General features: G+C 44.0%; 2 protein-coding genes across 4 annotated transcripts; one reads left to right on the top strand and one right to left on the bottom strand.

Annotated features, from left to right (window-relative positions):
• Positions 1-30,112: 30,112 nt before the first annotated feature.
• Positions 30,113-43,166, bottom strand: GNGT2 (G protein subunit gamma transducin 2). Of its 2 annotated transcripts, none has more exons than XM_066586822.1 (2): positions 34,630-34,713; positions 30,113-30,739 (listed from the first exon to the last, which is right to left on the bottom strand). In XM_066586822.1, the coding sequence occupies exons 1-2, from the start codon at positions 34,711-34,713 to the stop codon at positions 30,614-30,616; spliced, it is 210 nt and encodes a 69-aa protein (XP_066442919.1). In that variant the 3' UTR covers positions 30,113-30,613. The 2 variants fall into 2 exon arrangements, 1 of the variants encoding a protein (XP_066442919.1); XR_010787525.1 differs by lacking the exon at positions 34,630-34,713 and adding an exon at positions 42,991-43,166 and having other exon boundaries at positions 30,658-30,739.
• ABI3 (ABI family member 3) lies at positions 36,483-63,441 on the top strand. 2 transcript variants are annotated; one of them, XM_066586819.1, is made up of 10 exons: positions 36,484-36,767; positions 38,628-38,795; positions 39,906-40,082; positions 45,846-45,928; positions 46,564-46,632; positions 46,721-46,833; positions 51,558-51,638; positions 53,036-53,140; positions 58,004-58,105; positions 61,850-63,441. In XM_066586819.1, exons 1-10 carry the CDS (start codon positions 36,612-36,614, stop codon positions 61,915-61,917), a joined length of 1,122 nt encoding a protein of 373 aa, XP_066442916.1. In that variant the 5' UTR covers positions 36,484-36,611; the 3' UTR covers positions 61,918-63,441. The 2 variants fall into 2 exon arrangements, with proteins under 2 accessions (XP_066442917.1, XP_066442916.1); XM_066586820.1 differs by lacking the exon at positions 39,906-40,082 and having other exon boundaries at positions 36,483-36,767.
• Positions 63,442-72,089: the final 8,648 nt, after the last annotated feature.

Below are 72,089 nucleotides of genomic sequence, written 5' to 3'. Positions count from 1 at the left end.
GTTAAACTACCGACCTTTCGCCACGAGCCTAGAAAGGGGTTTGAACAAGTGGAGAGCTCTGCTCCTCTCGTGGGGGGGAGGATTAATGTACTAAAAAGGGACTACGTCCCAAAATTTCTATATATCTGCCAGACAGTGCCTGTGAAACTTCCAAGCACTTTCCTTAAAAAACTAACGTCACTACTTACAACGTTTGTATGGAGGGGAAGGAAGCCCCGAATGCGATATTCCCTTCTCACTAAGCCAAGAGGAAAGGGGGGTTGGGCCTACCCGACCTGGCCATGTATTATAAAGCGAGCATAGCTAATTGTATGGTTGATATTCTAAAAAACGAAAACGCGAAACTAAATAGAATAAATCAGCACCGGCATCCCTACAGGGAGCAATTTGGATCCTGCCCAGATTCATAAAAGAAATCCCCAAGATATCTCCGTTCATGGAACATCTCCTACGAACGTGGGCGGAGTTCGCGCCAAATGCAGGTCTCATAACGGTCCCGGGCCCGCTCACCCCATTGACTTTTAACCCTCAATTTAAGACAACCATACAGGGGTCCCCAATTCTGGGGATGCCGACCTCCCCAATCCCACGTCTGAGGGATGTGCTGAATCCTACAGGATTGAAGTCGCTACTGGAAATCTCGGGAGACAGGGGCACACAACCGGGATCGTGGTTACAGTATTTTCAGCTCCGGGGGGTTGTGGGGTCCCTGGTCCCTCGGGTGAATCTCACTAAAACGCTCACAGCCTTTGAGCAACGATGCATGTCTTCAGGCTCTCAAAAAAATGCAATATCCAGGGTTTATGAAATGTTGCTGGCGCAGGGGTCGGAGTCCCAAACACCTGTGTACGTGTCCGGTTGGGAGAGAGAGCTGGGACGGACCATCTCACGGGAGGATTGGGAGAAAGCGTGGACTATGTGTCATAAGCTATCTTCTGCATGCAAACTACCGGATCTCAATTTTAGATAATGTCCGGTGGTATAGGACTCCGGAAACCCTAAATAAGATCTATCCTCTCACCCCTCCCACATGTTGGAGATGCAACACAGGCAGAGGGGACATGTCCCACATCTGGTGGAGCCGTCCACCAGTGGCCTCCCTGTGGAGGGAAGTGATGGAGGTTCACAATACAATTTGCACCACGCAGATATCACTGACTATAGAAATGGCCCTTCTCTCAATCCTCCCAGGCTCAATCAAAACAATTAAAAAAGGAATATTACGCTTTTTCATTCTAGCCGTTAGAAGAATTATTCCAAGAATGTGGCGGTCCACTATCCCTTCGACGAGGATTATGTGGGCTGAAGAGCTAAACGAACTAATGAGATTTGATGAAATGGGTGCTGACGGGGATGGAGCGTTGAATAAATTTTACGGAGTATGGCAGACATGGATCTCTTTCCGATCATCGGGAAGATTCCCAACCTGGATTGACACAGGTCACCTGTGAAACTAATGCCATAAAATAGTTGCCTGGAGGAACGAAGAAAAATGAGAGCACCGCTACCGTCAGCATCCCATAAATTGCTCAAGCCCATGCACCTCCCCTCCCCTCCTCACCTCTCCCCCCTCACAACCCCCACTTCCACTCCCCCGTCCCCCCCCCACCTAATGTGTTCTAGTTCAGTTAAATGTTATTTGTAAGCAGATCTTAGTTAAAGGGGTTGTCCCGTGACAGCAAGTTATGCACTTCTGTTTGGCCATATTAATGCACTTTGTAATATACATCATGCATTAAATATTGGCCATACAGAAGTTATACACTTACCCCCTCCGGTGCTGGTGTCCCCGTCTCCATGGCGACGATCAAGCCTCTTCTCTGGTCGCACGAACATTCGCGCTTGCGCACTGAAGGATTCCTCTTCTGTCTCTCCCTCCGGGCTCACGAGCTGCGTCCTGGCTCCTCCCTCGTCTCCGCGTCATCGTAGCTCTGCCTCCGTCACGTGGTGCCGATCAGCCAATGAGGTGGCTGTAATCGGCAGTGGAACGCAAGACTGGAGAAGAACATCCACGGTGCACCATGGGAGAAGACCCGCGGTGCACCGTGGGAGAAGACCAGCGGCACCATCTTTGAAAGAAGAATCTTCAAAGCTGCAGAACGGGGATCCAGGTAAGCGAATTTTTTTTTTTTTAAATAACAAATGTATGCGTTTTTACTGTGGACTAACTGGGGGTCTATTTAAAAAAAAAAATTAGGTTTCGGCGCGGGACAACCCCTTTAAAGTTCTAGGTCAAATAGCAACGAAGAAATATCTTCCGGAGGATGGAAAAAGGCTTGATTTATATTGTGCTTTACAGGATTTAAAGGTACATGTACACTTGTTGATCTGAACTTACTGTATGTAACTGATGGAAAATGCAAATAAAAAATGATTAAACATAAAAACGCATTGCACGAAAATCACAGGTTTGTGCCTTGGGAAACATAGGAGATAAAAAAGCAAAACGTAGAAAGATAGGGCATGCCGCAATTATTTTTCACGCAACATCAGAAAGCATTGCAAATTGGAAAGAAACTACTGAAAATCATTGAATTCATAATTCTGCATTTTCACTCTCTCGCGCGTTGCGTGATTTTTTTTTTGCAAGGGTCCCCTACGGGCTCAGACAGACGGGCGTTTTAACATGCGATTATTCGCGCGTAAAAAAAAAATTGCACTATATAGAACCAATGCTTTTCAATGGCAGCGGTCACATGTCCGAATTTTACATGTACGTAAAATTCGGACGCACAAAACTTAGAACATATGTGTGGCAATGGACGTGGCCACACGGTTTTTCTTACGCACGCAGTGCAAGCTTTTTAACGCACAAATAATCGCACGTTAAAATGCTCCGATGCCGGTCATGTGTTCTTTCTTCCGGGGCTGCGGAGAGTTGTTCGCACGTGCAGTGCGGCCGTCTTCTTTGTGCAGTAACACGGGCGCATTGGCGCCCGGCTGCGCCCGTGTGACTGAGCCCTCAGGGTGCATTTACACTGGCGATTTTCCAGCACAATTACTGTGCAATAATCGCACGCTGGAAGAACCCATTGTTTTTAGGTGGGTGCATTTATATATGCGATTTTTCTCTCGCAGTGCCGCAAGAAGTGGTGCAAGAGAAAAATTGCAGCATGTCTTACTTTCGGGCAATTTTGTTGCAGAATTGCCCATTCTTCCTGGGAAAAATGCATCGTGCTCGCATGTACATGCATTTTTGCTCCCATAGGGAATAATGGGGAATTACGCATGTGAAAATTGCAAGTGCAGTGATGCAAGTGCGATGCAATTTTCTCGCAAAACACATCGTGCTCACATAAAAAATCGTGGGTTTGCTAGTGCGATACTAGTCTGAGTTTCTCAGATCGATATTGCGCCCACCTATGTAAATTCACACTAATAGTGGAGACATGAACTGAAGTTTTTGCATTTATAGAGTCTTCTATAGATCTTTTGCCGTGTTAGCCTTGAGTTCTTTCTCACCTCTGTCAGGACTGTCTGTTGTGCTCTTGGAGTGACTATTGCAGAACAACCACTTATAGTGAGAATATCAACAGTCCTAAAGTTTCTCAATTTTTTTTCGGTACTGTACTCATGAACCGTTACACCTATCATCAAATACACTGTCCTAAGGAACTTTATCTCTCTCTTCTGTCCAATTCTAACAAAGTCCCAACAGGCATCCAGGAGGAAGGGGTAGATATATCTATGCCCTATAAATATGTACTATCATGTCCTTCACAGTGGAGCGGTCGTCCTGAAAAGGACATTCCTGTGGTCCTGAAGGCTGACCCTCACAATTACCCTAAACTCACCCTACCACATATGTATGCCACCAGTATACAATATCAATGGTCCAACATCCAATCCTGACAGGTTTCCCCAATACTGGATAATGGGTTCATCATGAGTAATAACTTCAAACAAAGCACAAAATTGCGCTGGATCGCCCGTCTCGGAAGTGATGACATATTAGGATGAAGAGGGCACAAGTACCCACACAGCGTGTCTACTTTTCAGGCTGGCAAACCCGACCCCACCAAGAGGTGCTAACCAATCATACTGCGTCATCATCTCAAACCCACTTCAGGGAAAGTAATCCACCATTAGCAGGCAAGTATAAAGCGTTCTGATATCCAAGAAGACATATCATGTACAATGCGCGATGACATCAACAGGGGCACATCCTTAGAAACTAAAGATCATGAGAAACTTACCATTTACTATAGCCTTACTTGCATTTACTATAGCACTGAAAACAATTTGCACTCCAGACAATCTGTACTTATTAGAAGGGTACCTTGACAATAAGCTGATTACAAAGTGTCTCCCGGCGAAGACTCCCAGAGATCAGCAGTAATCTGTGTAGAAACCTGACAGTAAGTGATCAATTTCTCTATGGCACCACCACAGAGAAAATGAAACATCATACAGTGGCCATTCATATCAATGGGTTGTCTGTATAAAGCAGGAGAATACCTTTAAGTTTAATTGGACACTAACTTTTCAAGCAACTTGTGCTTATACAATAGCCAGTGTAATAACTATCAAAACTGTATTTCGTTTATTTACCCAAAATGTCATTTTTATGCTGAAAAATCATAGTGAAGTACTGTTTTTTCCTTCATCCTAGTTTTCTGTTCACTGCCTGATCTCAACTGAGAGACATGGAGTCAATAGAATTATCATTGAAATGTATAGCCAGCAGAAGGGAGGGGGAAAGTGGGAAGGAGAGAATCACATAAATGCTGCCTGCAAGCTAATAGTAAGTCAGTTTTTATTGTACTCTAGGTACAGGAATCACATCTTCACTGCTCATTTTTGCTGTACACTGTACTGCAACATGATTTTATGTCTGGGTTCTCTGTGTACAGTCTATAGAACACAACAAAGCAGGCACGTTCCTCCCACCAGTCCTTGACAGAATGGAGAATCCAATGTGCACCCAACAAAGGGAAAAATAAAGGATACAAATCATGTAATGACCAAAAATAGTTACTCCTCTGAAAATTTAGGAATGCTTTACTTTCTACTGAAACTGGGAAAGGGGCCATTAGCTCTCTTTGCCCTAATGCCTAAATGTTCACTCTGGACTGAAGTCTTGGTATATCATAGTGGAGTAACTCTGCTGACTTCATGGAACCTAGCACCATGTAATTACTAGTAGCGGATATACCCGGCTTCACCAGAGTTAATTTGCTACAGGTATTTACCTATTGTTCGCACAGAAAATTTTATGAAATTGTGGTTATTTCAGAGGAACTGAGGAATAAAATATGTATACACATAGAGGAGTGTTAGATTCTCATCAGACTGCATGTACCGATGTCCCTCTGCAGAATGTGCCACCCCTCCCACTCTTCTCACTTTTTACCTTTAATTTACCCCCAAGACTGGAGGTTGCAGCCCCTTCTTAGTCTTAAAAGCATGCTCCATCCCTGCAGTACATGGCAGCTTTCTTATGTACTTTGCAGCCTTTCAGTATATGAACACAGAGGTCAGTTAGATTCTTCTCAGTATATACACAGAGGTGAGGTAGATTCTCCTCAGTATACAAATCATTTCCCTAGGCTTTATGGTTTCTGAGAAAACACCCTCCTAATATCTCATCTCAGTATCTGGCACCATCATAACCCCCAAACAGTATGCCCGCTGTCTTGGAGTCACACTGGACTATGACCTCTCCTTTACCCCCCACATCTAATCTCTGGCCCAAACATACCACCTGCACCTCTGTAGTATTGCAAAAATCCGGGCACGCTAAAGACTCTCATTGTCACCCTCATCTACACCAGACTTTCCCCTCTACAGTCCATATTAAATGCTGCAGCCAGACTCCTCTTCCTATCCAGCTGCCTCTCTGATGCCTCTGCACTATGCAGTCACTGCATTGGCTGCCACCCACTACAGAACTCAATTCAAGCTCCTCACCCACAAAGCTCTCCATGTCACCGCACCACCGTACATTGCGTCCCTCCTGTCCACACATCACCCAGCCCACCCACTCTGATCCGCTAACGCACTCTACTATGAGCCTCTCACTCCCGCCTCCAGAACCACTCCAGAGTAGCAAAACATCTGGACAATCCCCGACGCATGAACCTTCAGACACTCCTTAAAAATGCACCTCTTCAAAGAAGCATATCAAATCTCCTGAACAAATCCCACCCCCTCACACCCCACCGCTTATTCCTATATGTAATTGTTGTCTTGTCTGTGGTCACCTGTGCTTTGAAAGCGCTGCAGAATAAGTTGGCGCTATACAAATAAAACTAATTATTATTATCTCATGTATTGCAAATTTTTGCAGGTTTTTCAAGCATAGAATTAAATATTGATGTTCTGACCCCTCTACTTTTCCTATTTAAGACATAAAGAATGGTCTTGGCAAATCTCAAGTTTATACGGTACAGATGTGTGTTCTTGGTTACATTACGTAGGGGGTCACTTACTTTCATGCTTAGAATAGAATAATCAAGTTGTGACCCCTTTAGTTTTCTTATTGAGGACCTAAAGGATGGTCGTGCCAAATTTCAAGTTTGCTACGCCCCTGGGAAGTTAGAGAATTAGATTTGGTACATTATATAGGGATTCCTTACTTTTGCTCTTAGCATTAAATAATCAAGTTACGACCCCTGTTATTTATCGGCATACCATCCCGAGGGTCCATTTGGAGTGTTGGCATCACCGTGACAAAACTAGGCCTTCCGGCCATACGTGCTACAGTAAGTTTTTTGGGGCTGTTACACCTGATGCATGAGCCTTGAATTAGCCTAAAAGAAGGGTCAATAGTGTTGGTGTAAAGACCCCCTTAGTATGTCATCTCGCGTCCAAATTGAAATGAATCTGCAGATTGAGAGAGTTAGTATGTACCAATTGGTATGGAGAATAAAGAAGCACACCTTCTGTCGTGTGTACAAGATTATCTCCGAGTTTATTGCATCTCTAAAAGCTCTTTTTACAAGCATAATACATAATTAAAGTGACATTGATTTTGTGCCAAACATTACATATGTGTTTATATTACATCATTTTGCAGTCTGCCACCTGTCAGGTCAAAGTCTATTCATAATACCTAATATTTCTCTATTTCTTAGCTGTTTCGGTATCTTAATTATAGTTGATAAAACGTATTAACATTCTTATCACATTAAACATAGTAATTCGATCACCAGCTGTCATTTATTAATATAAGGTTGTCTTTACCGTTTAGTTGTACTTATTAAAACTTGGTTTATGGCATTTATCAGCTGGGAGCTTTATCTTATCTATCTTCTGACTAACTATCAGATGTTGTTTATTACTTATGAGGATATCCTGACTTATTGTAACGACCTAAGGTCATACGTGTTATTTTTGTACAAGAAAATGAACAGCCTTTCAAAGGGGTTCTGACACAAATCCGATTTTTATGCTTTAGCAGCCATTGTTACCTGGTCTGCCTAATGGACACAGGGAACCCACGATCAATAGCTGCTAAAGCATAAAAATCTTACACTCAACTTTTGTTCCTGTTGTTGTTGTGCAGCGGGGTCATCTCCCGGCAGGCTCCTCTTCATCCTCCGATGAGCCGCCCCCCCTCTGGGAATCCGCGCATGCGCAGTGGAGAGGTGCCCTCTGACAGGAGTCAGGATGGGCCGCGTCTCCACTGCGCATGCGCAGAAGTCCGACTTCAGCCAGGACAGACGGGCCGCCCACAGCAAGCACAACTTGTGACATGCTTGCTGTGGGCGGCCCGTCCGTTCACCTTGAAAGTGGCTGACGGACGGAGCAGAGCAGGAAGCGGTCATTTTGACTGCTCCTGCTCTGCTTCTAGAAGCCACCGAAGAAGATGCCCGACGGAGGGGACATGCCTGGCAATCGGTCCTGGCCAGGCAAGGTGAGTAAAAAAATTTTTTGGGGGGGGTCAGAACCCCTTTAAGACATTAAGATTTAAAGGTAATATCACATAGAAATGGGGTTATGGGTAATTTCCCCCACAATTCCCCCGTTTTTAAAATAGTCCATGCGAGGAGACGTTGTGATACTTCAAAGAGGGTGGAGCCCTCCGAGCAGGACTTTCTCCCAATTTTCTCTTCTTTCTTGGGGCCGGATTCCCACCGATACGGCTTCTCGAGATGACTGTTTTTAATTCATTGAAGATTATCATAGTCCTTCATTATATTCTTTGCAGTGATCAAGAGGATTTTCATTTGGTTCTCGTATATTCGTTGTTTTTGTATTACTTGATTCCTCAGATATGAACAAACAAACACAAGCATTAGTCTATATATATAAAATTGAATGTATGTCTGTCTGTTTGTCCTTTATGCGCTACTACACCATTCATCCGATCGCCATGAAACTTTGGGAAGTTGTTGAGTACACTCCTGGGAAGATTATAGGCATAGTAAAACTATCCTACGATAAATGGCACGTGCGCGAGCGTCGTCGACAGTTACGCCCCCCCATGTAGATCGTTCGATTTCCATCATTGCCACTAATTCTCTCACTTCCCGATGTTGTAGAAACATGAAATTTGGCAGGAGCATTGATTATGTCATAAATAGAAAAAGCTAATGGGTCCCAACTCGATTATTCAATTCTAAACGCCAAAGAATTAGCGTCCATATTTTACGTATGGAATCTAATTTTCTCGCTTCCCAATGTCATAGAAACTTGAAATTTGGCACGGGCATTGATTATATCATAAATAGGAAAAGTTAATGGGTCCCAACTCGATTATTTAATTCTAAGCGCAAAACAATTGGCGTCCAAATTTTACGTACGGAATCTAATTCTCTCACTTCCTGATATATATAAATGAATGTATGTCTGTCTGTCTGTCTGTCCTTTATGCATTACTACACCATTCATCCGATCGCCATGAGACTTTGGGAAGTTGCTGAGTACACTCCTGGGAAGGTTACTGGCATAGTACATCTATCCTACGATAGGTGGCGCGCGTACGAGCATCGTCGACAGTTATGCCCCCCAGACAAAGATCGTTTGATTTCTATCTCAAGCACGAAAGCAAAAGGCATTACGACCAACGGGATGCGTGTTCAACTACAAAATGATGCATCCGCCGAACGTTTCGCAAGACAATTGCTGGATATTGAGAATGCTGAGGTAAAATGAAAGCTGTGCTGTGATTGGTTACTATTTCTTATACTGCTAAGGTAACATGAAAGCTGCGCTGTGATTGGTTGCTATTTCTTATACTGCTGAGGTAAAATGAAAGCTGTGCTGTGATTGGTTGCTATTTCTTATACTGCTAAGGTAACATGAAAGCTGCGCTGTGATTGGTTGCTATTTCTTATACTGCTGAGGTAACATGAAAGCTGTGCTGTGATTGGTTGCTATTTCTTATACTGCTGAGGTAACATGAAAGCTGCGCTGTGATTGGTAGCTACGTCTTATACTACTGAGGTTGCATGAAAGCTGTGCTGCGATTCGTTGTTATATATTATACTGAGGTAACATGAAAGCTGTGCTGTGATTGGTTGCTATATATAATACCACTGAGGTAACATGAAAGCTGCACTGTGATTGGTTGCTATATATAATACCGCAGAGGTAACATGAAAGCTGCGCTGTGATTGGTTGCTATTTTTTATATTGCTGAGGCAGAATAAAAGTTGCGCTGTGATTGGTTGTTATTTCTCTTACTGCTGAGGTAACATGAAAGCTGCGCTGTGATTGGTTGTTATATTTTATACTGCTAAGGCAGTCATGGCGAACCTTTTAGAGACCAAGTGCCCAATTTGCAACCCAACACCGACTTATTTATTGCAAAATGCCAATACGGCAATGTAACCAGAAGGGCGGTTTCAGAGGAGTTTGAATGGCCTGATTTAAAAAAAAACTGTTCATGCGCAACTATGCTCTGTAGTGGCGAGCATAATTACACATATGGCCTTCTGTTTTAACCCTTAGGGGTAGTTTTTAGGCGCACGTGGTTTCCCCCCTTATGCTGCTGTAATATTCACGGCCGTATAACAGGACAAAAAAAAGCACTGAAGCCAATGGATTTCAGTGGTTTTGTTTTAACTAGTTCTTTACTTGCTCTTTAATACTATGGCCGAGAAAAGATTAGCCCTGCTCTGTAGTAAACACATCGTGCGGGGAAGATCGGAAACACCTATTTTCCCACAGTTTTTTTTCCAACTCCTGCGCTCTGGTGCAGAGTGTGAATGACCAGCAAAGGGGAAGAAATTGCCCTCAGTCAGGCACAACTGCGCCCTGTGCTGGTGAGCGGAGGTGCACATACGGCCGTCTGTTTTCACCCTAAATGGCCTACTCTGGTCTTCAGCTCAGTTTTGTAGGCAGAGATAAGGTAGGCTTAGGGCCCCCACCCACTTGCGTTTTTTTAATGCTGCGATATCGCTGCGTTTTTTTTAACGCGAATGTCAATGGGACTTTCTAATGTTAAAAACGCATCACACAAAAATCACAAAGCACAAACTTGGGATGTGTTTTTAACATAAGAAAGTCCCACTGACAATCTCAGCGATATCGCAGCGTTAAAAAAAACACAAGTGGGTGTGAGCCCTCATGGAGAGGGGTGAACTGTGCAACAAAGACAGCGATAACATTGGCAGGTCGCAGATTACATTCCGCACCACAAGTCAGTTTCGCACATGTTTTGTCCGGGTTATTTCCGCAGCTTGTGGGCGAGATTTTCTTGTCCACTTTGCCAATACTGTAAATGTTGCAGAATACCACTCCGTGTGATCCCCACCGATATGTTTACAGTTCGCTTATTAACGCCTTCCTGCTATATAACGTACATTTAGGTCACGCAGGTGCGGGGTATGTATGAAGAGAGATCGCGGGGCAACCTCTCTTTATACAGCGTGGGTGAAAGCTGTTTACTACACCTGAATCCCACGGGCAATAGATGCAATTGGCAGCAACTTTAAATTCCCGCAATCGATGTTTGAGGGTCCCGTACGCCCACCTCCCGTGTGAGATGGCTTGATAGGCTGCCTGTCAGATCGCAGTATGAGGTAATGCTATTTAATTTGAAAAAATTAAATGTGTTTGAAAAAAAATAAAAATACAGAAAAAATAAACTATTAGTTTGGTATTGTAGTAATTGTACTGATCTGTAAAGTTAACAAGTCATTTTTGTTGCAGTTTGTGCGCCATAGAATCAAAATGCAGCGAAAGATGACGGAATGTATTTTTTTTTTCATTTACTCCACTTAGAATTTTTTTAAAGTTTTTCAGTACATTATATGGTAAAGTAAATAGCACCCTTGAAAAATACACCTCGTCCTGCAAAAAACGAGCCCTCATACAGCGACGTCGATGGATAAATAAAGGAGTTACGATTTTTTAAAAGGGGGGAGGAAAAAACGAAAATGGAAAAAAAGTGGCGGCGTCATTAAGGGGTTAAATGTGACCTTTGAGACGCCTGCACACAGCTGGGTCAGATCCCGCAGCGGAATCCAACCCTGTGCCTGGCCAGTGACCTCCGCGTACCTATCTGGATTCTTCATAATCTGTACAGCGGATGTGTCAGCCAGCACGCATGCGCAGTACAGATTATGCCGCGCTGACACGGGTCCTGCAGCCATTCTGCAATCATGACTGCAAAATGGGTGCAGGACAAACTGCTTCCATTGACTTCAATGGAAGCCGTCCGTGCGTAGCCCTCACAGAATTGCTGCATGCTGCGATTTCTTCTCTGCGAGCAGAAAATTGCAATTTCTGTTAATGGAAGTGAAACCATGTATTTCCCCAGCATGCTATGGGGAGGTATTTGCTGTGGAGTCCGGAGGTGGATGCCCGCTGTGGACTCCGCAATGCAAATCCGCTGTGTGCGTTTGGCCAAAATAGAACATGCTGCGATTTTCCATCCGCGAGCGAAAAGTCGCAATTGATTTCCGCTCGTGGACTTGGAAAAGTGATTTTCCACAGCGTGTCTGCGCAGTATTTGCTGTGGAATCCGGAGGCGGACATCCGTCCGCAGTGCAAATCCGCCCGTGTTCATGTGTGCAGCGGGCAGTTGGTGAGCTGAGAAGGGTTTAGCAGTGAAACCATTGCCAGTTCCTTTCTTCCACAAGCTTCTGTACATTCAGGGGTTTCTTACAGGATCTTCTACTAATGATGCCCTTATCTTTGCAGTACGTGCTCTTTGCTGCTCCCATTACCCAGGCAGCCGGCAATCCCCTTCACCTGAGGCTGCCGTCAGCGCTGGATTTGAACTGCCCGCCTATACTTCTGACAGGGATGGAAGCTCTCCCATTGAGCTGCAGTGCGGAGGGGCGGGTGATACTAGCGAACAGCACGCGTGTCGGCAGAAAGGACTCGGCGTGCCCTCTTCGGCACGCGTGCCATAGGTTCGCCAACACTGTGCTAAGGTAACATGAAAGCTGCGCTGTGATTGGTTGTTATATATTATACCACTGAGGTAACATGAAAGCTGCGCTGTGATTGGTTGTTATCTAGATATATAAAAACGAATGAATGAATGAATGTCTGTCTTCGCAGCAACGCGCGACGGGTAAGCTAGTTCTTATATAAACGTAATGGCATTTCTATGTTATCCTCATAATAGGATGATCTCCTTTTTGGTACACACTTTAACCCCTTAATGACGCGGGCATTTTTCTTTTTCCATTTTCGTTTTTTCCTCCCCCCTTTAAAAAAATCATAACTCCTTTATTTATCCATCCACGTCGCTGTATGAGGGCTTGTTTTTTGCGGGACGAGTTGTATTTTTCAATGGTGCTATTTAAAGTACCATATAATGTACTGAAAAACTTTTAAAAAATTCTAAGTGGAGTAAAATGAAAAAAAAACGACATTTTGCCATCTTTTAGTGCGTCTTGCTTCTACGGCGCACAAATGGCAACAAAAACGACATGATAACTTTATTCTATGGGTCGGTACGATTACTACGATGCCAAACTTGTATAGGTTTTTTTTTACTATACTCCTCTTTTTTTTTTTTAAAGACATAAAAATTTTTTCAATTATTTTCTGCGGTCATTTTGTGCGCGCAATAATAGGCAGTCTGCTAAGGCAGCCCTGGGGCCTTTCATTAGGCCCCCGGCTGCCATGACACATGCACGGCTCACCCGATCTCACCGCGGGGGGGCCGTGCGGGACCCCCGAACATCGTTCGGGGGATTTAAATGCCGCTGTCAGAATTGACAGCGGCATTTAAATGGTTAATAGCCGCGATCGGCCGCGCGGCCGCTCGCGGCTATTGCCCGCGGATGTCAGCTGTTATAAACAGCTGATGCCCGCACTGTATGAAGAGAGGTTGCATCGCAACCTCTCTTCATAATACCCCGACGCTCCATGACGTACCAGGTACGTCATTGGTCGTTAAGGGGTTAAACATACAGTCACTAGATTTGCAATGCACTGTATACAACAGCAAATCAATATTAAGGCCTCAGCCACACGGGCGTTTTTTTACGCTTCGCAATGGGATCGGTCACATGTGCGTTTTATATGCTTATGTGTGATAAATTATAGGACACAACGATTCGCAGAACGCGCCTATCTGTGTTCTGCGTTTAATTGTGCGCACAAAAGGCATGTACTGCAACTAGCTGCGATTTTTCGCTGGCGAGCACGCCGCACTGTACTCCCGTCATCTGCGCGAGTGCATAGTCTTCTAGGAAGTGATTACTTGAATGAAATGGCAAAGGCTGACAAGGTGGTTGTAGTATGGGGGCAACAGGTTATCTTATCAAATCTTTGCAATGTGTATTTTATAAATGAACAAAATGTTCGCGCCGCTTCTTTAGCGCACAATAGAAGATAAATAGCGTGTCACAGTCACAACCTGGCCAAACTGCTTTTATGGGGGGTGGGGGTGGGGGAGGGGGAGGGGGGTATTTCAGAAGTTGGGCCAAAAGCATGGTAGTTATAATGCTCGTCGTGCATGTAATCATGCTGCCAATGTTATATTTGTGGGGGGGGGGGGGAATTAGGTAGTGTTTAATTTTTCGTTCCCTTTTTTTTTTTCGCTCTTGGACGAACAAACGACGTTATTATGGAAGAGCGAATTATTGTGCGAAAAATCGCCCGAGTATTGTCAAGGCGGGCGAAAGTGCGCGTCTGGCGTCATCTGTGCGTGCCCCACCCCGCGCCTGAGCGTTACACACGGCAGTCGCTGGGCAGCGCCATTTTGTGGCCACACTTTGGGCAATTAAGTTGTCTGGGCGCAGCTCACCTCTGGGACGTCGCGAAACACGGCTGCTGGTGCAGATGATGCACCATCTGGATTAGGATGGGCACCATGGGCCGTACCAGCACCCCCACAAGCGTAAGCAGAAGATTCTGCGAAAGGTCCGAAGGGCAATGGTGCGGCAATTCGGGACTCTGAGGAGCCGCATACAGCTGCAGAAAAGGTGGACCGAACTCAAGCTCAAGGACCCTGAGCGTCTTGAGGCCATCAGGTGGCGCCTACGTCATCGGGAAGGAGGTAAGCACACTGTGTGGTGTGTGGTGTTGTGCTCTGAAAGTGTAAGCAATTTTGCATGGTGGCCGTGTTTTTAAGGGGGCGTGGCTTATTTCTCAAGCATTATTGCCAGACATGCAAGTGCCACTTTAGCTACAGGAGCAACGTTTTGGCCGATTGGCATCGTTGACACAGCTCTACCATGTGGTGTGAGTTCAAGAACGCCTTGAATGTTATATAAATGTTCTGTATTTATTTGCATAAGAGTTGTGAAAAGTAGTTTACTACATTAAAAGTGTTTATGTTACTGTCCCAACAGATGCAACACAAGGTCACAGGGCGGATTCTGGAGAGGAACACAATCCCTCACCAGCACGGGAGCCTACACCTCCCCCTCCACCAGAAGCCATTCAGGAGGAGGCAGTCAGTAAGTGTAGATAGTCTGTGCAACTTTTCTCAACTCCCAATTGACGACCTAAACAGGGCTCCCACACACTTGCGATTGCGTTTTGGGCTTTACGCGATTGTCAATGGGACTTTCTAATGTTAAAAACGCAATGCGACAACAACGCTGTGGCGTCTGTTGCATTTTTGTAACATTAAAAGTCACATTGTCAATCTGGTTACCCAAAAACCCAATCGCAAGTGTGTGGGAGACCTAATTCAGCTCTTGGGTGACTAGCCACTCCTTTTTTTTTTCCACTGCGAAACTCACCGGGTTTTTTTCAGCAGGGGTCTATGGGACTTGTCATGTTAAAATCGCAAGAGCGCAAAATCACGATATTGCGGTAAATTGCGATTTTGCCGAATCTCGATTTTAACATTACAAGTCCAAAGACCCCTGCAGATTAAAAAATGCAGCGAATTTTGCAGTGACCTAAAAAAAGGTCGTGGGTAGTCACCCTTTGATTTACCCTCCAAATTTTCTAACACTCCATTTTTCTCCTTGTCAGCTGAAGACCCCCCTGCAAGTGCAACCACATCTGCAGAGAGGTCCCCATGAAGCCTGCCTCCCCTGATGTCACCACAGCCTCTGGTGGAGGTGGATAAACCCAGCCTGGACCCTGGCTGCCCTGTGACAGGTAAGGACGACACACTTGGGCCTCTACAAAGTAACATCCTGAGGCCTTGGTCACATGTCCGTTTTTGATGCGGATGTACCGATAATTATATGACACACCAATTTGCAGAACGTATGTAACTGCGTTCTGCGCAAATCGGTGCTTGTATATGTGCTCAATGGGGCCGGCGGCAGCAGTGCCGACCCCATTGAGAACATATACTAAAGATTGTTCTCCTCTGCCACAGCTGTAACAGCTGTGGCAGAGAAGAACAATGTTCTCCCATTGAAGTCAATGGAGCCGGCAATACAGCCGGCTCCATTGAAAGCAATGGGCTGCCAGCAAGCGCTGTATGAATTTTCAGGGAAGGGCTTAAAATAAAAGCCCTTCCCTGAAAACCATCCTAAAAATGTGTACAAATAAAAAAAAAATGTTTACCCACCTTTTTTGCTGCAGCTGGAGTTCAGCCGCGTCCGACCGGCAGTTCTCCTGAACTGCTCTCTGTAATATTCAGCAGGCGGGGATTCAAAATCCCCGCCTGTTGAATGGGCCCCTCTGATTGGTCACAGCCCTCAGCCAATCAGAGGTAGCTCTCACTCACCCATTCATGAATTCATTGTCCTCATTGGCGGTCATTGTCCTCATACTGTCTGCCATTGCCTCCAGCAGCTAGGAAATAGATCCGTTCTCTGTAGTGCAAGCAGTAAGGACCAGTGATATTATTAACTATTAGGAGTACATCACAGGAGATTGTACATATTTTCTCCTGATTTTATGGCTTTTTATCTTCTTTTGCTAAATTGGCTGCAGCAACCAACTGGAAAAAGCTACTGCTTCTAGCTTCTTTTTATTTTTTATTTGTAGATTTGCTCTGGCGAGAAAATTGTGCGAAATTTGTGCCATTCTTTGAATGGGGTCATTCACATGAGTGATGTTTTCCTGCATGGCACCATGATTTGATGCTCTGCCAGATACACATCGCAGCATGTCCTATCTTTCTGCAATATCGCCCATTGACAGCAATGGTAGAACTCCCGGGGCTGTGACAGCCGCAGCAGGGGATTCCCTCCATCCCCGCAGTGATGCGAGGCTGTTTTCACATGAAAACGCCTTGTATCCATGGGGCTTTCACATGTTGGCAAGTGCGATATTGGGGCGTGATTCATGGCCCAAGATCGCCCTTGCCAGTGTGAAGGAGCCCTTAGGGTGCTTTCACACTTGTGAGAAAATTGTGCGATTTTTGAGCGATGCAAGAGTGAGTAAAAACGCAGAATTATCAAATGAATGGTTTTTAATGGTTTCATTCCCATCAGCGCTGTTACCTGTCATGCCATGTTGTGAGATTTGAAAAATCGCGGCATGTCCTGTCTTTCTACGTTTTGCAATTTTTAAAAAAATTTTTATCCTCGCCCATGTTTCCCTATAGAGTTTCCGATTTAGTGCATCGCAATGCATGAACTTATGCTGAAGGCCTTCAAGTTTTGCAGAATTTCTATTATCAATGCTCTAATATGGTGGGATGGTTATTAAAGACATTGGATTAAGATGTCAGAAGTTTCTTGAAGAAGGATGGACGTATCAAATGAGATTTAGAGCCCTTTTGCAAGGACCAAACATCTACCATTATAATGAGCACTGATAGACAAGCAGCATGTCAATCTGCACTCATTAGTGCCAATCACATGCAGCAGAGGATCGCCACTATGGGCTGTTTCCGTTATTCGCGCCTTTCTTCCTTTGCTTTCTGCTTCAAGAAACTTGTACCGTCCAATTTGCAATTGGAGTGGCATTCTGGATTTTTCTTCTAGTGATGATTCTGCGGAAGGCACACTTCCTCTTCTGCTATGTGACGGCTGGTATCTCATCAGATTACGGGTTCAGATATCCTTGTTCTTCTGTGCTGTAGTATAACTTATCTTGTGCAATATTATTTATTGCTCCGGGTAAAATATAAACAAGTAGGAAGTTGAAATGGTCTCTCAATAGTCTTTTATACACACTCTGAAAAAGTTCCATAAAGCTCTATAACGCCAATTTTTTTTCTCGGGGTGACTGGTTTTAAAAATTTAGAGGAATTTAGGTATTTTTCAGTGTTTTTATATAAAAGTCCATCCAATAATGATGCAGGAAATCTTTTACTTCGAAAAAACTACTAACTGTTCTGCCAGTTCTAACTGTACTAATCCCTTCCACCACTCTGCTTCCATTTCCATGACTTAGTCCCGGGTCTCTGTCTACACTGTCTTCCCCTCTATCTCTCTAGTTGCCCTTCCCCCAGTCATTAATTTAAGCACTCCTCCAACCTTTTAGCCATCTCCTCCTCCAGCACAGCTGCACTCTCCCCATTGAGATTCAGCCCATCCCTACGGTGGAGCCTGTAGCCAACAGCAAAGTCAGCCCAGTTCTCAAGGAACCCAAACCCCTCCTTCCTGCACCAACTCTGGAGCCACTTGTTTACCTCTGTAATTTCCCGCTGCCTTTCTGGTGCGGCATCTGGTACAGGTAGTATTTCCGAAAATATTATTTGGAGGTCCTTGCTCTAAGCTTACATCCTAGTTCCCTGAAATCGTTTTAAGACCTTCCACCTACCTCTAACTTTTTAATTGGTGCCAATATGTACCATAACCTAGTAGCGTAACACTAGGGGTTACAATGGCAACTGGGCCCCATTGAGTGCATTACTGTCGGCCGTGTGATTGGTGTGGCCAACAGTGTATGGTTGTGGGAGTAGGAGAGAAGAAGATAAGAGGCGGGGGGGGGGGCAGCACCCGCAGGTCGGCACTCAGAGGAGAGGGATGTTACCTGGGGAGCTGGTGGCCAATTACAGGCTGCAGACTCCCACGGCGCGCAGTCCTCCCACTGAGAGACTGCGGGCGGTTATAAGTGGTCACAACTGCAGTCTATCAGTGCACTGCCAGCCAGCGATTACCAGGGGCTCCGACAAAGGGTATAGGTCCCCTCTTTACTCACCCTTGTAGCAGTTTTTGGACAGTCTGTATATAAAAGTCCAGGAGGACCTGTGGTCGGCATAGCAACGCAGAGCACATGAGCCATCTCCGGTCGTGTGATCCGTGTTGCTATGCCGACCACAGGTCCTGCACTTTCATTTACAGGCTGTCCAGACACCGCTCTAGAGGTGAGTAGAGCGTGGAGTATACTTAAATATGTATAGCTGGTATAAGTTACACTAGCTGTACATATATAATTATATACAGGAGATCTCCATGTACAGCTGGTATAACCTGGGTATATACTGTATATAATTATGTATGTACAGCTGGTATAACCTGGGTATATACTGTATATGATTGCACATTTTACATACAACTAAAAAACCTCATCAGAAAAAAAAACAAAAGGAGCATGTATTGTTTGAATCCTCATGCGGTTTTAATATCGCATACAGTTTTTTGATGTGATTTTAATTGTGGTTCAAAAATGCAACAAGAAACATGAACAGCCTAAAGCTAACTTCACATGGGGGAATACGATATCGGGCCTTGAAACTCCAACACCAACGTGCGATGTCCCCGTGGATGCGAGGAGTTTTTGTGTTAAAACCAGCTTTCATCACATCGGGGAAGTACCGATGCACTTAGCCGCTGTGGAGGATCGCAGTGTTTTTTTCCCATTGTTTTCAATGGGTAAACCTTGCATCGCATCGCGCTCGTGTTCACTTCGTATGCCATGCAATGCTGTGCCGGCTCTATTAAAAACATTGGGTGCAGCAAGGCGTTCCAAGGGAATGCCCAAAGTTAGAACATGCCGCGATATTTTCAGGCAATGCTGGAAGAAAAATTGCTCATGTGTATGACCCCATGGGGTTCATACTCGTGCGAAATTTGTGCGTCATCGAATGCCACAGTGATTGGCTGAGCTGCGGCACTTGTGAACCAATCAGAGCAATTGCTTGCTGTGGCGGGATTTACAATCCCTGTTACCAGCAAGCAATGTTCTGTTGGTGCTGAAAACTGCAAGCAAGCCTTCCCGGAACTGCGGAGACCAGCGAGAGGGACCTGATATGCAGCAATCGCGCGGCCGGCAGTGCGACCAGCGGGTAATGCACTGTATGTGCATTTATATATGGCAGGGCCTCTGGGCCCCCTCAGTGCAGGGGCCCGGTCGCCATTGTGACCCCTGATGGTATGCCAGTGTTATAGAGCTTTCATCCTGGACCTCAGACTCTTGTAGTGGCCTGGAGCTGGTGTGTCTTTAGGGTAGGTGTATGCCTGTCTTGTATGGACTGTTTTGTGATTATATGTCTTATGTGTGTGTTAATAAAACTGTCTTGTCGCCCTTCACCCCCCCCCCCCCTTAACCTGTGAGTTGGGTTTAGTCTCGCGAGTAGGGAGTAGGAGGGAGGAGGCAAAGTTAGTGAGAGAGAAAAATAAATGCCGAGATGTAGTCGGTGGAGTAGGACGTGTCAGCGTGAGGTTGAAGCTGACTTATGCTTCTGTCCCCACAGAGCTGTGGGTTTGTCTCACACTCCATGAGACATACTAACAACAGGACTAAATCTGGAAGCAATAGTTTGTAATAGTGGCAGCTAGGAAGTGTAGTTGAACATCAAGGGAAAGAGACAGGAGTGTTGAGGAGAACGTCACATCAGGAGAGTACCCCGGGGATCGTCAACTCAGATAACTTGGACTGAAGACACTCAATAACGGAAAGGAAAAGTGCCTCCTAGAAGGACTTGTGAGACTGTGTGTGTAATGGAGATAAATCAGAAAGAAGCCTGCTAGAAGTGTTCTGTCTGAACTGTCATCTTGCAGTATTCTTGGAATATCAATGTTGAATTCCATGAGTAAAGGAAACCTTCGGTCTTGAAAGTTAACTTTGTGTGTGTATTAGTAATTATCTATGGGAAAAGAGGCACTGGCATCACGTGACAACACCGTGGAGATTTATTGCCACCATCTACATTTTGCCTTTTCTACTTTTGCATCTGTGTGTGACCGTGCTAGGCCCTTGCCGTCTTTGCCAGGGGGAGAGCATAAAGCCACCCGTGACAATCATCTGAAAAATATCCCTGTGGTCTCCTCCGCAATGGCGCACCTCCAGCTCGGACGCCGCACTCTACAATACCAGAGAGATGGTCGTGTAATGTGACGCTGCAGCCCGTAATACCGCAGGCTGGGGATAGAGACCATAGCGCTGTTAAAGTCTTTTCCTTCCCCCTTGCTTGTTGATCATGGCAATAGAAGCTCCCATAGAAGCCTATGGGAGCTGCCGGCAAAGGGAGGGGGAGGGACTTTAGCAGCACTTGAAGTCTTGTCATGCTAAATTTCCTCCCTCCTCTGCCTATGGGAGCCGCCAAAAAGGGGAGGGACTCTAGCAAAGCGTGCCGCTGCTAAACTCCCTCCCTTCCGCTTCCCTTTTTTGACGGCTCTCATAGGCTCACATAGGAGTCTATGGGAATGGCCTGCATATTCTGCCAAAAAGATGGGACAAGACTTATCTTTTCCGGCCGGATGGAATAGGCAGCGTATGTTAGGCGGGGCGGAAAATCGCCCATCTAAACAAATGCATTGGAATCAAATGCTACAGATGGTAACGATTTTCAGCCAGTGTTTTATCGCGGCAAAATAGCGATGATAAAACGCTCGTGTGACTAAGGCCTGAGAATGACTTGGTAGTGGTGTCAGGTCAAGCATCGAGAAGAAGACAACGGTGTTCAGTGGGATCTCGAATAAGATAAGTATACTGGGGGTGGGTAGCCCAACTATTTTAGTAAAATGTTTGGTAAATAGTTATACGAAACCCTTGTGTAGACGCCCATGCAAAAGGGGTTACTGTAAATGAGTGCGCTGAATGTTTTTCCTCAATCACACCATTTTCAGTATACTCTCACTCATTGCTGCACAAAAAACCCCAGCTGTACTTTTGAGTCATGGGTCTAATTTTTGTAGAAGGAAGCTCTAATTGTAAAAGGGCTGGGGTCTCCAATCAAGTGACCATCAGTGTGTATATAATGTATTGCTATATTATTATATCTTGTTAAAGATATATATGCAGTGGTGGCCTGAGAGTGGTCTGGCTCCCCAGACATTAAAGGGATTGTACCAAGCTATAAAGTTATCCACTATCAACAGGTTAAGGGATAACTTTATGATCAGTGGAGGTCCAACCACTGGGACCTCCACCGATCCCAAGAACAGGAGCCTGGTTAGTCCCCAAGTGAATGAACACTGCTGCTCCATTCACTTCAATAATAGCACTGGGATTGCCAAAGCACTTAAACTCTGTCATTTCTGACACTGTTGTAAGGGGGGAATGTTAGGGGTTAAACACTCCTTTTTACACGTATGTGGAGGTGTTACTGGTGTACCTTGTTTTCATAGAATCATAGAATGGTAGAGTTGGAAGGGTCATCGGGTCTAACCTCCTGCTCAGTGCAGGATTTACTAAATCATCCCAGACAGATATTTGTCCAGCCTTTGTTTGAACACTTCCATTGAAGGAGAACTCACCCCCTACCGTGGTAAACTGTACCACTCATTGATCACCCTCACTGTCAACAAGTTTTTTTCTAATATCTAATCTGTGTCTCCTCTCTTTTAGTTTCATCCCATTGCTTCTAGTCTTTCCTTGTGCAAATGAGAATAGAGCTGATCCCTTTTATGGCCCTTCCAGGACCCTCAGTGGGAGGTCACATGGTTTGATGTAGCTCAGCTCTGATACAGTGAGCAGCTGAATGATCTTTGACCCTGCCCCCTCACATGACTCTGGAATGATAGCCATCTTGGAGGAGGGCATAGGCACGCAAATAGTATTAAAAAAAAGCCTTGGACTGTAGGTCTGCCCCTCTCTGATGTCATGGTGCTAAGCACTGTCCCCACAGAATGTCTGCGCCAACGTTCTGGACACAGCAGGTGCCATAGGAAAGCCCTGGGAGTAGAACAGGGAGCAGCAGCATGGGAGAGCTTGCAGAGTGCGTGTAGGATGCAGTATTAGAAAAAGGCCAAGAAGCAGTCTAAGAGTGATGCAGGAAAGCTGTGGGAGAGTGCTGCAGAGAGGCCATAATATGGGGACAAGTGGTGTGGCAGCAGCTGTGATCCAGTGCAGCAGAGACTGGAGCCACAGGTACAGTGACCACTACAGGGTCCTGATGACTTGGAAGCCGAAGATGAACTGACTGGACCTTGGAGCAAAGGAATCCGTAGCCCTTGGGAGAAGAAGAAGTCTTGCTTCCCGCAGTGTCTGAAGCCATCATGGCTGTGCCAAAGAGATCAACGCCATGCAATGGGAAGCTGGAGCATGACGGTGCCATAGACCTAGACCAGGAGAAGCAATATATGTTTATTTAGTTGTTGTTCAGTAAAGTTCTATATTTGTAAAAATGTGCTGCCTCCGCCTCTATCTTTCGCCACCGTGCCATTGCTTACCACCTATCTGCTTCACTGTTACTGAAATGAAGGCAGCCGCGGCTACTCGGTAACCCACCAGACTTCCATTCTCAAGATCAATGGTGGTCCCAGAGATCCAACCACTACCAACCATAAAGTTTTCCCTTATCCAGTAAATAAGTTATTCCAGGGAATAACTTTATAACTTGACACAACTCCTTTGAGGGGTTGTACAGAATTAGAAAACATGGCTGCTTTCTACCAGATACAGCGTCACACCAATCCATGGGTTGTTTATGGTATTGCAACTCAAAATCCTTAAATTTACACAAGCCATGGACAGGTGTGGCTCTGCATTTGTAAGAAGGTAACCTTGTTTATCTAACTCTATTCAGACCCTTTAACCCTCACCAATCCACTGTCTGGCATCTTCTTACATTCTGATTGAAGCTTCTACAGCTCCAATGTCAGAAGACATCTAACAGGGTATTCTTACTGTCTATTGCCAGCCACTCCGTTGTCGGAGCCTCTCTGGCTCACACACACTGGCTTTAGCCAGCAGATGGCACCATTGTATAACAGCAAAAAGAGACAGCCTTTTAGGACACCCTGAATCCAAAATTGTATAGGAAAGGGTTAAAGTCATGACCCACTTAGCAACTACAATTGACATTATACATGGCTGGGTTCATTGGATAGGAGTATGTATATTTTTGGAGGACGATTGTGATTTATTGATCTTTCACAATTTTCTTTGAAATCAGAAAATACTGGTATATTAAGTGTGTTATTATGTTCCACCTACACACTACTTATCTGTGGTTTGGACATACACCAAAACAATGCATAATAACACTGACATGGAGCCAGGGCATACCTGCAGGGCCTTATTCAGACTAATTAGCCCAATTAATTTACATGTCGTTGGAACAGGAACAAGATTGTTGCGTTTAATATCAGACGGGAACTGAGAAAGTGACACCCTGTGTATTAGATTACATGTCTCAAGTGCAGATCAGAGAAATTAGACAAATTGCTCTGCCTATATTGTGCCTCCTATATAATCGTTGTGTCTAAATTAGGCATATGTCTACAGCCTGTAGATATTAGTGCCATTATCAGAGCAGAACCGGTTTCTATTCTAGATGGAGAAATAGGATTCTCCATCTAGAATAGCAAAACCAGAAAACTATGGAGTGGTTCGGAAGGTGGTGGTGGGGGAGGGGAAGGGGCACCAGTATACACACACTCACAGTATATATATACATGTGTGTGTATGTATGTGTGTGTATATGTGTGTATATATATATATATATATATATATATATATATATATATGTGTGTATATATATATATATATATATATATATATATATATATATATATATATATATAAAATTTATATGTAGCAATGTGTCTGTTCTTTGTGTGTGGGTTTCCTCTGTGTTCTGGTTTCCTCCCTAACTGCAAGTACAAATTAGTGGCTTCAACTATTAAGTAGAATGCTTACAATGTATCTTGCTGTGGTTCCATAGTCAAATTATATATTTCATGTAGCACACACTGGTCAATCTTATCAAGCGACCGCCACACCCACCCCAACCCCGTAATCCTGTATCTAGACATCTTGGCTCTCCCCTAAATTTTTGCTCTGATTTAAGAGTGAAAACTCGGGTTATGAGCCTGCTAGCAAGTCAAGCAGCTCACAAGCTGAGGCTCAGGGGGATGTCTAATACTCACCTATTGCCAGCGTTTTGGGCCTGCGTGATGGTCCATGCCGACAGAGCATTGATTTCTGGATGTGGGGCTTGAATGCCCTACCTCCAGCAAGCTGATGGTTTGATTGGCTAATCCAGTGCTGCGTCAGCCAATGAAAACCAGCACTTGGTTAACCAATCACAGCCATTTAACGATTCAGCCAATTCAGCATTCAAGCCCCACATCCAGAAAGCAATGCTCTGTCAGTGTGGAGGAGGATGCGACAGCCTGCAGCATTGCCGCAGACCATTGCGGAACGCTGGCGGTAGGTGAGCATTGATTTTTTTTTTACTTGTAGTTAGTTTCCCCATTGAAATGAATTGAAACGCCATTAATGTGGAACACATTAATGGCGTTTTAATTCATTTTAATGGGGAAAAGTGCTTTGAGATACAAATTTTTTGGCTTAAGAACTCCGTCACAGAACAGATTAAACTCGTATGTCAAGGCATTACTGTATATACATATATACTATCTTGTTACCCGCGACTTCGTCCGCGTGGAATTAACATTTATTATCTAATCTGTGTTTTGCTGTATATTAAAATGTAGAAAGTTGAACTAGCGAAAGGAATGTAAATGCAATCTGTCAGCACAGTTCTGTACGTTTTTGGTCTTGTCATCTTTTGCTAGGATATAAAGGTTTTGTGGGCTGTATACAAGTAAGCGCGCTACATGAGAAAACATGTTTTTTCTAAATGTATACCTACATAGTAACACAGTACATTAGGCTGAAGGGAGACAATGCCCATCTAGTTCAGCCTATTTCCTCCCTCACCCCCCGTCCTTGTTGATCCAGAGGAAGGCCAAAAAAAACAGTAAGGTAGAAGCCAATTTAGCCCATTTGGGGGAAAAAATACCTTCCCGACTCCATAATGGCAGTCAAAGTAATCCCTTGATCAACATTTTGAAAGTTCCTACCTGACTCCAAGACCCGGATCAACAACCCCGCTGGTAATTTAATGTCTATATCCTGTAATGTCATAGCACTCTAATGAGACATCTAGTTCCCTCTTAAACTCCTCTATCGATTTTGCCATCACCAAATCCTCTGGCAGACAGTTCCACAGTTTCACTGCTCTTACAGTAAAGAACCCCCTTCTATGTTGGTGATGAAACCTTCGTTCTTCTAGATGTAGAGGTTGTCCTCTTGTTACCGTCACAGTCCTGGTATAAACAGATCATGGGAGAGATTGTCCCCTACTGTATTTATATTTATGTCCCCTACAACGCCTTTATTGGAGCGATGTACCCGCTCAGGTAGGTCTGTGTCACTAACCCTGAGTAATGGATAGGGAGAGGTGCAAATCTGTGGTAGTCCACCTGGTATTCCCTATCCTTTCTTGGTCACGAACATAACAGGTATAAACAGAGCATCGGAGAGATCCTTGCATTGTCCCCTTAACCGTCTTTTTTTTCCGGGGTAAAGAATCCCAATTTTGATAGCCTCTCTGAGTATTCCAGTCCTCCCATTCCATTTATTAATTTAGTCGCTCTTCTTTGAACCCCTCCAGTACTGTAACATCCTTCCTGAGCACCGGTGTCCAGAACCGTACACAGTATTCCATGTGAGGCCTGACAAGTGCCTTATATAGTGGGAGGATAATGTTCTCGTCCCTCGCCCCTATACCTCTTTTAATGCACCCCAAGACTTTATTTGCTTTTGCAGCTGCTGACTGGCATTGATTGCTCCAGTTAAGTCTGCAGTCCACTAGTACCCCCAGGTCTTTTTCCATATCACTTTTCCCTAGCCGTACCCCATTTAGTGTATATTGGTGACAGCCGTTTCTCCTGCCCATGTGCATAGTCTTACATTTATCAACATTGAACTTCATTTGCCATTTTTCTGCCCAAGCCCCCAGCTTATCCAGGTCCGTTTGTAGCCGCACATTGCCCTCCACAACGGAAAAGCGAGCGGCCGGGCCGCTTCAAAGCCGCCGCGGGTTCTTCTGCGGCGGTTCTCCCGGCGGAAATCTCGCGGTTTTTGCTGCGGCCAAACCGCGGGATTTCCGCTGGGAATACGCCCTGTGTGAACCCAGCCTTAGAGTATGAACCATTTATTACCACCCTCTGCTTTCTATCTCTGAGACAGTTCCTTACCCAGATACACACGTTTTCGCCCAGACAGAGCTGCCTCATTTTATATACCAGCTTATTATGCGGCATCTGCTACTTTAAGTGTTTGCCCTTGACCCTTATTGATCGTCATCGCAAATGCTATTTTCAGAGGGTAAAATAAGAGCTGCACTGTGATTGGCTGCTATGGGCAACACAGATTTCCTTTAAAATCTCAATCCATATTAATGTGTCTTTCGTTCAAGTTTTAATCCCGGGCAGGGTTGCGAGCAGCGGGTGGAGGTTAGAATTTGGCACAAGCAGCATGAAGCGATGACCGCTTCCTGTCAGCTGGTCAGAACATGTCAATTCCTCCATGAAATCTGTGTCGCCTACGAGAAGCTTCCTGTCCGCAGGGGCCGATATTCTTGCAGAACGATTTCATCACCTAGATCAACCTGCTACTCAATGGAGGTCTGCAATACGCGGCCATTCAGTGTATTCTGCTGAACCTCCTACATTCCAGTATGATACCTGTATGCTAAATTGAGTTTTATGCAGCATGTTACATATAGGTTATGGCTTGTGTATACTACAGGATGGGCCATGGAAAAGTAAGCCGGCACCACACTCTTATGAAAGCTGAGTAAAAGAAAATCTGCCTTTGTTGTCCATAGCAACCAATCACAGCGCAGCTTTCATTTCCTTTACTGAAAGCTGCACTGTGATTGGTTGCTATAGGTACACTGTTATGAAAGCTGTCTAGAAAAAAAAAACAAGTTGCCCGTAGCAACCAATCACCACACAGCTTTCATTTTACCTCAGCCATAGAAGAAATGAAAGCAGTGCTTTCATCTTAGACCGCTTTCATAAGACGGGCCCCAGTTACTTTCCTGTGACCCACCCCACAGAGTTTAATCCCTTCCATTCTATGTCATTAGGTCACACTGATTTTCTACAACATCTGCAGTGACTGACATAAATCTTAAAAGTCGGCAGCAGCCAAAGCTAAGAAGCCCGGATGAGATTACTTAAGACTTGAAGTTTAATATCAGGGTATGAGGACTTAGCCTGAGACGTTCGTCTTATCGGAGTGATTAGTGACAGGGATTGTTCAATCCTCCCCGGACACAAGGACAAACAGAATCGTGTAATCTCTGATGTATTGGAAGAAAGACAACAATGGCGCAACAAAAAATGGATTCAAAAGTATACACGGCCCATTTGGTTGGAACTTGGCTTGTCTCAAGGCCCTTTTAGACGAGACGATCTATCGTTTGAACGAGCGAATGGCGCTATCAGTAGTTCGTTCGCTCGGGCAGCCTGTTTAGACAGGCGGATACATCGTTGGCTCATTCACACGAGAATCATTCAGTCTTGCGCATTCGTTGTATAAGCAGATGAGAAGGACTAAACGAGCGCTGTTTAATCCGAACGATAAGTCAACGACCAAGGATGATTTTTATGACTGCCTAAAATGAACGGCGAACGGAATGTGAACTATTATCATTCATCGTTGGCTGTGTTTAGACCAAACAATTATCATTCCGTTTCGCTTGTTTGAACGATTTTTTGAATGATAATCGCTCCATCTAAAAGCACCTTTATGCAATGAGGTGATTATGTTTGGAGCATGAAGAGGTCTGGTTATATACACTAATGTGTCATAGGGGAGTGTAGCTTATCGAGCGGTCTAATCTGTCTGAACAGATGGGGTCAACTCATACCTACCAGTATATCTGATTAACACATTAGGCCATGACCGAGTGACACCGGTCATGGCCCAATCTGTTAATCAGATATAATACCGTGTTTTCCCAAAAATAAGACCCTGTCTTATATTAATTTTTGCCCCAAAAGAGGCACATGGTCTTATTTTTGGGCGGTGTCTTATACTCACCTAGCAGGTGCCGTCTGGGTCCCTTCCGCTGGTCTCTAGCGTTCCTGCAGGCTTCTGTGCCTCAGGCAGAGCATCTCTTGCTGGTAAAAGGGTTGAAAGCCCCGCCTTCAGCAGGAGATTGCTCTAATTGGCTCGCAAACAGCGCGCTCAGCCATTGAATGGCTGTGATTAGTGCATCGAGCAAGAGATGTTCTGTGAGAGGCTGTCAACTGCACGGAAGCCTGCAGGAACACCAAAGAGCAGTGGGAGGGGACCAGACGGTCCCTGCTAAGTGAATATTGCTTTTTTCTCCCCTGTAGTAAAACTAGGGCTTATTTTCAGGGTAGACTTGTATTTCAACTACCCCCTGAAAATCAGGGCAGGGTTTATTATCAGGGTAGGTCTTACTTTTGGGGTAATATGGTACATGCTACCTCAGATGAAAAGTCAAAACATCTGAGAGGAGGCGAGAAGGCACATGCCCTGGCGTTGAGTACCAGGAAGGCCCCCAACAACCAACTCTTCTTTCGCCGAAGTCTTTTGATGCAGGGGTAGGGCATCAAATGAGGGCCCATCCAAACTGGGACTTTCATCGCGTATAAAAGCATGCAAAAACACATTAATTTTAAGCATATGTTCAAGTCTATGTTTATCAATCCCGCAAAAAAGAAACGACATTGAAACGTATGTTAGGCTAAACGTAGTCAAACGTATGCATGGTTTGACTATGTTTTAATTATTATAGCCTATGGATCCATAAAATGCTACATTTTCATCAGTTTTTTGGCCAAAGAAGTGTGCGTTTTACAGATAAACATCTGGCACTTAAATCGTTATCATGAGTGAAGGAAAGTCTACTGTCACTTCTGGTCATAGAATGCAAAAGTTGGTCCTACAACCAAAATGGTAGCATACATCGCTCTATTGAGGCGCTATAGTTAAAGGGTATTCCAGCTATAGGCTATTATGACTTATCCATGACCCATATCAAGATTTCTACCTATCTCCAGAATGGCTATCTCTCCCTTTATTCTCTTTCTGGATGGGTTGGCCTTTGGTTTTCTCACCAGGCTGGACAGAGTTCAAGGGTTCCAGAGGTAAGACCTGCACCAATTAGACCTGTAAATATGACATACATGTCTATACCAGGAAAATCCCTTTAAGGTATAGTACTGTTTTGACCGTGTGTGATCTGCTTGCTTAAAGGTGTTGTCCAGTTGCAGACTATTTATAGCATATCCTCTGGTTAGGCCTTCAATAGTAAATCAGTAGGGGTCTGCCACCCGGGACCACCACAGGCTGGTGTGCTTTGTGTACTGAACTGATTTCCATTCACTTCAGTGAGAACCTTGTCTGCAATACCAAGCCTGGCCACTGCAGTGTGAATAGAGCTGTCTGCTGCCTGTAGAAATCAGCTCAGTGCACAAACACATTGGCCTGATGAACATCTGATCGACAGGGTTCCCGGGTGTAGGCCCCCGCTGATTTACTATTGATGGCCTACTTTGGGGCTATCAATAGTTTACAACTGGATAACCCCTTTAACCCACTACAATAGGATGCCAGTGTCAAATATAATGAATCACTCAGATATAATTAGACATCGGTCTGTTTTATTACAGATATCTTAAAAAATCCAATTTTAGTGAATTACATTAAAGTCCAGGGTTACATGGCGACTTTTTGGTCGCAATAGGGGTTATACGACCAAAAATCACTGTGTTGCACTGTGTTCACACTGACATTGAAACAAATCGGGTTGCGGTGTGAATAGCAGCTTGCTGCAACCGTGGGCTGCAGGTCTTTAAAAAGTCATCAAGGTTGGATTTTTTCCAATCTGTGACACACGGTCACAGCAATCTGTGGCTCACACTACGACCCCATTCGTTTCAATGTGAGTTCAAGGTCGCAGGGCTACACAGTGATATTTGGTCAGGCAACCCCTGTTGTAGCCAAAAGTCACTGTGTAGCCCTAGCCTAAGGGCCATTCCTACCACAGATCCCATCATCCTCTTCTGCAAGTCAAAGTCTCATTTCCAAAATCTTACAAACACAATTTACTCTAATGACCGAACAACAATAGGAAAAGTTCATTGCATGGTTCCAGGAATCCGGTTTAGAGGGACTGTCAGGACAAACAGCAGCCACCCTTCTCTTTAAATGGGTTTTTATCTTCTGGTACTCCTTTTATCAAGGGATCTTCTGTTGCTTGAGATTCCACAAAGGCCTTCATTTCTTGAGCTGATTTAGAGACCTTCAAAGAAATAGAAAGAAAATAAGACCTGAGAGCTGTCCTTTACTTGCTAAAGAATAGGGCTTTCTCCATTCTTCTACACTTCGATAAAGATCCATTTACACACACAGATGATAGCTGATCATTTTGCATTAGCTACTAATGAGTTAATCAGCCCATTAGAAGCTAAGTAGGTTCACTTGCATGCATTTAGAGAACAGCGGGTGGTCTGTTCTCTAAACACACCGCTATTGTTCTCCAGCAGGACAACTGCCAAAAGAATCTCATTAGCGCTGCCCGCGGAGAACTCAGCCTGCGGACCGTCTTATCAGGGACATACATACATACATAGTATCCAAGGCCGAATGAAGGCAATGTCCATCCAGTTCAGCCCATTACTTAACCTCCTCGTTGATCCAGAGGAAGGCAAAAAACCCCAAGAGGCAGAAGTCTTAACTCCCTAATGGCCGTCAGACTAATCCCTGGACGTTGGATTGTATGCGGAGCTGAACTCAGCAATGGACGAAAAATCCTCGTAAGTGCATGATGGGCGCACATTTACACACAACGATTACTGCTCAAAAGATGGCTTTTAAGCGATCCTCATTGTGTGTAAATGTACCTTAATAGTGTGTTGTGAGCATGCTTTGTGAAATCTGCAGAGGTTACTGTGCTGGAAGATGGAGGAGTGTAGAGATGCCACCATAACCTATTGTCAAGGAGATGATCCTTTGATATTTGCTTCCTGCTTTATAAAAGAGATGTTACCTTTCATTGTACTCCGACCTCTAATGGTAATGAGATGAATGCTGATCCCGCCCCAGTGTATACACTAGTGTGAAAACTACAATATTTCAAGATGTTTTTCATAAAGTGCTATGGGGAAAAAATGAAATGAAGTAATTAACTATTTTTGGTAACTCGAAAGAATTGAGGAACACAAAATAGAAAGTCCAAAGTTCCTAAATCACTTAGTGACTTCCTTAAATCACCCAGAGTCAACACAAGTCAAATCAGTTCTAATCTGGAAAAAACAATGCAGACAAAGGCTGTAGAATATCAGACACACCAGTCTTTATAGTATATGCTACACCTATTTGTATGGGTTGCAAAAGGCAGAGCAGGGTAAGTGGAGCCATGTCATATCTTCTGTAAATGAGTCGGAACAATGTCTCTATAGCGCCACCTATTAGAAGGCAGCATTCTTGCAAGTCAATGTCAGACCTTTTTAAAAGCATTAAAACAATGACTGGGAATATGAGCCAAAACCAGAGTCTTCACCAGAAGGATAAGATAACCAGGTACAGACAGACTGTTTCGGGTTTTTGTCCTTCAACAATGTGCAGAAGGTTGCTGGGGTGGCTGGTGAGAGGCCTCTGATGTGGGTCAGGACAGGTAAAGTGCTTGCCCTAAGGAAAAACTTACCTCTACCCTTTCTGGCCCATGTCATATGTCTCTCCCCAAGCCAACAACCTACTGCACACTGATGAGGGACAAAAACTCTGAAACAGTCTGTCTGTATATGGTTATCTTTACCTTCTTGAGAAGACTCCAGAAGGCTTTGGCTTATATTCCTAGTAGAGATGAGCGAACGTGTTCTTAACGAACACTTACGCTCCCGGACACCGGCTTTGCCGAGGACTTCAGTGTCCGCGCGTAAAGCTTCGGGGGGCGCCGGGGGGCGGGGAGAGGCGCGGCGGCGCGGGCAGCAGCAGCGGGGAACAGGGGGGAGCCCTCTCTCTCTCCCTCTCCCCCCCACTCCCCGCCGCACCCCCCCCCCCCCCCCCGCGCGCTGCCACGGCGACCCCCGAACTTTTTTCGCCCAAGCACGGAATTGCCCGCAAAGTTCGGTGTTCGGGCGAAAAGGGGCGGAGCCGAACACGTTCGCTCATCTCTAATTCCTAGTCATTGTTAGAAGGTCTGACACTAGCTTGCAGGAATACTGCTTTATAATAGGGGGCACTGTAGAGGCATAATTCCGTCTTTCAATTTGCATAAATTTCCCAGAGGAACATGCGCGGTCTTATAATTCTCCTCACACCTTCTAGGTGCTCTCCCTAAGGAGAAATTACATCCTTCCTGATTCAGTTTTGAGAATTTACAAAATCATTGATCTAAATGTGTGTGACTGATACTAATAGCTCTCATAAGCTTTTCTCATATGTTGTACACAACTTCATTGCTCCTTGAAGGAGACCTTCCTATAATGTCCATGCTGATTTTTTTTTTTTAATCTCTGTTCTCATTTGATATTAAAAGCACAAGAGAATATATAATATGTAAGAGCAATAAAAATAAATGGGTTAGCCTGAAGCAGTATTTTTAAGGCCATTGGTAGAACTATAAAATATTGCATGCTGCATATAAGATTTGTTATCAGATATCCTATGATGTACAAATATGAAGTTTTGTTTTTGGAGAAAATGAGAGAAGCAACAACTATGGAAGATAACGTACAACTAGATGAAAAAAATGAAAACCCATACATCTACACAAGAGAATAGGAATCAAAAGAATATATAGCTACACACAAGAACATAAAACGAGGACATACAACTAGAAAAGTGGTCATATAAAAGATAACACTAAACAAAAGATACAATGACACAAAATAATATACCACTGGAGAACATAAAACTACACAAGATAGCATTCAATAGAGATCATATAGGAAAACATGGTTTACACAAAATATAACCATAATACAAGAGAACATAAAACAAGTGAATATACAATTAGAAAAAAGAATCTAAAACAAAAGAATATACTGCACAAAAGAACACAATACAAGAGAACATACAACCACACAAGAGAACATATAATATGAGAACAGGCAATGATAAAAGACAGACTAGAGAGCATATAAATACACAAGAGAATATAATACAAGGGAACATAACACTAAAATAGAGAATACACCACAGAAAAGAACATGCAACTACGCAAAATAAAATACCACTAGAGAACATACAATATACAACACAACATACAAGGGGACTTAAGGCAACACAAAGAGCCATTCAACAAGAGAACAAACCACACATTGGAACATGAAACACAGGAACATACAAATATACAAGAGAACATACAGCTCAAAAAGAGACTATAGAACAAGAACATACAGCTACACAAAACAGCATCACACAAGGTAACATACAACTCTACAGGAAAACATACCATTATAAAAAAACAAGACAAGCTACCATACAAATGCAAACAGAGAACATAACACAAGAGAACATAGATATACACAATGGAACATAACACACATGAATATACAACTAAAAAGAGATCATACAAGAGAACATATGGCAGAAAAAAAGATAAAACTACACAAAACAAAATACCACTAGAAAACATACAACTACACAAGAGTAGGTACAAGGGGATTTACTACAACACAAAAGAGCACAAACCACACAAAGGAAATAATACAAGGGGACATACAAATACACAAGATATCATACAGATAGTTAACAGGAATATAAAAAGAAGAACATACTAAAAAAAGAACATATCACTACAGAAAATGACACAAGGGAACATGCAACTACCGAGCAGAACATGCAAGTCTAACAGAGAAAATAAGGCAAGCTGACATATAAATGCCTAATAAAACAGCACAAGAGATCATACAACCATACAAGGAAACAAGACACAAGTGAACATACAACTAGTAAACAGGTCATACAAGAGAACAACTACACAAAAGATATCATACAAAATAATATACCATAAGAGAACATAAAAGACGACTTACAAGAACGCAAGAGAACATACAACAAGTAAACATACAAGAGACCATAACACAATAGAACATACAAGTACACAAACACACAGACCGTACATATAAATCAGTGGTAGCTCCATTTGGAAACCAGTTTCAAAAGAAAACAAATCGGATACATTACCAACACCCTTTCTGTTTTGATCTCCTTCCGTAACTGCTCAACCTCCATCTTCAGAAGGTCTTTCTCTGTCATGTCCTGGGCCATCCCACAACTCTATATGAGCTGCCCAGAATATATAGTCCAAGATATATAAGAAAAACTAGCAGTCTTCACAACTGGTTCCTGAGATTGAGACAGCAGGGTACTGGCCTGGAGCTCTACGGTGGTCTTCTGAAGAAGTGTGGTGCAAGGATAACTCAAGAATAGTTCTCAGAAGATTGCATGTTCCTGCCCATCTACATTTATGGAAGTAATGTGGATGTCTTTATGTATAGAGGATGCTCAGCCAGGCCTTGCTATCTCATCTCACGTCTCATCCCTCTCCCTCAGTCCTGCAATAGGGAGGACCACAGATGGAAGATCCCCTTTAATCCTAATCTGATAAAGGGCTTAACATCTAACCTGCTTATAGCTCTGTGGGCATATACAATATATACTGTACATCTATGTGTCAGAAGACATAAATAATAATTATTGATGTCTAGCACAACGAGAGAGGCATTCAGTACGCAAACTGTTATCCTACATATGGGACTGTTTCCGATATATTATATGCGTATCAGTGAATTACCGGAGACTATTTGCATCCCTTTTATCCATTACAATTAATTGTATCTCTGCTCAATCTCTGCTCATTAAGCAAGTCAGAGCCATATCTAGTCTGCTTAGTATTATTGTCTCTCTTTCCCATTAACAAGTATGATAACTAAGAACTAGGCCGAGGAGAATGGCTGCTCCATGTGCCATTGTTGCTATGAGCAGATTACTAAGAAGATTTTATGTTATTACTGGGCCATTAAAATATTGGCAGAAGCTCATGTAATGTAAATCATTTAATGACCCTATGAGGTTTGAGCTTGACCCACTCCTCAATACCCATCAAGTAATGTCAACCTGCACAAGGCCCTTCCTGTACCTTGTAAATTGGCACATCGCTCGTAGAGCATGAAAGGCAAACAAGTGCTGAGTCCTTTTACTCAAGGGTGCACGAGTGAGAATCAGGAGGTGGTCACATTTTAAGGGCTCTTCTTTTTGTACAGCTATGTAAGGACAGAGGTCATGTTCAGACATCTTGATGAAGAACTGGAGATGTCTTCAAGATCAGAAATGGAGCATTCAGCTCAATACAAGCATTATGAGTCTGTCTCTGTAGCATCCTGTGACACAGAGAGAGACAAAGTCACAAAGTTCATAAATATTCATGACATTTCATATCTGGACGTTCATGGTTTGATGGGCCAGTCCAGTCTTTCCTTATCTGAGTACTAATGTATCCTATGAAAGGTCCAAGCTCTGACACAATAATGAGTATCAAAAGGTCCAGCAGAAGATGTCCCTGTGAGTGATTACTTTGGAGCCACTCACTTGCCATTCGGGTTTATTTCTCATGGGATGAGTCTCAAACAACCAATTTGACCTTCTTAATGATTACGATCAGTTGGGCAGAAGATGTCCTACAACCAGGACCTTAGTGAGAAGCTGTAATCTGGGGGATGAGCCTAGTAGTAAGTGTTCAATTTCTTGCAGCGCCCTCACAGGTAAAATAAAGCGGCACGTGAAATCAATGGACTGTCCATGGTTATAACATTATTTGCATGATATCTATACAAAGCATTCATGAGAACCACAAAAGGTTGCTGTACATTCTCACACTATGTTCTTATGGGTGGAAGGTTTCGACTTTTACTTCTTCATTCATCCAAGAGAGAAGTAGTTCTTAAATGTAGTCTACATTTCAGCTGCAAAAAAACCCCTGACCTATAAAATTCTGTTTCGTGAACATGAAAGCAGAGCATGAAGCGATGTCAGAGGAACATAATATATACAGTGACTGTCTTGCAGACGACAAAGCAGATTGTGGTTTCATGTGAGGAAGTGTCTCAGAGGCACCGTCTGTTCTCAGAGTCACTGTTAATATGCTTTGAAGGATCTACAGTTGCAGAATGGTTGACTTGATGAATGAGACTCCAGATGTCTCTACACCGAGGCTCGAAATGAAAGACATCTACAGAGAGGTGACTACAGCAAGGCAAGCCTTGAGGGACAGCTACCAGAACCTGCAGAATGTAGCAGATTACTGTGAAAAGAACTACATGGAGGTAGGAGATCATTGACTCGAGGGTTGGTGAAGGGGTTTATCAAGACCTGAGAAGTCATTTGAATGTGGTTTTACTGGGTATTGCAGGGGCAACCTTTTGGCTGATCTGTCAAGTTTGTGGTTGAACTCCAGTACCAGTGTTTGGGTTTCGATGGGCAGGATAGAAAATAGTGTATGCTCCCAAACTCAACTTTGAGAGTTGAAGATACTTAAAGATAGATTTAAATCATCTCAAGGAGAGGACCCTATGGGACACTATTCAAGCTGTCCATTCTTTAGTAGGACAAAAAAAGTGCATTTTGCAGAGCTTGTCACAAAACTAAATTATGTGTCACAAAATTATATTCTATGCTATAAAAAGTTCATCTATGTCACATTTTTAGACACTTTTTGCCTCAGAATATTACTTCGTGACACAAAAAAATAACCTGTGGCAAAGAAGTCACAAAATTGTATTCTGCGTTACAAAATGTTATTTTGTATCACTGGATGGTATTTTGTGCCACAAAATGTAACTCTTTGGGTACTTTTGCATAGGCTTTACTATAGGAAAAAAATATACATCTGAACTAGTATGTACTAGTTTAAAAAAATCAATGTTTTTGTATGCATCAATGTGGGATCAGTATGGAGCAACGGTCATAAAAGGGAAGATTTTATGTAATATAGATAAATATGGTATTAGATATATAAATCTGTCTCTCCTCTATTCTGTGCAGCAGTACATTGAGATCAGTAATCCTAAAGCTTACTATATCCTCCATATACTGTTAATACTGTGTTAGTAGCTGTCACATCTAATAGATCTTTGAACATGCTGTCTCCATTATCTGCTTTCATAGGGACCAAAACCACCTGCCTTCTGTAGTCACCATTCATTCAGTAATTGTCCTTACTACTATTAGCGATAAGCTAATCACGGGGTTTTCTGTCACTGGGACTGTTAGTGATTATCTGTAATCTGTGGTAGAACCTTGAAGCAAGTGATCAATATTCCTGCAGCTCCCCCACAGGGCAAATAAAGTATTACACAATTCCCCTTGAAAAGAATGAATTGTCCATGTAACACACATACAGACCAGGTCCTCCAGAGAGAGAGACGTTCTATGTAGCTGCTCTTCTTTGCAGTTAATTGATGGATAACTTTCTGAACAGTGGGGGTATGACCATTGATACCCCTATTGATCCTGAGAATGGGAGTCCTGAAGGTCCCCACAAGAATGGAGTGGCGCTAAACTGCCAGTCAATTCATTTCAATGGGAGCGCCAGAGATTGTCAAGTGCTTGAACACAGCTATCTGCAGCGCTCCCACTGAAATGAATGAAGTGACAGTGTGCATGCATAACTGCCACTTCATTCCTGTGGAACAATTCAGGACCTCCATTCTCAGCATCAGTGGGGGTCAGAGGTCAGACCCCCACTGATCAAAAAGTTGTTTCCTATTCCCAATTGGGGCTCAGCCTCTGAAAGTGGAGAGGGGAGGGGAAGCTGAGCCTTTGCGCATTTATGGGAGAAATCAGCTGATGAGTGCTGGGAACTCAGCAAAGTCAGAAACTTCTATGTAGGAGAGCCTGTAAAATCAAGTATGAAGCTTTCTAAATGCATGAAAAGGAAAACTCAATGCAAACATATAAGTGTATCATTTTTTCCCTGCAGGGACTTAGTAAGATACGTGTGATAGTAAAATATTGTTAGGGATACACAATTGAATGACCACACTGTTTTATATGATGGGGTCAGCCAGTGCATCCTTGGCCACCAGTCTGTCTCATGTGTCATTTTGAGAAAAGGTTTTAGGTTTTTTGTAGAAATATCCAGATGCAATAAACTTACAATGCTTCCCTCCATATTTTCTGTTCAGGCTCCAGACAAGCGTAAGGCCCTGGAGAGCACCATGTCCCTAGTCACACAGACACTGGCCAGTGTGGCTTGTCAAGTAGGAGTAGCTGCCCGCCACATGTCGGACATGTTGGAGGTACAGAGCTTGATACTGCAGAAGGAGGAAGCAAAAGTCCGATATGTCTCTCAGGTGAGTCAACATTAAGATCTAAAAATATCTGATGTAAGGCGCTAAAACAAATTGGAACAGAAATCTGGCATACAAAAGTCTCAAATTATGGCACATGCCATCAATTGTAACTTCTGGCCGTTTTACACCAGCCTCCACCACAGTTCTTAAAGTTAATGGACTGGGCAAAAAGGGGGCATGGCTGTACATTGCTCAACAGATTAACTATTTTTTACTCCAGGGGTAGGCCTAAATTACAGCTGAAACCTATGCCAGCTCGTAGTGCCCATAGATTTCAACTTTGGCACATGGCTAGGCCAAAAGATGCACCGAATTTAATAAGAGGCTTATGCCTCTTAATACATTAGGTGCACTTCAAGGAAGCACCACCTTTACTTAGACTAGTGTCTAAAATGGAAATGTCTTTATATACTAATACGTTTAACTAATAATCGGATAATAAAAAGTTATGAAATGTTCTAATTAGAGATGAGCGAGTATACTGGGTAAAGGCAACCTGCCCGCTCGAGATGAAATGTTCGGGTGCCGGCGGCGGGCGGGGAGCTGCGGGGGAGAGCGGAACGGAACGGAGGGGAGATCTCTCCCGCCCTCTCTCCCCCCGCTCCCTCCTGCTGACAGCCGCTACTCACCGCTCCCCCGCGCCGGCACCCGAACGTTTCATCTCGAGCGGGCAGGTACTCGATAAAGGCAATGCTCGCTCGAGCAATTGCCTTTACCGAGTATACTCGCTCATCTCTAGTTCTAATATATTTTATATATCAATTCCTCACAGTTTTCCTGATCTCTGCTTGCTGTCATTAAATGGAAACATTCAGTATTTGCATTTTAGAAGATGTGGATGTGTCCAGGACATGTAAGGATCATACAGGTGCAGGCTAGTCATGGCTATTACAACAAGTCCTGAATCTGTATAACATGGGACATTGTATGGCTTTCAGCCTCTGGAAGTGAACAGTGGTTTCCGTTCAATGATTAGAAGCAGAGATCTTGAAATCAGTGAGCAATTGGCATAAAGTCATTACTTTGAAAATTACAACTTGAATATGCCTTTAAAACTGGGGGAGCACATATTAGTAAGCTATATAAAGGACTATTGCTTTATATCTGCAGTTACTAGACATCCATATGGAAAAAGTTGAGCGCCAGAAGATTGGCAAGTTGACGACTGCCAAAAAATATCCGCACTCTCAGAAAATCCAAAATTTGCAGAATAACAGACGCTTGGGGTCTTATACCAGAATGCCTATTAACTTCACTTCTCTTGATAACACCGGTCATGGGATCACGGTAAGGGGGCTTTTAGATGGAGCAATTTATCGTTTGCCTGAATGGACGGTGTCAGAGATCGCTCATGTAGTCTGTTTATACAGACAGATAAATGGGAACAACTCATGATCCGTATTTCAACTGAATGATTAGTGAACAAGTCAACATTTATTTTCATGCTTGCATGAAATGAACGATGAGCGTACAAAATATCGCCCATCATTCGCTCCTTGCCCGTGTTTACACTGAACGATTATCGTTCGAATTAGAACGATGCAGCAATTTCTTTGACCGATTATCGTTCCGTGTAAACGCACCCTAAGGCCTCATGTCCACGGGGTTAAAATCTGCAGCGTTTTTCCCGCTCGCGGATCCGCGCCCCATAGGGATGCATTGGACACCCGCAGGTAGTTAAATACCTGCAGATGTCATTTTTCCCGTCAGGCGCGGATCCGCGTGCGGGAAAAAAATGGACATGCTCCATTTTCGTGTAGGTCTCCCACGGGGACGGCTCCCGCAGGCTTCTATTGAAGCCTATGGAAGCCGTCCGGATTCGCGGAACACCCGTACCATAATTAAACTCACCTGTCCTTGACACTGCATGTCTCCCTTCCGTCGCGGCCGGATCTTCTTTCTGCGGCCTGGGGGATGTGCCCGGCGCATGCACATGGCACGCTGCCGGCGTGCCAAGCACATCCGCCGGGCCGAAGAAAGAAAATCCGGCCGCGACGGAGGGGAGACACGCAGCGTCAAGGACAGGTGAGTTTGTTCTTATTTTCAGGCCTCCTGTCCGCGGGGCAGGAGGGACCCTCTGCGGATTTTGCATGGAGAATCCGCGGCGGGCCTCATTTTCCCCATTGACATGAGGCCTAAGATTTCTACTGTTCTCAACCACTGCGGGAAAAGGGGGTTGATATTAAATGTGAACATGCATCACCTAACTACAGTATTCAATGCCTGGCCAGTACAATGATGTCATTATAGATGGCATACCGACAGTTGCACTTTACAGTCACCTGGTGTGATGATGTCAATGACCAGGTGTATTGTAATGGTGACTTAGATTTCATATCGATGAGACTGGGCAATTTCTCAAGATTCCAATTTCATAGGAGGCTACCAAGCATAGAAGACCCCAAAACATCCTAGATTCATCACTCACTCCTTCCATGCCCTAGACCACCAGGGAATTTACAATCAATACTTTTACTGCCATACACCATAAACCACCAGGGAGTTTGCAATTAAAATATTTTACTACAGTACCCAAGACCACCAGGGAATTTACAATTATTTTTTTTTACCAAAGTACCCTAGACCACAAGCAAATTTAAATTTATCATTTGAATGGACAATTACCCTATAAACTGCCAGGGGATTTGCAATTAAAATAATTTAATACAGTACCCTAGACCACCAGGGATTTTGAATTTACAGAACTGTCTAGAAATGGCAAAGATGCGGTGAGCATCAGGGGCGTAACTATAGAGGATGCAGGGAATGCGGTTGCACACGGGCCCAGGAGCCTTAGGGGGCCCATAAGGCCTCTTTTCTCCATATAGAGAGCCCAGTACTATGAATAAAGCATTATAGTTGGGGGCCCTGTTACGGGCTTTACATAGATGATAGAGAATTAATAGATATGATGTATTTTCATATCCATTCATTCAGAGCAACACTTTGACAGTCACTAGTGTGGTTTCATAAGTAAAAAAAAAACTCAGTGTCTAAAAAATGACACAAAGTATACAATACCACTTCTGTCTATCAGTGGCAGCCTCACTGATATTATACTAGTCCCAGCTGTTCGGAGAGGCGCCATCAAGTCCAGGGCAGGAACTCTGAGCAATAATGAAAAGGAGAAGTGGTTCTAAAAAATACAGAGATGCGAAACAAACTTTTTTTCCCAGCACTGGCACTGAGTCTTAGACACGGAACTCCAAGACAGCATGAAGAGACATCAAGGGAGCCTTTTCTTATATAGGGTGAAAAAAATCTATTAAAGGGTAAAAGTAGATAATCACTCTGATTCATCCATAACACCATTCAATGTAATTTCTTTAAGGCGTGGTTCCAGAGGCGTAACTTGAAGCTTTTTGGCCCGGGTGCAAAACCTGTAACACGGCCCCCAACTATAATGCTTTTTTATAGTACTGGGCTCCGTATATCGAGAAGAGAGGCCTTATGGGCCCCCTAAGGCTCCTAGGCCCAGATGCAACCGCATCCCCTGCACCTCCTATAGTTACGCCCCTGCGTGGTTCCCACGGGACGGAAATCTTGCGGAATGTCCGTAGAGGGAACGCACGGAAATTCTGCAAGATTTCAGCAGCTGAAAGGCTGCTTCAAAATCCGTGCTATTTGGCGCACGTTTGAAGTGTCTTTTCCACCTGTATTCCACTGCGGAAATCTCTCCCCATAGAGAAAGGAGAGTCTGCTGCGGAAACACCTATACAATTGACATGTCCCGGATTTGTCCGCAGCAGACTGTCGGCAGCGTGTGAACGAGATTTGTGTCCACTTTGCTACTTAGTCTCAGGTTTAAAAATGTCTGTGGAATTTCCATGCAGCCTAAGGGTTCTCCACTTTGGATTAGCCCTTTTTAAAGGGAACCTGTCATGTACCCACAGCACCATAAACTACGTTACGGTGCTGTTAGCGGAGGTGGCAGGGGTGAGGCATTTTTTATACTCCTGTGATCCAGCAGTGTCCCCCTCTAAAGTCGACGCGTGGCGCAAAAATCTGACTCTTTTCAGAGTTTAGTGCACACGCTCTTCCATAGACTTTCGGTGCTGCGTGCCGTGGGAAACACTGATGGATCACAGGAGTGGGGGAGTATAAATGACTAAATGTTTAAATGAGACGACAGTTGCTTGGTTTTTGGGTGAGCTAAAATCCGAGTGACTCTAACGATTGAGCAATTCTCACTCACTTGTCTTGTTGGGTCTTGTGATCTCACAGGCTGACGGTCATCCATAATCACTTTTTTGAGCAGTTACTTGGGATAACTGTTGGCCCGTGTAGAAGTACCCTTACTTTGCATACGGAAAGACTTGTAGATCAGTGTCTGGAGGGAGAGGCAAGACAGGTGGAGCAGTAAATATATAAGTATTAATGGGCCACTTCAGATGCCTTTCCGTCTGGTGCTGGAAAGTTTCCAAAGCAAGAGTTTAAAGACCAATAGATGTATCGGTATAAGTGACAACTGTTGAAATCAGCATGTCTTCACTATACCATGGCATGTCTATAGTTATACCCAGAGGCGTAACTTGAAGCTCCTGGGCCCCAATGCAAAACCTGGAACGGGGCCCCCAACTATAATGCTTTATTCATAGTACTGGGCTTCCTATATGGAGAAGAGAGACCTTATGGGTGCAACCGCATCCCCTGCATCCTCTATAGTTACGCCCCTGGTTATACCATGTTTCTAGCACATAGGCACCCATGAAGGACCTGACAGGTTCCCTTTAATTAATGGGCTGTCCTCATAATGTACAGCAATGGCGAGTCCTCCAGAGCATGAGGCCCATTTACACACAACGATTATTACTCCAAATTCACCCAAAAGCTGTTGTGTGTAACTGCGCTGACATCGTGCAGTTTTCGTTATGCCGTGCCTCATCGCTGTCTTTCAGCATGCTGAAAGATGACAGTGAGCCTTCTCAGGGATTCACAGCAGGATACAGCTGATACTATTGCTTCAGCTGTATCCCGCTGCCTGATAACAGGCTGGGTATGAAGAACAGTGCGGTCCAGCTCTGTTCTCCATATCCCGCATGGAGCGCTCGGCTGTATAACAGAAAACAGCTGGATACAGAAGACAAGCGGGGACACCCTTCTTGTCTTCTGCATCCTCCGCTGGGGGCACTTGGCTGTATGATAGCCGGGCGCTCCCAGCGGCTGGATGCAGAAGACAAACGGGGACAGCCCGCTTGTCTTCTGCATCCTCCGCTCGCAGCGCAAGGTGATCGCTCATCTTGAGCCGTAAATGACACAACGATTGTCGCTCAAAATACATCTTTTGAGCGCTAATTGTTGTGTGTAAATGGGCTTTAAGTAGCAGCTCTTCAATTTGGTTTATAAAGGAGGGTCCTGAAGAGGGCAAGCAATAGTGAAGGAATGGCACCGGTCACAAGAGAAACTGTAACCATTGTGGAGGTGCATTATGAAACCCCCACCATGGACCCCAAGAGACCTTGTCCCATCCAGCATGGACTATACTTTCCCATATGTCTTGTGCCATATAATACAATCAGTTTATGTCTGTTGTATGCAGGAAGAACATTTCCTACCCGTTTGTTGGCAGTTTTCTGCTGACAGCAGAATCTCGGCAGAAAGTATGACATCAGTGCTGGTAGTTGCTGACTCCACCAAGACCAAAAGGAACTTGACACATTGCTCTTGCTCAAAAGTTACTAAAAGGGGATTTTTTTCTTTAAGGCTTCATTTGCATGAGCATATCTGCCACGGCCGATATACGCTGCCCATCTGATACATAAGTTTACAATGCATGTGTTCAGATGGCCGTATTCCCGCGGCGTAAAAGCGCCTGGCCGGCCACGATAGCGCATAGGAGCACATTTTGGCAGGGCGCTTTTATGCCGGCCAGGAAAGATAGTTCAGGAATACAGTGTGTCTGCTAAGCTCCCATCCCCTTTCCTCCTCCTCTCCACCCCTTGCCGGCTGTTTGCAATAGGAGGAGGTGGGACGGGGCGGAAGCTAGTTGCTAAGCTCCCGCCCCCTCTCCGCCCTTGTCAACTGCCAGTAATGGGATGGGGCGGGAGCTAAGCTTAACTGTCTCCCCTCACCCCACGGCATTCCGGGCTTGGCGTATAAGCGCCAGACCCGTGCCATCTGAACGGGCGCACAAACAGCAGATTTGTGTGCCTGTTCACGTGATTTGCGGTTGCGCTGTTGCTGTGACACAGCTGACCGAAAATCGCTACATTCGTGAGAATGAGTCCTACAGGGGATGACTTGTATATCATTAGTAAAACTTAGTTACTGCTTCCAAACACAGCACCATGATTTTCAACAGGCTGTGTGAGGTATTGCATCTCAGCTCCGTTCACTTCAATGGTGGAAATGCTCCTGGAATAAATTTATTTGCATAATTTGTTTTCATTGTCAGTTTAATGGGGTTATCCAGTTGTAAACTATTAATGACGTATCTTTAGGATAGGCCATCAAATAGATCTGCAGGGGTCTGCTTTCCAGGGAACCCATCAATCAACTGTTTGCTGTCCAGAATATTTGTCGATTTCTGCAGGAAGCTGACAGCTCTGTTCCCACTGCAGTGGCCAGGCTTGTTATTACACGTTAAATTTCAATTGATGGGAATGGCCTGTATTACCAAACTTGGCCACTGCAGTGACAATGGAGCTGTCAGCTTCCAACTCAATGCAAGAACACATTGGCCTAGTAAACAGCTAATTAGCGGGGGTCTTTAAATGTTGACTCCCACATATCTACTACTGATGGACAATCCCTTTAATTATACTTGATCAGGTCACTTATGAAACTGAATGCTTCTGGGAGGGAGCAATTTGCTTTGAGTACAGTGGACCCATCTGGGCAAGCTAGAAGTGCAAGGAGGTGGCAGAGCAGGATTAAGCATGATGCTAGACCTGAGACATAAAGTCCTGCCCTGTAGTGAAGACAGGTATATACAATGAGCATCATCAGGGGTCAGAGCATCAGGTTACAGGATTAGTACGCCTGCTGTGGACCTGAAAGTCGTACTAAAAACAATGACATGGTGACCTCTATGTGCTTCCAATATCTTAGGATTCGGACTCACAGTTATCTAGAACTGGAACTATGTCCCGCAAAAGTGTGAAAAATATGGGCCAAGCACACAATTCAATGGGGTAAGTACTGGAAAGTAATGGCATCAATGGTTATAATGTATGCAGATGTATTACACTGTAGTAACAGTAACATGCAAATATTAAGGTACAGCTGTAGGGACTGTTCCCGATGCAGCAGGAAGGAAGATAGTGCCACTGGTGCCACCACCTAGACTTGGGCATTCTGTTAGGGCATATGGACTTCACAAAAGCGATGGGGACCCCACTGCAAATCCCTGTCTAACAGCCAGAGCAGAGATCCACTGGAAGGAGCATGTGGCATTACTTACAGGCACTATAGAGTATATATGGCTTGGGCACTACTGTGGTTGGGATTATTTTATGAACACTGATATGTTGCTGGCCCAAATATATGCCCGCCACTAGAGATGGTGCCAGATTTTGAACAGGTATATGTACAGATGAACCTGACTGGCGCATGGTGATAGCTCAGTTTACAGCCTTGTAGTAACATTGTAGTTAGAATATCATAACATGTTAAGTTAATGTTTGTTACATCTGTAAAGGCACTGGAAAAACAAACTGTAGGCACTTCCATGTGGTTGCTACTATTCCATTGGCACTATGATGTGATTGTTAACACAGGAGGAAATAATAACATATGGGAAAATTGGTCAATATTTCCTTTTTGACAGGAGGAGTTCTCGGGTCAGGGAGCCTGTAATACCCCCAATTATCCCAGCACAAATGGTTCCATGTCCAACGTAAGTAATGGACTCTGATTTCATTTTTGAACATATATACTGTATATATATTAGGTAACACATCTGTATCTCCTCTGTATTACTGCAGAAGTCCAGATACAACGTCTCCCAGTTTCCCTTGTCCTACTAGAATGAATGGTGACTTCTCTTTGCCCCCGCCTGAGCGCCCGGCTTCTTGGACACAACAGTCACTAGAGACAGGTGAGTGACTATAGGCGATATCTACTTGAGCTTGATATTTAGAATCACATTATGACCCTGTGAAATCCTCCATTAAGGGGTTCTAACAGAAGAAAAACTATTGATGACTTTTCCTCTGGATAGGTCACCAATAGCAGATCAGCAGGAGTCCAAGGCCAATAGTTTTGCTCCGGGAAAAGCCGTTTCAGCAGCTTTCTTTCCCTCTCCCAGCAGGAAATCCCAGCATATCCTTAAGCAGCAACCAAGAGCTTAATGTAACCAAAACCTTGTCTCTGTTGCCAAGGTCTTATTGCTAGTCATTAATTCTCATATTGTAAGAGTCACTCATGCATCAGCCGGTCTAGACCAATATGCTCTCCAAAGGTACTTTTACATGGGTCGATTCTTTAAAGGGGTTGTCCCGAGGCAGCAAGTGGGTCTATACACTTCTGTATGGCCATAATAATGCACTTTGTAATGTACATTGTGCATTAATTATGAGCCATACAGAAGTTATAAAAAGTTTTATACTTACCTGCTCCGTTGCTGGCGTCCTCGTCTCCATGGTGCCGACTAATTTTCGCCCTCCGATGGCCAAATTAGCCGCGCTTGCGCAGTCCGGGTCTTCTCCTCTTCTCTATGGGGCTCCGTGTAGCTCCGTGTAGCTCCGCCCCGTCACGTGCCGATTCCAGCCAATCAGGAGGCTGGAATCGGCAATGGACCGCACAGAAGCCCTGCGGTCCATGGAGACAGAGGATCCCGGCGGCCATCTTCAGCAGGTGAGTATGAAGACGCCGGACCGCCGGGATTCAGGTAAGCGCTGTGGGGGTTGTTTTTTTAACCCCTGCATCGGGGTTGTCTCGCGCCGAACGGGGGGGGGGGGTTTAAAAAAAAAAAAACCCGTTTCGGCGCGGGACAACCCCTTTAATTGGTGCTTATTCACATTACTTTTACACAACCTGAGAACTGCTGTAGAAGCCATCAAATGATCGCAAGTTCATGTCCCCTAAGGGGATAAAAAATGTAAAAATAAGTAAAAAAACACAATGTTAAAATATTAAAAATTTGTTTTTAAAAACTTAAAGGGGTTGTCCCGCGCCAAAACGTTTTTTTTGTTTTTTTTTAACCCCCCCCCCCCCCCCCCCGTTCGGCGCGAGACAACCCCGATGCAGGGGTTAAAAAAACAAACCGCTCAGCGCTTACCTGAATCCCGGCGGTCCGGCGTCTTCATACTTACCTGCTGAAGATGGCCGCCGGGGTCTGCTCCCTCCGTGGACCGCAGCTCTTCTGTGCGGTCCATTGCCGATTCCAGCCTCCTGATTGGCTGGAATCGGCACGTGACAGGGCGGAGCTACACGGATCCGGCATTCTGCACGAGCGGCTTCATTGAAGAGAGCAGAAGACCCGGACTGCGCAAGCGCGGCTAATTTGGCCATCGGAGGGCGAAAATTAGTCGGCTCCATGGGAACGAGGACGCCAGCAACGGAGCAGGTAAGTGAAAAACTTTTTATAACTTCTGTACGGCTCATAATTAATGCACAATGTATATTACAAAGTGCATTAATATGGCCATACAGAAGTGTATAGACCCACTTGCTGCCGCGGGACAACCCCTTTAATTTGTCTACTAATAAAAATTGATCAAAAAGTCGTATGTACCCAAAAGTAATAGCCGTAAAACTACAGTTCGCCTCGGAAAAAGTGAGCCCTCATACACCTTCATCAACGGAAAGTTTAAAATAATGGGGCTCTGAATTTCATGACAAAAAGCTTTTTTTTAAATAAAGGGTTTTTCATTTTTTATAAGTGCTAATACATGAAAAAGAAGCAATAAACAATGATTTTGACGGCCGCATAATGGGATAAAAACACGCCCATCTGTTTAAGCCTTTATTCTGATTGATCGTATTTCTCCCCCTGTGTAAAATTGATTTAAAGCTCTCAGAAGGCATGAAAGCTTTCTGGATACGTAATCTACAAACTTCATATCCTCAGGCATGAATGAGAGCTCCCAGACTATTTTGTAATGGAACCCACAGTGACATCTTGTGGTAATTTTTTGGATATTACATCCACCAGAGAAAAGAAAAAAGAAAAGTCCTCTTATAGTACTGTACAATGTAAAAAAAAAGACACCTAGTGGTCAGTAGTGAGAAGTACCACAATGTAAAAATGCTCCAACTTTACCAGCTTACTTATAGCTTCAGCATTTGACTCCTCCAGGCTTCTCTACTTTGAAGTAGGGCTTTAGGCTAGATGAAACCCTGTATGAAATTTTGTTGGTGCCCCACCCTTCGTAAGACAAAAAAAAACTATATATGGTGCACTATACACAATTACAACCCATATTAGCAAAGCAATGGATTGCCCTGTTTCACCACAGTGTGCCACACTGTATGCCCTGTATCACACCGTGGCCAGTGTGGCGCACTGTGGTGATACAGCGCAATCCACTGCTTTGCCAATATGGGCTGCAATCCTGTATAGTGTGGTGCACTTATCTATGGCTGACATTCTTGGTATCAGCTCATATGTGCAGACCATTTCGTCTGATTATATATATATATCTTATGTTTTTAGTGCATCTTTTTCAATTTTGATGAGGTTGATGTGTGTAAAAATTGCAGTGTGGAAATTTTGACCCTACATTTTGGTGCCAATATATTGCTGTTGCAATGTGTCCTAACCTGAAAAACCACTTGGTCCAAGTCTGAAGCTTGTTGGTTTAAGACTTTGATGATGATTTATGACCAGATCTGGACAAACTCACTGACAGATTTGCTAGTGAGCAACATTCTGCAGCTTACTATAAACAGTGATATGTAAAAGCTGCAGAAATCAAATTGGGCAAAATGTAATGTAACCCCATTTTAACAATGCTTTTCAACCAAAAATCCTTCCATTTAAGATGGACTTGTTGTGTTGTCGTGTCCTCTGTTCAGCGGGGCCAACTGCATATCTTTGTAGCCATGGCCATGCTGGCTCTATTGCAATCCTTCCTGTCGTAGATGCTCCCATTCCCTGCACTCAGCTCCATTTAGATTCAGTCTCCAGCCCTTTCAATCTGTCAAGTGGGTGGTCTCCTCTGCTTACTGTCAATGGATGACATCATTCATTGACAGTGAGTGAGGGAGACCACCCATCTGACAAATTCAAAGTACTGGTTGCCAAATCTAATGCGAGTCAGTATGGGGTGTCCAAAGAAAGGAAGAATTATGATACAAAGCTATGCAGCCAGCCCTACTGATGAGAAGACATGACCGGGCCTCGCTAAGTAAAACAGAAATTCGCCCCAAAGGTGTTCAAAGCGTGTCAACACCAACAAACTTATAGGGGTTACCCAGCCTTGTAAAACTGATGGTATGCCATCAATATGTGATCAATGGGGGTCCACCGCTCAGGATCCCCATCAATCAGCTGATTGGCTGGATCCTGAGATAGGCCATTCATTTTACAAGGTTGGATAACCCCTTTAAGTAGTTCTGTGCAGTCAACTAATCTTTCTGTGATATGAAGGGAAGTCATAATCCAGACCAGTGATGGCAAAGCTTTAGAGACCAAGTGCCCAAACTGCCTCCCAAAACCCACTTATTTATCGTAAAGAGCCAATACATCCGTACCCGCAGCTGATTTCATACTATGTGGCGCTCCCCCTTACTTCCTCCATAGGCTTCCCACTGTCGGCGCTCCCCGACTTCTGGTTCCCAGCGGCCTGTAGTGGCCTAACCTGAACAGGCCACTGAGAACCGGAAGCTGGGGAGCGCTGACAGTAGGAAGCCTACGGAAGAGGTGAGGGGGAGCGCCGCATAGTATGAAATCAGCTGTGGGTACGCGGCTGACTTCCAGTCAAAATCTACATCTATTTTGCGGATTTTGAGAGTATTTTGGACACAGAAATGCTGCGGAACTTGAGGCAGAAATTTTTGCTGTGGACATTCACAGCATTTCCGCCATGTGTAAACATACCGTAAGTCACCCTGAAGTATGCTGCCATGCGCATAGTGGCCTTAGTAGTAATAGTATACCCTATATTGGCCCCAGTAGTAATAGTGACCCCCACAGTGGCCTTACTAGTAATAATGACCTCCATAGTGGTCTCAGTAGTAATAGTGTCCCCTATATCATCCCAAGTAGTATTACTGACCCCCACAGTGGTCTCAGTAGTAATACTGTCCCATATATTGGCCCCAGTAGTAATATTGATCACCAAAGTGACCTCAGTAGTAATACTGTTCCCTAGATCGGCCCCAATAGTAATAGAAACCCCCACAGTAGCCCCAGTAGTGATAGCGCCCCCCTGAAGCCCATATATTTACCTCCTCCTGGTCTTCAAAGCGCCGCTGCTCCTCTGCTTGATGCTGCTGGAATCAAGGAGAAGAGATCAGGGGAAGAAGATCCTGGGTGCACACACTGCCGTCAAGTTGTGCACCTGTAACAGAGCCCTTCTGAGTGATTACTAGCTGGGGAGCTGTGGCAACCTGGCTGGTAATCACTTTAATGGTGACCAGACATCAGTGCCCCCTCTGGTATGCCTGCCATAGGTTCACCACCACAGCTCAAGACTATGACATTTCTGGACTTTTATGAACATGTGTTTACAATACAGCAAAGGTCTTTTATTACTTTTCATAATTCATAGTCCTGCTTATTACTACATTACCTTCAGTGATAGACGTCAGAGTTACTATTTAGTCCCATGAATATATCTTTATTTATTTTCATTTTTCACTTCTTTCATTGTTCAGACGTCCAATTCCCTGACCTCCCTCCTCCCCCAGAGTCTGCAGAGAACGGTTCATTGTGGCTCCCCATGCCAACTATAGAAGGTATTTTTGCAAGGACCTTATACTGTATCCTGCCCTGTAAAGACACTTTTGCATTCTGTAGGTGCAGCATATCTTGTCTTGAAGTATAGCACCATCTAGTGAAGAAACTATATATAACACAACACTTATTAACCGCTATACATGACCTTATGATGTAGTCGTAAGGGGGCTTTTGTCACCACAGACATTTATAACATATCCCTAAGGGTTTATAGGTAAAAGATCCCACCTCTGGACTGAATCAGGCATCAGCTGCATCTATGTAGAGAAGGAATAAAAAGGTGGCCATGCATCTCCGCAGCTCTCTCCATTCAACCCTAAAAGGGTTCTTGTAACTAGCATGTAGGCAAGACGAGATCCACTTGAATGGAGCGCTGCCTGCAGGCATACTTGGCCACCCTTCAGTCAGTCTCCTCATGGATGCAGCTGCCAGTGAATGAGGATCAGAGGTCTTCCATTCTCCCTATTCTCCCATACGCAGTCCGTGTTTTTTTTTTCTTTAATTAAGTATGTCATTCATTTTTCACATCTGCAAAAAAACTCAAACAGGCTCAATTCCTTTTTTTCTGCATCTCTTATGAAATATGGACAGCAGAGAGCACACAGATTGCACAAAGATGGCATCCAAGTGCTGTCCTTTTTTTGTATCCCCATTGACTTGAATGGGTGAGTCTCATCTGCAAATCGAATCAGACTAGTGCATACCATTAATTTTTTCATGTCTTGCTGGCCTTGGGGTTTTTTGCCTTCCTCTGGATCAACACAGTAGGATAGACAGGCTGGACTAGATGGACAATGTCTTCATTCGGCCTTACATACTATGTTACTATGTTACTATGTTGCTACACTGACTACGTGTCTAATCCATTTTTTTATTTAGACAGCACACGGACTGAATATGCACTCATGTGCCTTTAGGGTTACGCCGCTGCTATACTAATGTTTTTTTTAACCAATTTTTTTTTACGTAAGTGTGCACCTAGCCTTAGTGAAACCCACTAATACTGTTCCTATAAACCATGTGTTTAGGAAATAACCCACTGACCTGCATGCAGTTAGCAGTTTTAACACTAGGTGACAGCATGATCAGGTTTTATTTTATGACTTTATGTGGCCTGGATTTGGCTCTCATTCACATCAGCGCTGGAAGTTCCATCCAAAAAATCCGATTCACTGCATGTTGCACTATTTCATCCTACAAAATGCCATTCTGCCAGACAGAAGCCGTACGAGCCCCAGTGTAGTCAATGGTGTTTGATGTTCAGCTCCAGCATAAGACGGTTCCGTTCGGACAGTGGATTCCATTTTCCTGCTTCTATAATGGAGCAGGAAGATGTCATTCTAAACCCTAATGTGAATAAAGTCTTACTAATTACAGTCATGTCCTCTTTTATTAGACGTTCCGATGTCCAACTGTAAGTCCCTAGAAAGTATTGATGAATGTTTTCCGCCACCTCCAGCCGTGGACAATGAAGAACATTCACTATGGCCAACAGGAAATGGTATGTAATTACAACTATGATCCGTCCCCTTATATTTAACATGCACCCCCTCTGGAGGTCAGTATAACTTTTAATGCACAGACTGAGAATATGTCATACATTTTTATGCTGAAACTAACGTAATTGGGGACACGGAATGAAAAGGAGTTTTCTTGGAACATTGATGGTAAACATGTAGGATAAATAATGTATAATTAATGGACATCTGACCTTCAGGGATCCCTACCAGTTAGCAGAATGAAGAAGTCATGGCACTTGCTGGTATACCTTGGCCTCTTCATTGTAGTACCAGGCAAGGCAGCTCCGTGTGGCTGTGTCCAGTACTGCAGTTTAAAGGGAGTCTGTCATCATGTTTGAACCCCAAAAACTACATTATGGGGCTCAAAAGTGAGGAAATGGGGATCTTCTTGATGCCTGATGATTGTTGTTATGCCGTGGAACTGGAGACCTCCGAGGTTACCCAAAGTGGTCACCCAGTGCACACCTCTTTGTGTGGTGGCTTAGCGGCGCCTATCCATTGCAGAGTAGGCCTCGGGGTAAGATGGTATTGTCAACGGTGGCTCTGTAGCCTCTCCTACTGTAATGGCTGTGCAGGGCCTAACTCAGCTGCACACAGTGGTAATAGCAGATAACGGTGCTGGGGTATGCGTGTGGATTGTCACGTGTCGCCAGAACCTTTGAGGGGGAACTCGTGTTGTCTGAGACTGAAATAATAAGATGAGCCATTGTAGCTTTTGTGGTAAACCGAAGGTACACAGTTTACTCAATGCTTGTAATGGAAGTACAATACACAGTTAACACTTTGCAGATTTTAGTCAAGCATTAACTTGCGCAGTAATTCCAGAGGTAAGAATATCACACAAACTTTCTTTAGCTCTCGCTCTCACTGTTAGCAAACATGAGCCCATCGGTCTCAGTTATCTGGGGAGTTATTTGTAGAAGTATGGGGGTGACTAAAACAGGCCGACTGAAACTGAACTTGCTCTGACTCTTGTAATCAGGGGTAATTTACACTCACAGTTGTGAAGACTTTGTTTAGTCCCTTTTTCTGTTCACTGAGGCTTTCTCTTGGTGTTTTCCTCTTTCCTTTAACCTCCGGTAAGGTAAGGGTCTTCTGCAGCTCTGTAGACTACCTCCTCTCCCGATCACCTCCATACCACCACCGGCCTGACTCCTCTTTCACTTCCTGTTATCTTTCCCACACTTTTCTCACCTTTTCTGACTCACTTCTTGCCTCGCCCTGTTTATTTTCCCGGTTTTGCCTTAACTCCTCACCCTCGACCAATCAGGAATTTATTAGCAAGGAGCCAATCAAAAGTGAGCCATAGAATAGCTTTAGCCCGTGATTTAGGGGAAAGACAGCGTCTCTCTCCTGCAAGATACCCTCTATATCTCCACAGGAGCTCTTAGTCAGGTATCTGACTATTTGACTACCCTGTAGTTCTCTCCGGGCCACTACATTTGCATTAGCCAAGTGTGGAGTGCTTGCTAAGCAAAGGTTGGACTATTAGAATAAATGTATTGTTGTTTCAATCATCACACCAGCGATGCATCCCATCACTACCCCTCTTCATGTTCCCTATGTCGGAGGGAAGTGGGAGCAGATGTTTCCGCAGGAACAATTGGAACTGTACCCATGTCACTCTAGCTACTGCCCGCATTATTGTCCCCATCCGGCTAGCCCATACTCTTCTTATACCGGAATGGGGAACCCCGTTCCCTCACCTTTAGGCCCCATACCATAGTTTATGGGGCTCAATGGTGATGGCAGGTGCCCTTTAACCTCATTCAAGTAAACTGGGAAGAGTTGTTGTACCAGACAAAGCATTATAGAGAAGAGCAGCGTTGTATCAGGTACTGCAGTAAGTTCCAAAGAGTGACTCTGCCGATCATTCATGGCCTATCCTCACTATAGGGGACGCAGGTGTAGCAGTCACATCCTGTTGTCTAAGGGGGTCCAAAGGCCTCTCTTCTACATAAAAGACATCTAAAAAGTAAGGGGGGGCCTTTACATATTTTGCACTGGGTTGCAGTAGCTGCAGGTTACACTTCATGATGTGCCATCAATGTTATATTCAGAAGAAGCCCTTTAGGCCCTCCCCGCTATACAAGTGCAGTACACGTCTGGTATCTTTGTATGGAGAGGTCTTGGGCGCCAAGCCAGTTCCATACATGGCAGGGGTTGGCCATCTTTGACAAGAGACACCCAACTACAAGTGAAGATAACCCCAAACGTAGCTGTTAACCCTTTAAATGTCGTTGTCAATTCTGTGATCAGCATTCAGTGATCCTGAACGCTTTCCACTCCCTGCAGTGAGATTGTGAGCAGCTCTCCTGGTGTAATGGCAGCCAGGGGTCTTCTAAAGGCCCCCCAGGGCTGCCATGAACGATCGCTTATTCAAGACGTGATCAGAATACAGTACTGTCTAATGCAATCAAACGATGCTTTAGGGACGAAAGAAAAACGTAAAAATAAGTAAAATAAACATTCTTTTATTCTAAAAATACAAAATATTAAAAGTTTTTTAAAAGTTTTACATCGTTATCTATCTCATATCTATCTATCTCATATCATCTATCTATCTCCTATCTATCGCTCCCATATCTATCTATCTCCTATCTATCTATCTATCCCATATCTATCTATCTATCTATCTCCTATCTATCTCATATCTATCTCATATCTATCTATCATATATCTATCCATCTCATATCATCTATCTATCTATCCATCTCATATATATCTATCTATCTCATATCCATCTATCTATCTATCTATCTATCTATCTCATATCCATCTATCTCATATCTATCTATTTATCTATCTATCTCATATCATCTATCTATCATCTATCTATCTATCTATCCATCTCATATCATCTATCTATCTATCTATCTATCTATCTATCTATCTATCTATCTATCTATCTCATATCATCTATCTATCCATCTCATATATATCTATCTATCTCATATCTATTTATCTATCTATCTCATATCATCTATCTATCTATCTCCTATCTATCGCTCCCATATCTATCTATCTATCTATCTATCTATCTATCTATCTATCTATCTATCTATCTATCCATCTCATATATATCTATCTATCTCATATCTATTTATCTATCTATCCCATATCTATCTATCTCCTATCCATCTCATATCATCTATCTATCTATCTATCTCATATCATCTATCTATCCATCTCATATATAGCTATCTATCTCATATCTATCTATCTATCTATCTCATATCCATCTATCTCATATCTATCTATCTATTTATCTATCTATCTCATATCATCTATCTATCTATCTCCTATCTATCTATCTATCTATCCATCTCATATCATCTATCTATCTATCTCCTATCTATCTATCTATCTATCTCATATCATCTATCTATCTATCCATCTCATATATATCTATCTATCTCATATCTATCCATCTGTCTATCTCATATCTATCTATCTATCTATCTATCTATCTATCTATCTATCTATCTCATATCTATCTATTTATCTATCTATCTCATATCATCTATCTATCTATCTATCTATCTCCTATCTATCCCTCCCATATCTATCTATCTATCTATCTATCCATCTCATATCTATCTATCCATCTCATATCTATCTATCCATCTCCTATCTATCTATCTATCTATCTATCTATCCATCTATCTATCTATCTATCCATCTCATATCTATCTATCTATCTATCTATCTATCTATCTATCTATCTATCCATCTCATATCTATCTATCTATCTATCCATCTCATATCTATCTATCCATCTCATATCTATCTATCTATCTATCTCATATCTATCTATCTATCTCATATCTATCTATCTATCTCCTATCTATCTATCTATCTATCTCCTATCTATCCCTCCCATATCTATCTATCTATCTATCTATCTATCTATCTATCTATCTATCTATCTATCTATCTATCTATCCATCTCATATCTATCTATCTATCTATCCATCTCATATCTATCTATCCATCTCATATCTATCTATCTATCTATCTCATATCTATCTATCTATCTATCTATCTCATATCTATCTATCTATCTCATATCTATCTATCTATCTCCTATCTATCTATCTATCTATCTATCTATCTATCTATCTATCTATCTATCTCCTATCTATCCCTCCCATATCTATCTATCTATCTATCTATCTATCCATCTCATATCTATCTATCCATCTCATATCTATCTATCCATCTCCTATCTATCTATCTATCTATCTATCTATCTATCTATCTATCTATCTATCCATCTATCTATCTATCCATCTCATATCTATCTATCTATCTATCCATCTCATATCTATCTCATATCTATCTATCTATCTATCTATCTATCTATCCATCTCATATCTATCTATCTATCTCATATCTATCTATCTATCTATCTCATATCTATCTATCTATCTCATATCTATCTATCTATCTATCTCATATCTATCTATCCATCTCATATCTATCTATCTATCTCATATCTATCTATCTATCTATCTCATATCTATCTATCGATCTCTCCATCTATCTATCTATCTATCTATCTATCTATCTATCCATCTAGTATCTAGTATCTATCTATCTATCTATCTATCTATCTATCTATCTATCTATCTATCCATCTCATATCTATCTATCTATCTATCTATCTATCTATCTATCTATCTATCTATCTATCTATCCATCTCATATCTATCTATCTATCCATCTCATATCTATCTTATCTATCTCATATCTATCTTATCTATCTCATATCTATCTCATCTATCCATCCATCCATCCATCTATCTATCTATCTAATCTATCCTGCACCCATTTGTCTCCAGGATTTCCACCCCCAGCTTGCACAGAACAGTCCGCTGATGACCTCCCTCCACCTCCTGCTCCAGAGTATGAAATGATACATACATTTTGGCCGGGGGAGAATGGTATGTCAAGCCTAGATGTCAATGTTTTTTACGCCATGATATATGCAAATCTGTCCTTGTGTCACCGCTTACTGCACATAGCTTTATTTGCATTCCTTTCGGAACACCACTGATACGGTAGCATCAAGGAAAGTAATCATGGGAATCACACAAAATATATAGATATAAAGCAAATGAAATATGCTCAACCCTTGTTATATACATTGCAACCACTAGATGTCACTATAACAACAGAGTTAACTATAGGGCTCCACAACGGGCTTTCCCTAACACCCCCAATCGCTATGTTGGGGAACTGCAGTCCCTTCATTTTCAGGATTGGTGGGGATCTAGAGATCTCCCCCCCCCTGATTGTTCATTAACCCCTTAATAAGACGAAGCTTTTCCATTTTCATTTTTTCCTCCCTCCTTTTTAAAAATCGTAACTCCTTTATTTAAACATCGACGTAGCTGTCTGAGGGTCTGTTTTTTGCGGGACGAGTTGTGTTTTTCAATGGTATTTATTAATGTACCATATAATGTACTGAAAAACTATTTGAAAATTCTAAGTGGAGAGAAATAGGGAAAAAAATGGAATTCCGCCATCTTTCAGTGCGTCTTGTTTCTACGGCGCACAAACTGCAACAAAAACGACATGATAACTTTATTCTATGGGTCAGTACGATTACTACAATACCAAACCTATATAATTTGTTTTTTTCTTTGCAGTACCACTTTTTTATTTTTTTCCAAAGATATTTCATTTTTTCAAATAATTTTCAGTTGTCATCTTCTAACAGCCATGACTTTTTTATTTTTTCGTTGCCATAGTTGTGCAGGGGGTTGATATTTGCGGGACTTCCTGTAGTTTCTTTTGGCATTATTTTGGCGTAAATACGACTTTTTGATCACTATTTATTACAGTTTTTCTTGGAGATGGGGTGACCAAAAAAAAGCGCAATTCTGGAGTTCTTTTTTTTTTTTTTTCTGACGACATTCATCGCGCGCGGTAAATAATGCAGCGATGCCAAATATTTTTTTAATTAGTAAGATTCTTTTATTATAAATATGGCAAAAGTTTTTTTTATTAACTTTTATTACCTTCTTATTTTTTTTAAGAATTAAAAAAGTTTTATTAAACTAATTTTTAATTAGTCCCCTGAGGGGACAACAACTTGTTATACTTTGATCGCTCCTGCAGTATGAGGTAATGCCTTAGCATTACATTATACTGCAATCTGACAGGCAATCTATCAAACCACGCCACCCTTGATAGGCAATCTGCCATGGCAACTCTGGGGCTTTTTAGAAGGCCCCAGGCTGCCATGGCAACTCGCGATCCAATTGCGGGGGGCAGTGCGGAACCCCTGAACATCAATCTATATTTAAATGCCCATGTCAGAATTGACCATGGCATTTAAAAGGTTAACAGCTCCGATCAGCGGCGTGGCTGAAACAACCGGCACCCGCATTGTATAAAGGCCCTATAGGAGTCTATGGGGTTGTGCAAATGCACACCTGATTTGCACAAAATCACGCACTGAACTGCACGATTGTGTGGGGATATCAGCACATATGACTGTAATATTTGCGCGCAGGGCCAGGTCACACACGCGAGACACTCCCTTTCCATGGAATTGATTGGCTATTAAGCCTAATAGGGTTCAGCTTTTTCCTTTTCCTGCGTTTTGCGCAGTGTTTCACGCTTCCTCTTACATATTTGCGTACCTCCCATTAACTTTAATTTGGCCACTGCAGCACAAAATGCTGGAAAATAGAGGAGGTCAAATTTTTTGCGCATGCACGAGATGCACGGGCAAAAGGCGCTTATGAGAACCAACCCACTGAATTTATGTATTTAGCCTGTACAGATTTTGCATGTGCAAAAACGCACACAAACATGGCCGTGTGAAGGAGCCCCTAATGACAAGCATACGGTTTTTGCGCCCGACAGTTTTTGTGCCCGCTCTTTTCTGTTGGGCTAACAAATACGCGACATGCTCTATTTTTGTCCAAATTTGTGCACCAAAGGTCCCCATAGGAGTCTTGGGGGGGGGGGGCGCACAAATGCGCTAACAGTGCATTACGTGAACAAAAGGCGTAATAGCGCAACCGCCTGTCAGGTCGCTATAAAGTTTGCAGCTAACTGCAGGGAAGACACGGCAGACATTTTGGAGATTGTTTAGGAGAATCTCATTTTGGAAGCTGAACCGAGTAAAGATGGAGATGCTCATCAATGTAGTTAGTAGATCAGAGGCCAACACTCTGGGACACCAGAGAATGAACCCCTGAATCTCCTCATCCTCCCTCTAGGAACAGCCTCCAACATCTCACATAACTGCCCAAATCTGTGTATGGATTCTGGCTTGGCTTTCAATTCCCAGTCATTGTTACAAGGCTTGTATAAAGAGTCTAACATTGACTTGCAGGAATGCTACCCTCCAACAGGTGGCGCTGCAGCGGTATTGTTCCATCCCCCTTATTTGCATATTACCCAGAGGAGCATGAATGGCCTTATAAGCCTACTCACTCACCTTCTAGGTTCTCTCCCTAAGTAGAAAAGATAGCGTTCCTAAATCGTCTTGAGGCACCCCTGAAATTTGCTAAAAACCATTTGCAGTATGAATTCACATGCTGGGGTTTAGAATCTACAACATGTTTGAAATACGCTGCGGATTCCTTGCAGACGTTTTCTGCTCCATGTGGACGATCTTGATTAGATCCTGTCAATGCTGCAGTATTTTATAATATCGTCCCCCCTATATACAAAACCATGGATCTGAGTAGGTAGAAGTTTACTATTGGTCTAGAACTGCCCTTGAGGTTGGCATTGGCTACTACTCATTACCTAGGAGGGCACCCCAAGGCTTACTGTATGGTTTATGAAGGAGCCTGGAGGACCAGGTGCGCGTTGCCGATCACAACAGAATGGCTCTTGTGTAATTGGGTTCATATTTCTGTGACAGGCAGAAGAACAAGTCTCACCTCTAAGGAATGGAATGACTTATTTACTGAGGAATGTATTGACTTATCGGAAGCCTGAGTCTCGCTTCTAAGAAAAGCTTTTCACCTGTTCTCTTTATTTTTCTGCGTATTTGCACACTGATGGCCCATAGAAGTATATGGGAGTTGGGCAGATGTGCATTCAATATGCATGCAAATATGCAGGCAGAAGAACACATCTGAACCTCATTAGGCTAAATAGCCTTTAAATCATGGAAGGGGTGGGTCGCATGCGCATGTAAACTGTCCCTGCATGCGCAAACAGTACAGTACTGTGCTTGACAAGTTGTCGTTTTTCCTGGTACAGTTTTGGGGCACACATACAACTTTTTGATCACTTTTTATTTAATTTTTGAGACACAGGATCAGCATTTTCTTCTCCATCTGGTCCAGGCCGTTAGGATGAATTCTCCCAGCCACAATGTGTCATATTGACATACTGTGCCCCAGTAAATAAGTGTTACCTATAGTGCCCTGTGAATAAACATATGCCCTACACTGTGCCAACTGAATACAATCTTGCCCTATGCTGTGCACCCTGGATTAAAATATTGCCCTCTATAAAAATGCTGTACAGTGTCCACATAATACTTTCATATACAGTACTGTCAAAGCAACACTACTATATAGAGCACACGTAATACCGCTCTGTATGACTCCCTAATTAATAGGTTACTATGAGATACCATTTCACACATCATATTCTATGTTAGTCACGTTCCATAATAATTATAAAACCTATATTTTTTTATAATCTCGTAGCTGATACCATGGATGGCTCCACTTCCTTGGATGATCTACCTCCTCCTCCTCCTCCTTCTGACTTCTAGACAACCGGCCTCAGCAATACAGCATAAGGATGACACACACCGCAATACTCCAGTTCCTGTAACCCAGCAATGTGTCTAAAGATTTCCTCACAAGTTCTTCTGACTGATATACATAAAATGTTGTATAAGTAACCAGTCGTTTCCATCTGTGTGATTGTAATATAGCGGCTTACAAGAGGATAAAGCTGTATATACCCTGAAACAAAGATCGGACAGACTATATTTTACACATGTCACTGTTCATACAAACATAGCAGGTTACACATACCACATAGAACACAGAACAGGACTGCACATCAAGCACATGTCTAGCCACCTGCACAGACATACCACACGCGTCACTGTTTACACCAACATGCAAAGTAACACAAACCACATAGAACACAGAACAAGACTGCACATAAAGTACATGTCTGGCCACCTGCACAGACATACCACACAAATCACTGTTCACACCAACATACCAGATTACACATGAACACGGAACAGGACTGCACATAAAGCACGTCTGGCCACTTGCACAGACATATCACACGTCACTGTTCACACGAACACACATGGTTGTGCATATAACATATAACAGGAACCCCACCCAGAGCTCACATGCATACAGATGGACAACCATAGCCAGTCCAAGTGTCCTCACACCAGGGGAATAAAGAGTCAGCCACCGTGCAGACATGGGGAACAGTGTCAGGCATCACCCATCTGACACACACATAAGACATCAGACGTCTGGGATCCACACCTGCCCAGGGATAGGGAGAAACCTGCGGGTCACCTGCACCTGTGTGGTCACCGTACCACACACTACACAATGCACACCCAGAACCCAAGGAGGGGAGAAACAGCAGGGACCCAGACTGTCTTCAGGAGAGAAGAGAGGGACACTACAGACAAGCATGCAACCACACCACCTCTGCGTGGGATTAACAGCGAATAACTAAAATAAACAGCAATCTCTCCCAAGAGTTTGCTGGTATTTATCTGCTGCAGACAAGAGGGATTGGCTTCTGGAGAATTCCACACCCTCCTAGCACAATTAACCCCTCCCTGTTAGGTGTTCACAAGGAAGCCTGTAGAACCACAGGTCCCAGATCCACAACCTTAACATAAACATGTGCTACCAACAATGTGGCAATACCCTGGGAATGGTCGGCCATACTTCCCATAAGACAACGCACCTTGTCACAAGTCCAGTGCTGTTTGATGTTGATTTGAGGATATGGATGTTCTACAATTGGACCGGTCTGCACAGAGTCCAACCTGGACGCTACTGAACATCGGGTGAGGAAATATAAACAGAGAGAACTCGACAGATATTTGCAGGATGAATGGAGGTAAATACTAGCTGAAGTCTATCAGACATTAGTAGAAAATATGCCACGGAGAGTATCTGATGTCATTAGGGCCAGAGGAGTATTATCCGAAGGAACTAAATACTACTTTTGATTCTTGCTCCGGTGTACAAATACTTCCTGATGGTGGACATTTAGTGATGAAACTGATGGTCCTCTCCTCTACAAGATGTAACAAGATCTACCTTTCTGATAGGTGTTTGCATTCCAGCCAGGACACACTGCTGTTCATTATGTGACGGAAGTGTTAAGCTGGCAGCTCTTGCATCAGTGAGAAACGTAGACGTTTACAGAAGACTTAAGGTGTGTTACATCACAGCTCAGTACTGCCAGAGGCAGTGAATCTCGGGACATTGTGTAACTGACTTGTGTTCATTAAAAGTGCTGAACTGCAAATTTTTTTTTGCTGCTTTTTAATGCTTTTTTTTAGCTTTTGCTCACCAATAGTTCTGGATTGTTTTGATGACTAGGCATAACGTTGTCTCCTAACGGCACTGAGGACGAGGGGGTCAGGTCAGGACATCTACTTTGAGCAAGTATATTCTGCCCGAGTTAACGTAGCTTTCCTATTATCATACATCACACTCCCCACCCCGATCCTAGCTTTCTTCATTCTCAATGTGCCAGTCCTTTACAGCATGCTCCAGCTCTGACCTTATATTAATATCAAACTCCAGATCAGACACACTAATTATAGTCATACCCCTTATATTAAAGGGGTTGTCCCGCGCCGAAACGGGGTTTTTTTTTTTTCAACCCCCCCCCCCCCGTTCGGCGCGAGACAACCCCGATGCAGGGACGTACAGAAAGCTCACCGGAGCGCTTACCTTAATCCCCGCGCTCCGGTGACTTCTATACTTACCTGTGAAGATGGCCGCCGGGATCCTCTGCCTCCGTGGACCGCAGCTCTTCTGTGCGGTCCACTGCCGATTCCAGCCTCCTGATTGGCTGGAATCGGCACGTGACGGGGCGGAGCTACACGGAGCTACACGGAGCCCCATAGAGAACAGGAGAAGACCTGGACTGCGCAAGCGCGGCTAATTTGGCCATCGGAGGGCGAAAATTAGTCGGCACCATGGAGACGAGGACGCCAGCAACGGAGCAGGTAAGTATAAAACTTTTTATAACTTCTGTATGGCTCATAATTAATGCACAATGTATATTACAAAGTGCATTAATATGGCCATACAGAAGTGTATAGACCCACTTGCTGCCGCGGGACAACCCCTTTAATTTCAGACCACAAAACAGACTCCCTAAACATAGTCAGATCCAAGACTCCAGTATTAATGTCTCTCCCCAGACCAGATCCCGAATTATATTCAGACCAGACTATATACTTACCCTCCTCATTCCCAATCCTTGTTCAGCTTTGGACACTACTGCACTGGGTCCTTACATCATCCAGCTTCAATTGTAGTTTTCTTTTCTTCAGTGTACTGGGACCAGTATAGGAGTGAAATTCTCCCCATCCATTGCCATAATTTTTTTGGCTTGGTGGGAACGACACTACCTGTTTTGCAATGACAATCTCTATAATGCGGTTCTTGCCTGTTACGGCCGCTACATAGATGATGTATTATACATTTGGTCTGAGGGTGTAGCAGCCGTAGCACAGCTAGAACTGTACGCATTTCAATAATAACTAGAGATGAGCGAACCTACTCGGCCACGCCCCTATTTCGCCCGAGCGCCGCGATTTTCGAGTACTTTCGTACTTGGGCGAAAAGATTCGTGGGGCGCCGTGGGTGAGTGAGGGGTTGCAGCGTGGAGTGGGGGGGAGAGGGAGAGAGAGAGGGCTCCCCCCCTGTTCCCCGCTGCTACCCCCCGCTCCGCCACGCCTCCCCCCGCCCCCCGAATCTTTTCACCCGAGTACGGAAGTACTCGAAAATCGCGGTGCTCGATCGAGTAATTACTCAAAACGAGTATATTCGCTCATCTCTAATAATAACCCCTTTGGGTTAAAGTTTCCTTTTTCTTTCCATGCATTCTCTATCTTTTATCTAGATTTACAGTTGAGCGATGACCTTGATCATCAACAGGTAGATATGCTGACATGCTGAAAAAAAACTGCTGGCAACATGGTATTGCACGCTTCATCATGTCACCCCCCTCATACTATCCAGAGTGTTTCAGTGGGGGGGTTGCTTTGTGTAAAACGTAATTGTTCTATCACTAACCAATTAAATAGTGAGATTTATAAAGCTATTCATTGTTTGAAAATACACAAATATTAATCATATTGTGCGCAATGGTCATAGAAATGTGGCAAAGAAAGCCCCAACTTTGGGTCAACTGTTACCGCTTAGACTATATTCTGACCCAGTTGGTCCACCTGGCTCACGCATCCTGGGTCAATGATATGTGGACACTCCAAATATGGGTGTTGTTTGGTTATACAGATCTAAAAAACATTTATTTCCAGCGCCTCTGGTAATTCATGTCATATTAAACAATATATTAACCGTAACAGTCCTTATGTCGTGTGTTTGATCACTTGTGTCTCATGTCACCTTCCGTATGTTGGCTGCACGACTTACAGTTTAAAAATACGTATCAGACGTCATATTTCTGCAGTTTCTACGCATTTTTTCAGCATACATGCTGGCAATTTGTCATCTAGGTGGCCACCGTCATAAATTACTTAATAGAGTAACATACTGGATTTTTAGTTTGAAAAGCAGCGCCCCCTTTGGGTTAGGCCTCATGTCCATGGGAAAAATGCATTTAAAAAATCTGCGTGGGTCTCTTGTGCGTGTGATCTGCGTCCATAGGGAATCACTGGGCACCCGCAGGGGATTAAATACCTGCGGATGTCATTTTTCCAGGCGCATGGATCGCATGCACAGGAGAACACCCACAGCATGCTCCATTTTCTGCCGGTTTCCAGCACACACGGCTTCCATTGAAGTCAATGGAAGCTGTCTGATCCGCGATACAGCCGTAGATGAGACTGTGGTTGCACCGCGGAATCGCGGGAAAGCAGGACATTTTTTAAAAAAAAGAAAGCACGGCGCATGCGTGCAGCATGTCTAGACGCATCCGCCGTGCAGAAGAAAGAGGATCCGGCCGCGACGTAGGAGACCTGCACCGCATCCAGACAGGTGAGTAAATGTCTTTTTTGGCCTAATGGCTGCGGGCACGGCTGGAAACCGCTGCGGGATTCTTCACCTGGAATCCATGCGTGCCTGTGGACATGAGGCCTTAAAAGAGATCTGACCTAATTTTGCACTGCTAAGGGTTAATTGCCGGGTGTTCTATCTCCTTTTTTTCTGCTTAGTCACATGATTACTTTTTTGTTTGTTTATTGGTTGTATGTTTCTTTTCAAACTGAGTGGGGGCGCCATAGTCTTATGCTATAACTAAGTGCTGCTGTGACAGCTTGAAACGCGTCAGCCGTCAGGCCATTGTATGTCCTCCCTATTGGGATTTTAATATGTCTCAATAAAGCCGTAATTTTATGGATGTTGGATGCTTTTCTTGCTGTCTATTAATTGGATAAATATGATAGATTAGGGCTGTAGTTAAAGGCTTATAAACCCTGGCGCAAAAGTTCACCTTCAGCCCACATTGCTCGTCAAATTTTCGGCTGCATCGATCTAAATTGGCCCAGCGAAGTAACACTTGCAGCCAAGAAAGTTGCTTAAGTCATAAAAGAGAGGAGGCACAAGCTCCAAAACACATTACCCCCTCCCCCAATTAAAAAAATACAATAAAATAAATAAAAAAATAAAATAAAAAAATTATATATATATATGCAATAGTGTATCACAGCTGGCTTACATACAGCTCAGCTCTAATATACTTCTAATAATGCAGTCATCATATCACAGTTAGATAGTACCTCCAGTGATCACAGATGACATCTTCCCTGATTGGTGACATCAATCAGGGCTGTGATTAAAGATATTTTCAGACTCAAGATAAACCAGGCCAGGAAACAGCCCTTGCTATGTGAACCCCATTCTTGGCAAAGGAAAGCCTCGCTCTAGCCCTGCCAGGAGCCGGTGGCACTCAGGGTTTTAACCTTCAACCCACAGCAGGGCCGCTATTGAATTCCATTCTGGAGGGACCACACTCTATCCTGGGGAATCCTCCATGTTGGGAACCTCTATCTCAGTGGGGCACCCCCAAAAAGGCATAGCAAGTAATTACACAATGCATGCAGATGAGGGCAGAGCTGTTTTGCTAACAAACAGCACCACATCAGGCTGAGATGTATATATATTAGATAGGACCAGTGAATCAAATGTATTAAGAAGCACAGAGCCTCTTAACACATTTGTGATGGTCAACTGGCAGTACCTCCATATGCCGGATGGAAACCTACATCAGCTACAAGATGTTTCTGGTGTACATTTTAGTAAATGTGACTGTCTGCATGGCCACACCCCCTAAAGATAGACCCCACCCAATTATAGTAACTATAATGGCCTGCATGCCAAAAACTAGGCCCTACCAACTTTTTTTGGAAAAAGTTGCACAATTCAGTGTAAAAGCCAAAAAAAAGTGATGGCACTCTGTGTAAAAGCATGTCACTAAATGTGTGACTTTCGTGAGCCAGAAGACTGGTGTACAAACACTAATAGATATGCCCCATTGTGTATATGTGGCGCTTTTCTTCTGTATTGTTGCTTTTTCTGGGTCTGAGATGTTTTTGAATTCATAGAGGGGTTTGGTGTCTTTTTCTGGCGATGTTAAAAATGTGTGAATAAAAAAAAGGCTGCCCATAAAATGCATGTGCTCTTTAAAAAATGTAGGGTCAACCAATGTGACCAAAACACTGTGTGTGAAGGAAGCCTCGGGGGACTATGTTCAAGAGAAGCCTCAGCAGCTATTACTCCACCCTACATCCAATCAGTAAATATGTATTCATCTCTACAGAGACCAGGTTTGTTGTTACTTGGCAGCACATGTGATATTTTCCACTAGTCACTCCTAATTACTGCTTTTAGATCTCTATTCACCACACCCCGAGGGAGAAGCTGATGAGGGGTGAGATAGACCGTAATGCGATGTCTGTGGAGTGAAGATAAGGTCAATAGATGAGGAACATAGAAAATTGGGTAACTTTTGCCTAGAAGAATAGGCGTGTGAATGGAGCTGCAATACCACAGACAACCTAGTCACAAGTGTGGCACTGTTTCTGGAAGAAAGCAGCCATATTTTTCCAGTGTAATATAATAAGGTGACCAGATTTTCCCAAGGTCAAAGCAGGACAAAGCAGTGTGACCAGTGGGTTGGGCTTATCACAACGTATGATTTTACCTCCGTTCTTATAAAATGTACAGGGCCGGTTCAAAAAAGACAGGGAACAAATTCTGCATCCAAAAAACGCTCAATATCTGAATCATTGGTGCAGATGTTGACGGGAAATCAGCCGCGTACCCGCAGCTAAATTCATACTATGCGGCGCTTCGCCTTACTTCCTCCGTAGGCCTTCCGCTGTCAGCGCTTCCCGGCTTCCGGTTCCTAGTGTCCTGTAGTGGCCTCACCTGCCCAGCGGTGCCGCACCTGACCTGGTCGCTGGGAACGAGAAGCTGGGGAGCGCTGACAGCAGGAAGTCTGCGGAGGAGGTGAGGGGAAGCGCCCCATAGTATGATATTATCTGTGGGTACACAACTGATTTCCAGTCACAATCTGCACCAATGGTACACATTTTGACTGTTTTTTTAAGATGCAGCATTTGCTGGGGACATTCTGCAGCATTTCTGCCATGTGTAAACTGTTCATAAGTCAGCTTACGGTATGCTGACATGTGCAGAGTGGTCTCAGCAGTAATAGTTCCCTTTACCAGCCCCAGCACGCATATTAAGCCCCACAGTAGCATATTAAACCCCACCCATATACTTACCTCCTCCTGGTCTTCACAGTGCCGTTGCTCCTCTCAGCGTTGCTGCTGGCAGATGTGTGTGCGCCAGCAGCAGCGCTTCTTCCCCTCTCCTCTCCTCTCTTGTGGAACCAAAGAGAAGCGGTGAGGGGAGGAAGATCCCAGATGCACACACTGCCATCAGTGTGTTTATCCGGCCACGGCACCCCAGCCATTAATCACTTTAATGGTGACCAGTACAGATCAGCGAACGTACTCGGTAAGGCCGATTTCGCAATCGAGCACCCCGATTTTCGAGTACTTCACTACTCGGGTGAAAAGTACTCGGGGGCGCTGTGGGTGAGCTGGGGGTTGCAGAGGGGAGTGGGGGGGAGGGAGAGATAGTGGGCTCCCCCCTGTTCCGTGCTGCTACCCCCCACTCCACCACGCCTCCCCCCGCCCCCCAGCGACCCTCGAATCTTTTCACCCGAGTACTAAAGTACTCGAAAATCGCGGTGTTTGATTGCGAAATCGGCCTTACCAAGTACGTTCGCTCATCTCTAGTGACCAGACTTTCCAGAAGCGGGCCAAATGTCCTGAAAGCGGGGCAAATGGCTGTCCCACTGGGATCCCGCTGCAAAGTGGGACACAGAGTCCCAAAGCAGGACTGTCCTGCCTAAATATAACCTCTTTAACCCCTTAATGCTATATGACGTAAGGTTACTGGCTGCAGGGTACTTAACAGACCAGGACGTAAACTTGCATCATGTGGATGGCGTGGGATCAGCTACTGATCCCGAGCCATCCTGCAGCAGAAGCCGTCTATTTCCGATAGCTGGTCGCCCGCTGCAACACCCGAGATTAAAGATGAGCGAGTATACTCGCTAAAGGCAATTGCTCGAGCGAGCATTGCCTTTAGCGAGTATCTCCCCCGCTTGAGACTGCAGGTTCGGGTGCCGGCAGCGGGCACAGAGCTGCGGGGCAGAGCGGGGCGGAATGGAGGGGAGATCTCTCTCTCCCTCTCTCCCCCCGCTCCCTCCTGCTGACAGCCGCTACTCACCGCTCCCCCGGGCCACACTAGAACCTGCAGTCTTGAGCGGGGGAGATACTCGCTAAAGGCAATGCTCGCTCGAGCAATTGCCTTTAGCGAGTATACTCGCTCATCTCTACAGGAGATCAATGAGAATATTGATCTCCACTTTTAACCCCCTACATGCCGCGATTTATGTAGATCATGTAAAGGGAGGGACGATGGGTTGCCATGGCAACAGGATGCCAGTTACTGGTGTCCTGGCTTGCTATTGCCTTTGATCGCTATTACTAGTGATAAGGCATTGCAGTACAGAAATCAGTACAATCATAGCTGCTATGGTTCAAGTCCCCTTCAGGGATATAAAAAGTATTTTAAAAAAAGCTTAAAATTGTGTAAAAAAAAAAAAAAAAGCTCTGCTGCACTTCTTTCCTGCAGGTCCCTGGCACTTGTCTTCAGGCAATGCTTCCTGGTCAGGGGGTTGAAAAACCCCACCTCCAGGAAGCGCTGGTTGCGATTGGTTCTCAAGCGACGTGGCTCAGCTAATCTGAGCTAGCGCTGAATGAACCAATCACAGACAGTGCTTCCTGGAGGAGGGGATTTTGAACCTCCAATCCAGAAAGCGCTGACAGAAGACTTCAAACAAGTGTCGGGGACCTGTGAGGAGAAGTGCGGCGGAGCGAACAGCGGCTGTTAGGTAAATTTTTTTTTTTTGTTAATGCAGCTTCGGCTTATTTTAGGGCTGTTACAGTAGGATTTCCTACTGTAAATGTTGCATCGCGCCGCATGAAAACTGCTGGTTCTTGTGATACAACAGAAAAGAAGGCTCCATAGGGAAACATGGGCTACAACTATCCAGCTGCCCCTCCCTCCAGCCTGCTGCAGACCAGCGTCATAAACTACAACCACCATCTTCCACAATTTACCCCTTTTCACTTGTAGTGGAGCAAAGGGAAGTCATAATTTGTAGCTACCATGTACCTAAGATGACATTCTCCATTCCAACTCCCGCTCGCTACATGTGCCGCTACACAGCAAAGGCCGGATTGAGGCGCCTTTCCCCCTGGGTCTCCAGACACAAACATGGCCGTCGTCAGTGCCCAAACTAAACCTGGATTCGCCGCTGAAGACAACCCGGTTCCACTCCGTAGCGTCCAGTTTTATTGTTCATGACACCAATGCAAACGGAGACGACAGTGGGTGTCAAAAGCAACACGTGTAATGGGCGCCTTAAGACCAAATATCCTTCAGCCAAGTGCCTGGAAATGGTTCCAACAGACACAGGGGTGTAACGATGGCGGCACCTTTCTCTGGATGGCGGACAATGAAACAGTTGGAGCTGCTCGTGCTTGTCGGACGGTCAGACAATCCTATCTACTTGTGGTCTGTAGGGGGCATCCTGAGTCCGGTCACCTTTTGTGCCCTTACACATGCACTGGTCCCAACATCTCCTAATAGTCTGGTCAGAACGGCCGATGGGGGACAATTCATGGATACGACCATCCAGATTCTCACATCCCAATAATGCGCCCCTCTCAGACTCTGGTAACGGGGTGAAATCTCTTCTCTGCGCCGTAGAGGCGTCTACTGGTCAACAAGCTTCACACAAGCGGAAGAAGAGGTCACTACACACAAGGAGCCTCCAAGAGCCTTTAATAGGCCAAGGGGGAAACCAATTTTAGGGCCTCAGGTGGCAAGACCGTTCATCTAATTCCTACTTGAGACCCTCTCTATTAGCCGGCATAGACAGTTGCCGGGAGGACTTAAACTTACCATGTTTTACATGTTCACCCATTCGTCTGCATGGGTCTCAAGTAAAAGCAAATTCCTCTTGTACGTACGGCTGCAACAGCTTAACCTGGTACCGATGATTTTGTGGGGACCTTCATCTACCAGACCGGTGACATCAGCTGCATTCTTATTTAGAGACGTTCTCAGATGGCATGGCTCCTTTAAGGGTGCCAACCTAGAGATT

This window comes from Eleutherodactylus coqui, chromosome 13, assembly GCF_035609145.1.
Source record: "Eleutherodactylus coqui strain aEleCoq1 chromosome 13, aEleCoq1.hap1, whole genome shotgun sequence".
Lineage (NCBI taxonomy): Eukaryota > Metazoa > Chordata > Amphibia > Anura > Eleutherodactylidae > Eleutherodactylus > Eleutherodactylus coqui.
The sequence above is the reverse complement of the archived record's forward strand: the minus strand, read 5'-3'. Positions and strand labels throughout refer to the sequence as shown.

Excerpts from the sequence above, each read along its gene's own strand:
- GNGT2 (XM_066586822.1), bottom strand. The coding sequence starts at position 34,713 with ATGGCCCAGGACATGACAGAGAAAGACCTTCTGAAGATGGAGGTTGAG. Across the intron at positions 30,740-34,629 it reads TCAAAACAGAAAGGGTGTTG|GTCTCTAAATCAGCTCAAGA; the intron begins GTAATGTATCCG and ends ATTTCTTTGAAG.
- ABI3 (XM_066586819.1), top strand. The coding sequence starts at position 36,612 with ATGGTTGACTTGATGAATGAGACTCCAGATGTCTCTACACCGAGGCTC. Across the intron at positions 36,768-38,627 it reads GTGAAAAGAACTACATGGAG|GCTCCAGACAAGCGTAAGGC; the intron begins GTAGGAGATCAT and ends TTTTCTGTTCAG. Across the intron at positions 46,834-51,557 it reads ACAACAGTCACTAGAGACAG|ACGTCCAATTCCCTGACCTC; the intron begins GTGAGTGACTAT and ends TTCATTGTTCAG.